Genomic DNA, 60,358 nt, shown 5'->3' with positions numbered 1-60,358 from the left:
AAACCAAGAAGAACGGCGTCTGGCCAGTAGCCCGACTGGGAGTGGTGCGCAAAGACCAAAGTACAGACGGCAGCTGTTCTGCCCACTTGCCAGCATAGGGACGCAGTCGGTCGAAAACTCGTGCTTTGATTCCTTGAAGTATCATGCCATTGGCACGCTCGACTTGTCCGTTACTCATGGGGTGTGCCACGGAGGCATAACAGATTTTAATGCCAAAGTCTTCACAAAAGTCTTTAAATACTCCGCCGGTAAATTGAGTGCTGTTATCAGTAATGATACGATTCGGTACCCCAAACCGATGTACAATATTGATGAAGAAATCTCTAGCTTTGTCTGCAGTGATTGTGACGACCGGTTTGGCTTCAATCCACTTGGAGAATTTGTCGATAGCCACAAAGAGAATAATGTAAAGTCTGCTGCGCCTGGAAATCCGCTCGGCTTCATTTTTGTCTTGAGGGAGTTCTTGTTTGGTCAAAAATCTTATGAGAGGTTCTCTCCAGTCGGCTTCAATAATGCTTACGCCTTGAGTATCCATGGCTTCAATTGCTTCTTTTCTGGGCACGGTTGGTTCATAAAGATGCTCAACGAACACATCAGAAGGGGCTGCTTCCCGTTTTGAACCAAAATTGGCCAGTCTGTCGGCTGCCTCATTGTTGTGTCGAAGGACATGGGTGAGCTCGAGTCCATCGAATTTATCTTCCAACTTGCATACCTCTTGTCGATAAGCGGTCATATTATCATCTAGACAGGACCACTCTTTCATGACTTGATTAACAACCAACTGAGAGTCTCCACGGATGATTAATCGGCGAATGCCTAGGGAGATGGCAATCCTTAATCCATAGAGTAGCGCCTCGTATTCCGCCACGTTATGGGACACAGAAAAATGTATCCACAATACGTAGCTCAATCTTTCTCCAGTCGGGGAGATTAAAACAACCCCAGCCCCAGTGCCTGTAAGCCTCTTCGACCCATCAAAATGCATAGTCCAATATTCCATCTTTTCCTCTGGCATGTCTTCTTGGCACTCAGTCCACTCGGCGAGGAAATCAGCTAAAGCTTGTGACTTGATCGAAGTTCGTGGCTTGAACGATATGTCCAAAGACATCAATTCTAAGGCCCACTTCGCAATCCGTCCATTTGCTTCGCGGTTATGAAGTATATCCCCGAGTGGAAACGATGTGACCACCGTGACCGAGTGACTTTGAAAGTAGTGAGATAATTTCCTGACGGTAATTAAAACACCGTATAATAACTTTTGAACCTGAGGATATCTTGTCTTGGAGTCGGCCAAAACCTCGCTAACGAAATAAATTGGTCGTTGGACTTTGTGAATATGGCCCTCCTCTTCACGCTCGACAACCAGGACCATGCTCACAACCTGGGAGGTCGCCGACACATATAACAGTAGCGGCTCTTGCGGATGTGGCGAGGCCAAAACTGGTGGAGTAGTGAGAAGTTTCTTGAAGTCTTCAAAGGCTTTTTGTGCTTCGGGTCCCCACTGGAAATTGTCTGTCTTCTTCAGAAGCTTGAAGAAGGGCATCCCCCGCTCACCTAGTCGTGAGACGAACCGGCTGAGCGCCGCCATGCAACCAGTCAGCTTTTGGACGTCTTTTTGGGAGCTTGGCGGTTTCATGTTGAGGATGGCGTTGATTTTCTCCGGGTTGGCCTGTATGCTTCTTTGAGATACCATAAATCCGAGCAACTTCCCTGACGGTACTCCGAAGATGCACTTTTCAGGGTTTAGTTTCATCCTGAAAGCACGAATGCTTGCAAAAGTTTCTTCTAAATCCGCGATCAGGTCATCCTTCTGCTTGGTCTTGACGACTACATCATCAACATAAGCTTCAACATTGCGGCCGATCTGAGTTGATAAACATCTTTGAATCATGCGTTGATAGGTTTCTCCTGCGTTCTTCAATCCAAAGGGCATGGTGATGTAGCAGTAGGCCCCAAAGGGCGTAATAAACGAGGTCTTCAAGCAGTCGGATTCTTTTAGTCGGATCTGATGATATCCCGAGTAGCAGTCCAAGAAACTAAGTAGCTCGCAGCCGGCCATTGAGTCAACTACCTGGTCAATGCGAGGTAACCCAAAAGGGTCTTTGGGACAAGACTTGTTGAGGTCGGTGTAATCGACACACATGCGTCATTGCCCCGTCTTTTTCCGAACCAGGATTGGGTTAGCCAGCCAGTCGGGATGAAGGACTTCTTTAATGAAGCCCGCTGCTAACAGCTTGGTTAATTCCTCCTTGATCGCATCCTTCCTGTCCTGTGCAAAACGGCGGAGTCGTTGCTTGATGGGTTTGGCGTCTTCCTTAACATGTAAAGAGTGCTCAATCACCTCTCTAGGAATACCAGGCATATTGGATAGTTTCCATGCAAAGATATCTTTATTATTTTGAAGAAAGGTGATGAGCGCGCTTTCCTATTTACAATCTAACTCAGCGCCTATTACAGCAGTCTTATTAGGATCAGAGGGATCTAAGGGAATCTTTTTTGTCTTAGCATCGCTTTCTTCGGTCTTCGACAGCTTGGTTGCAGGCACTTCTCCCTCGCTTGCCGTGGTCGTAGCCAGTCGGATCTCTTCTCGGGCGAGTGTGATCTCGCGGGTTTGGGCCATCTCGCAACTTTCTTTGTCACATGTGACGGCCTGCTTGATGTCGCTCCGTAGTGATATGACTCCTCGAGGACCAGGCATCTTCATCATCATGTAGGTGTAGTGTGGGACGGCCATGAATTTGGCTAGAGCCGGTCGTCTGAGTATAGCATGGTACGCTGTCTCGAAATCAGCAACTTCGAAACAAACGTTTTCTGTGCGAAAATTCTCCCGAGTGCTGAAGGTAACCGGAAGAGTGATCTGGCCGATTGGTGTAGCTGATAATCCTGGGATGACACCGTGGAAGGGTGCATTACTCGGCTTTAATTCCGTGCGAGGAATCTGCATATCGTCCAGGATCTTAGCGAAAAGGATGTTGAGTGCGCTGCCACCATCGATGAGAGTTCTTCGGAGCTTGACATTGCGAACCACTGGGTCTAGTACCAGGGGGTACTGCCCCGGGTGGACCACTCGGTCGGGATGATCCGAGCGGTCGAACTTGATTACTATCTCTGACCACCGAAGATATTGGGGCGTGTTAGGTTGAACCACATTGATCTCCCGTTCTGTTAGCTTCTGCTTTCTCTTAGATTCATAAGCCAGAGGTCCGCCGAAGATGTGATTGAGTTCTTTGCGATGGTCTTGAAAACCAGTCGGGGCATCGTCTTCATCGTCCTTCTTCTTTGATGTGCCTTGATCTCCGTCTGAAGGCTTACATGCGGTCTTGGCATATTGTTCTGCAAATTGCTTGTAGACGAAGCAGTCTTTGGCCACGTGGTTGGAATTGGGATGATGCGGACATTGGGAGTTCATTATCTTGTCGAAGGTGTTGACGCAGGAACGTTGTCGGGAAGATGGAGAGGTTGTTGCCACAAGTTCTTCGGGCTTATGCTTGCGATCCTTGTGGTTGTTACTTCCACTCCCTCCTGCAGTCGGTGTGTCCTTCTTTGACTTCCAAGCGGTGCCCGACTGCTTGGACGCAGTAATTGCATCTTCGGCTTTGGCATACTCGTTGGCTTTTTCAAACATCTGCTTAACCGTCTTGGGAGGTTTGCGTCCGAACTTGTCGACTAGGTCGTCGTGGCAAATGCGTTTAGTAAAGGCGGCGATGATGACGTCATCGGTGATGTCGGAGATCTTGTTGCGTTGCTCGGAGAAACGTCGGATGTAATCTCGGAGGGATTCTCCAGACTTCTGAACGATGTTGTAGAGATCAAACTGTGTGTCGGGGCGTTCAAAGGTGCCCTGGAAGTTGGCGATGAAGTGATCACGAAGTTCCGCCCATGATCCAATCGTGCCACGGGGTAGACCATGGAGCCAGGATCGGGCGGAATCTGCTAGGGCCACAGGTAGATAGTTTGCCATGGCCTTGCTGTCTCCTCCTGCTGCGCGGATTGCGAGTCCGTAGACGGTGAGCCAAGACTCCGGATTAGTGGTGCCGTTATACTTCTCGATTCCAGTCGACTTGAAGCTGACTGGCCAATCCACTTGACGCAGGTCGTTAGTGAAGGCAGCCACTCCATCCACGTCGTCGTCGTAGTGATCTGGTGAATAGCGGTGACCTCGTGCTGCACGGCGCTGGTTGATCATGTCGCGAAGATCGACGGGACGCTGGCGAGGTGGAGAGCGAGGCCGTTCGGCTCGGCGCTCCCTGTGACGTTCGGGAGGCGAGTGAACAGATCGTTCGTCGTGGCCCCTGCTCCTGCGACTGGATCCTGTGCCGATGATGCTGAGGCTTGGCTGATGATAATCTTGAGATCGAAGATGAGGGACTCGGCTTCCAGTCGGGGTGCGGGTACTTGCAGAGTTGGCCGGAACCGAGGCAGCGATCATAGTCTTCGTCTGGTTCAAGATGTTGAAAACATGATCAGCTTGATTGAGTCTGTCTTCCTTGAGGAGGGTGTCGAGGAGAGTGATTGTTGCAACCGCGTTCTGCTGGGAGGTGCAAAAAACCGCTGTTCCATCGATGTCTTGTTGCCCATTGAGGTCTCTCGCTCGTCGCCCGGATTCCAAGGTGCGCTGCCGTCGATCATCAGCCTCCTTTGCAACTCACTCGCGATCTTGTTGCTCACGCTGTAGTTGTTCTCGCTCTTGTCGTTATCGTTCTTCTTCCAGTCGGCGATGTTCAGTTTCTTGCCGTGTGCGCTCTTCCTCCACTTCTCGGGCTCGGCGCTGTTCCTCCGTTTCGTTGTCAGCCATGAATACGCCGAAAAAGAGGGGCGTGTAGTTATCCTTATAGCTGTCATCGAAGTCGTTGAAGTCGCCGTGGTCGCAGTGGTAACCGAAGTCGTCGTAGTCGAGGATCTCGGTTGGTCGAGAACTGACGCCCGGGGAGCTAAGGTAGCCATCCAACTCTTCCGTCGAGACTGTCCCAAGAGGTTGGAGTATAACGCCAATCTCTCTGGATCTAGATTGGACCGGGATCGAAGCCGGAGCTCGCCTAGACCTCCGGGTGGGAGATGTCTTGGCAGTGAAGACAGCGGCCAAATCATCGGGAAGTCTCATCAGGATTGAGGGATAGGACCCGTCATCTTGATTTGGTCGCGGAGGAGTAGATTGGATCTCGTCCGAGTGGTTTGAAGCCGACTCGGGAGAGATGATCTTGGAGTAGGCTTCGGCCGAGTTCGGAATACCGAACGGCGCGGAGACCTGGTCTCTCCCCGACTGGTTTGAATCCGAGTCAAGGAGAGAGATCTTGCCAAGGTCGTTGGTGATGAAGTTGAGGCTGCCAAATCGGAACGCCTGCCCGGGAGGGAAGACGAAGTCGTCGATGCCGGAGACGGAACCCATCGCACTTAGTCGGTAAAAACTTGACGCACCCCCTACCTGGCGCGCCAACTGTTGAAACAAGATTTCGGCAATAATAAAAGGGGGTGGCTATCAAGCTAGGAAAGTGGATGGGTTTAGAGACAAGGAATTTTATACAGGTTCAGGCCTTCTTATTCAAGAAGTAATACCCTACTCCTGTCCGGGGATGATTCCGCCGTGTGTATTATTGATTGTATAAACTGGAAAAAAGATCACGCCCCGAGAGGCACACGGACCCCTCCTTATACAGGGGAAGAGGTCCGCTTTACAAAATACAGTCCATATCCTAACGGAATATGGGATTACAGATAAAATACAATCGTAACCGACTAGGATCCCGGGCATTTCCTTGACATACAAGTTTAGAATCTAACCCGAGTCCTCATAAAGATATTCTATCTATATTTGGTACCGTATATCCAGCTGGAATATAACTGCCATGTAGATATGGGGTATCCATAATCTCCACAGCAAGTGGCCTCCTCGCGAGATTGGTCCTCCTGGTCTCCCCCACCCTGGTGGAGTGTCCCCTAGCAGGCTGGCGTAGGTACACGGTCGCGGCCGCCCATCGCCGGCCCACGTGGACTCCCCGCGCTTGGGAGTGTATTCGTCCTGGGAATAAGTTCATTTTGACTCCCTTAACTAGTGGCTAAATCTGATTCATATCCCTAAACCATAATACCAGATATCTCAACCCCTCAACTATTAAAACCGGAGCAATTTGACTCCCTCGGTGGTTTTGAAGGGCAGTTTCGCTGACATGGCACCTACGTGGCGGTATTGACCTGGTCTTCGTTCCACGTGACGTTGATGTGGCACTTATGTGGCATTAGAATTAGAAAATATGGGTGGGACCCATTTGTCATTCACATTAAACAAAACATGTGGGACCCACCATGGGGCTTTCTCCCTCACCATCATCTCTCTCTCTCCCCTCCCTCCTGTTCCTTCTCCCTCCTCGCCGCTCCCTTCTCCTTCCTCCCTCTCTCCCGCGGCGGGCGGCGTGGGCCGGAGCGGCGACGGGCAAGCGGAGACTCGGGCGTGGCTGTGGTGTTTAACACATAATTTAACATCATTACTTGAGCAATCTCTGTAACATCCTATTATATACTCGTACTGTTTTTGTCCTACTGAACAAACCTGCAGTAACAAAAACCTTAATTCCAAGTTGCTTTGCAATCTGTATAGCAAATGTACCAATTCCACTCGATCCACAATGGATCTGCAAACATCGAGGATACACCGTGCTCAGGAATGAATCATAAAGTCCATGAGTATAGAAGAAAAAGAGAAGTTATCTTACGAGAACAATTCGCCAGGCAGTCGACCAAATGTTGCAGGCCACCTCAGGCAAGCCGGCGGCGTCCGTCAGAGACACCCCCTCCGGCACCGAGAGCAGCTGCCCCGCTAGCACCACCACCTTCTCCGCATACTTGCCACCGCTGAGCAGCGCACAAACCTGAAAAGGAACAACAAATCTCCCAATCAATTAACCTAATCCAAACGGCCGCAACGGCAATCACCAAGTCACCTGGTCGCCGACGGCTCAGCGGGAGGGGACGTTGGGGCCGAGCCCGAGGATGGTGCCGTAGCACTCGAGCCCCGAGTAAGGGAACGCGCTGGGCGGAGCGGGGTACCGGCCCTGGTGCTGCACCATGTCGGCGCGGTTGACGCCGGCGGCGGACACCTTGACGAGCACCTTGCCTTCCCCCGCGGCGGGAGGTCGTCCACCACGTCCCGCTCCTCCAGCACCTCCCGCCGGCCGGCGCGCGCGCGATCACCACTGCCACGCCTGCGTCTCCGCTTGCCCGCCGCCGCTTTGGCCCTCGCCACCCGCCTCAGGAGAGAGATGGAGGAGGGAGAAGGGAGCGGTGACCGGTGAGGACCGAGAAGGAACTTGAGGGAGGGGAGAGAAAGAGAGATAAGGGAGAGAATGCCCCATGGTGGGCCCCATAATTTTATTTTGTGTGAATGACAAATGGGTCCCACACTATTATTTAATTGTAATGCCATCTAAGCGCCACATCAACGCTACGTGGAATACATACCAAGTCAATACCGTCACGTAGGTGCCACGTCAGCGAAACCGCTCTCCAAAACCACTGAGGGAGTCAAGTTGCTCTGGTTTTAAGAGTTGAGCGGTCGAGATATCTGGTATTGTAGTTCAGGGATACGAATTAGATTCAGTCACTATTTAAGGGAGTCAAAGTGAACTTATTCCTTCGTCCTGTCCCGCGGCCTCCTACACCGCGATGGCCCGTGCTGCTTGGGTGAGGGAGCTCATGGCGTTCTCCGTCAGGGAAACCCCTTGTGCCGCCTCCTCCGCACAGAGAATAAAAGAGAGGAGAAGAAAGAAAAGAGAAGATAACATAGAGCTGAAGAAGGAAGATGGACAGTGTCAGGGGCATTTCAATACTTTCAACTCTTTTTCTCCCTCCATTTTCACCAAAAATAATAAAATAATATGGTGGGTGTCCAATAGCTAATTACCATATTTTTATAGTGTCCACGAGAAGATACGTGTTCTTTGGGTGTCTCACAGCAAAGACCACAAACTTTGAGTGTCTTGTAGCAAATTTTGCCTTTTAAATACTACCACGATAATTTCCAAAGCACCATATTATTGGTTATATTTTGACAAATATCTATAATTTTGAGTTCGTTTTTTTTTCAATGCATATTATTCATAATCAGATGAGACACCTTTACTAATTAATTTGGAGAATGAATCTATTTTCCCAAACTTATTTACAATAACTAAATTATTGAAGTATACTTTATAGTCACATCAAGAGGGTCTACGACATACGTCCATGAAATTATGCCTGATGTGTTGGAATTCTTCAACTATAAGAAAATATATCATGAGTAGTTTATTGCACATGTTACTTGATTGACACAGAGAAAAACATACATATGACCAAAAAATCTCATGATGGTTTAAGTGGTTGTACTATAGCAAGAATAATTGGCTTGAAATATTTTTCATAATTTTTTTACATCTATGTAACATTTATGTTGCCCACTTATCAGATAATAATGAAATAATTCTAAAGATTAAAAAAATCGAGATTCTTAATCTCTAACAAATTAAATTCAAATCAGACCTGCTTAAAAAATACACAACTAAATTGTGTTGTTTTCATTTATTTTACATATGTAGATTTAATTAGCGTTGTATAGTCGTCAAGTGATTTTTGACATCTGAAATATGATGTGGAATTTTTTAAAATAGGAAAAAGTACAAATTACCCCTATAAACCCGAAAACCAGACATCTTTCACCCTCAACTATTAGTATCAGACGAATTACTCCCTAACTCAACCTTGAGTGGTTTTGTTCCTACGTGACAGTCCGCTAAGCATTTTCTAGAAAATAAAATAGGTGGTACCTACCAGTCACACTCTCTACCCTCTCTATCTCTCTCCCCTCTCCCCTCTCCCCTCTCCCATCTCTCTCCCTCATTTCCTCAATCCCATTCCCCAGCCTCTCTCTCTTATCCCTCCCCTTGCTGCAGGGGGCAGCCGGGCAGGCGCGCCGCCACCCCGCCACTGTTCTCCTTCTCCTTCGTTTATTCCACTGCTCTTGCTCTCTTGATTGATCCACCTCGTTGTTCTTGATTGGTGCTTTCTGTCTCGTCAGGAGAGAGGCATTGGTGGTCAGGATCGATTAAGAACCGTGGTGGGATGGTATGCTGTGGTAGATGGAACCATGACTGCATTTGTTAGGGGGAGTTCTCGATGGCAGGGGCACAGCCGAACCTGGCCATGGAGGACCAGCACAGGTCCTCGCCTCCAACGGCCGACACGTGATGATGAGATGTGTTAGAAGGGACGGAGATGATGGCCTCCGTCGAAGTGAGCATGTGGCGGCCGAGATAACCGAGGAGGAGAAGCCTTCGCCGCTCAACGCCCTCAGCCGCCTCCGCCTCTCGAGCTCCTTTGCCCCACCGCTATTGTCCTCTTCACGCGCCGGTGGAGGTGGAGGAGAAGCCACGCGGCCGTCAAGGAGGCGCGCACCGGTAGATGCCGAGGAGGAGCCACCTCCGCCACTCGCCACTCGCCACTCGAGCTCCTTTGTCCCGCCGATCACGGCCCCTAGCCTTGCCGGTTGACAGACGTGGAGGGAGAAGAAAGAGAGTGGGGTGAGGGGTGAGGGAGAGATATGACAGGTGGGTCCCACCAATTTGTTTTTGAAGAAAATGTTAACTGTGACTGTCACGTAGGATCAAAACCACTTCGGGTTGAGTCAGCAAGTAATTTGTCTAATATTAATAATAGTTGAAGATGAAAGATGTCTAACTTTCGGGTTTATGGGGTAATTTAGTCGACCATAATAGTTCAAGGTGTAATTCATCCTTTTTCTTTTAAAATATTATCATAACATTATTTATTATATGTTGACCTCATGTGACTGGATCACAAATTAGGTATATAATTTTAAAATAATTTAAAGATAGGACAACTTATTTTTTATTGTAGAAGATTTAGTTGAACTATGTATATTTGCATAAGTTATAGAGTATTTTATTTTATTTAAATAGTAGAAAATCACCATCGATTTTTTTAAGTTTTTTTTTACTTTATCGGTTTTCATTGCAAGTACGTACGCAGGTTTTCTTTTTTTCCGTGAACAGTAGGTATATTTCGTTGATTCTTTTCCAGTTAGGTAAGTACTTATGTTTGGTTTCTTTTTTCCGGCCCACAGTATACATAAGAACATTATTATTTTTTTAAAAATAATACATCTAATCTAACGACAAAAAATATTGGGTCCACCAATTTAAGTGAAAATCGATGGTGAGATTAAACAGTGCCATGTTGCGGCGAAAATCGATGGTGAGATTAAACAATGCCATATTGCGGCCTAGGAGTATTTGCAGGAACGTTACATGCCGACTTAAGGGCGATTCTAGGAAGTTTAATGGACTTTTAGTATATAATAGATAGATAGAAAACTCTGTAATTCAGCACAAACATGTACCGGTGCACTTCGAGAAAAAACATGTGCCAGTGAACTCACTATTTTTGTTCGCAAGAAAAAAAATTGAGTAATATGCTTCGTTGTATATATGCAACTTGATTTATTAACACCCAAATTAACGACACGAATTACGTACATCCGTCGAACGGTAGATTGTTTTGTACCGTATACAGAAAATTATTATTTTCTTAATAATAGATTCTAATCTGATGGTATAAAATGACGGGCCCACCAATTTAAATGAAATCAATGGGGTGATTAGACCGTGCCACGTGGCAGTCTAAGAGCGTTTATAGGAGTACCACGTGGCGGCTTGAGAGTGTTTATAGGAAGTTTAATGGACTTTTAGTATATATAAGTAGGAAGGTAGATAGATAGATGTTTCAACCCACTTAACAAAATGTTTCAGAGAAATACAATATTGAAAACATATTGACTGCAAGAGTAATCACTACACGAAGTCCCAATGAGTGAAACATAAAAAAGATCCATACGAAACATACATTTTTTTTTCAAAAATACTTGATTTTGGTAAAATATTTATCACACGTGAAATATCACGTCTGCATTTATCATAAAAGAAACTTGCTGAAACATTTCCAATGACACAGTGAAACATCGTGAAGTCCGTAATTAAATATCAAAATGAACACGCTGTGCAGCATTCAGAAAAACAATCCACTATGAGAAAAACTTAAAAAACCATATGAATTTTAGCATACGAGATCTTCTTACAAATATTTAATTGCAACAAGAGTCCAACGGTACAATTAAATCTCAGACCAGACAAATGGTTAAATATAAAAAATCATTTGAATTTGAAGATAAACCACCGCAAGTCCCTTTTAATCAGGTTGATCCATCCATTGTTCGCGCAACCCATGCACACTTGGAGGCATGCAATGAACACTACTACAAAACAAATTTTCGCAGGCGGTCAAAACCAATTTTCGCAGGCGAGAGAGAGGTCCGCCGGCACCACAACGACGCGAAAATCGATTTTCGCGGTCGGGGCAACGGCCCGCTTGCGAAAATGGAAGAAACGAAAAAAGAAATCGCTGGCCCACTCCGGGAGCCGCCGCCACCCAGCCCACGCCGCCGCCCCACGCCGGAGCCGTCGTCGTCGCACCACCGCGCCCCGCTGGCCACGTGCCTCGCCGTCGCGGCCCTCCCCCGGCCTCCCTCCGGCTGGATCTAGGAGGGGAGGGCCGCCGCCGCCGCCGCACCGGAGCCGTTGTCGTCGCCGCCCTGTGCCCCGCCGACCACATGCCTCGCCGCCGCCGCCCTCCCCCAGCCTCCCTCCGGCCAGATCTGGGAGGGGAGGGGAGCCGCTGCCGCTGCCGCCCGGAGCCGTCGTCGTCACCGTCCACGCCGCCGCCGCCCTCCCCCAGCCTCCCTCCGGCCAGATCTGGGAGGGAAGGGGAGGGGAGTGGAGGGCAGCCGCCGCCGCCACCCGGAGTCGTCGTCGTCGCCGCACCACGCCCCCGCCGACCACATGCCTCGCCGCCGCCGCCCTCCCCCGGCCTCCCTCCGGCCAGATTAGGGAGGGGAGGGGAGCCACTGCCGCCGCCGCCCGGAGCCGTCGTCGTCGCCGTCCACGCCGCCGCCGCCGCCACGTCCGCGCCGCTAGTGGAGGGAGGGAGGGGAGGGGACGGCCCGGCCCGGCCGGTGGGGAGAAGTGCCGTTGAGGGAGAGAGGGAAATGAGTGGTGGGGAGAGGGTGGAGGAGAAGATAAGGAGTTAGATTTTTTTTGGTAGGTACAATTTTTACAGACGGACCACATAAGCAGCGCCTGCGAACGCTGCTTATGTGGTCTGCCTGCAAAAATAGATTTTCGCAGGCGGACAGCCAACTTTACCCCGATTTATATTTTTGTAGACGGTCATTTGCAAAAATAGATTTTCGCAGGCGGACAGCCAACTTTACCCTGATTTATATTTTTGTAGACAGTTATTTGGCTACAAGGATCATGTCCCCTGCGAAAAAAGGACCCCTACGTCAAGGAAAAATGCATTTTCTAGTATTGATGATTCAATTTTTTTTTTGTCCGGACGGAAGATGGGAGCAATTTGGGGAAGAAAAGGCACCCCTTAAACAAGCTGAACACACATATTTGGGACCAATAATATTCAACTTCATTTTACATATACATAAACGAAACATGTACGACGATATAATGGCTCATCACAGTGCCACCGTACTAGTATATATTAGTTCCAGCATCGCGCCCACTAGCTAGGCCCTGGCTGCCTCCTGCGCCTTGTCGCGCGCCGCGTCGTCATCTCCGGCGTCCCGGAGACGATGCCCGACAAACGCCGCCCCTCCCGCGCCGTGCCTCTTCCCGTCGTCTAGCGGCTGCACGATCATCCCGGCCACGCCGCCGCCCCCACTCCCACGCGCGCCGCCTCTCCTGATGTACCCGACGGTCCAGGCCAGCGCCGAGACGCCCGCGACGCCGAGCGCGCCGGCGGCGAGGAGCCCCGCCGCGGCCATCACGGCCGCCGCCGCGGCGGGCGCGAGCACGGGGCTGAAGAGCACGAGCGGCGGCGCGGCGAGCGCGAGGCCGGCGAGCGTGGCCAGGAGCACGGCCCCGGCGGAGACCAGCAGAGCGGCGCCGAGCGGGACGAGGAGCGCGGCCGCGGCGAGCGCGGAGGCGCGCGGGCTGGCCCGGAGCGCGGACTTGAACCCGACGCCCTCCATGCGGCGCAGCGGATTGTGCGCACGCGCCGTCGCCGTCGCCGCCGTGGCCATCGCGGATGACGGTCAAGACGATGCGTGTCGCGCCGAGAGTTTCTTATAGGGAGTGAGTGAGGAGGGTGACGTGACACGTGGATTGTGCGCATGGCGGCCCGGTTGACACTTGCATGCACGGACAGAGGAAGAAGACATGTAGGATGCTGCGTGTACAAGCTAGCTCAGGGCTCAGGCTGGCGATGGCAAGCTTGTTCACGTACTCGCAAGATTATCCGGCGGCACAAGCCCGTATAGAGAACGGATTTTAAATTTACAAAAGCTCGATCGCTTTCTCACACGGCATTCTATATGTCTACAAAATTTATTCCCACTAAATATAATTAATACTAATTCTCTCTTCTATCATAGATACTCATTACCGCATTCTATATCTTATCTTAACTACATAAAAAATCGGTAAATTTTCGATCGTCACCACGTTTTTTCACCCGTCGCACCTTTTCTTGTCCGCCGCCCCACTGTCCACTTCGCGATATCTGTTTAGATCGGGATTCATCATTGGCCTCCCTATTGGTTCGGACTCAATAAAATTAGCTGGGAGGATCCACGGGACTGAAAGTTTGAAACCAACGGAATCGAGCAAATCACAAAAAAATAAGTAATTTCTGACCTTAATTATTTGTCTTGACACGGTGACAAGCTCGTCGTCCGACGTGAGAATGGGCGGTGGTGGCGGAGGAAGATGGCGAGGAGAGGCGATCGCCAGAGGCTCAAGACGTTAAGAACGCGCCGTCGCCGAGGCCGCTTCGCCGACCTCCAGGACACAGCTACCATGGGGCCCTCTGCTAACGGCTCACACCACGCGTCTTCTGAGGAGCTGATCTGGATGCCATCGCCTGGGGTGGGAGGTCGGCGGAGAAGGGTATAGATCCGACGGAGAGGGCAACATCAGTAATGAGGAGGCGCCCTACTCACAAGCCACGTAAATCAGAAATCCCAAAAAACAAAAGAAAAGTAAAGGGAAAAAAGAATCACGAGGAGGTGCATGCGTACATCCATATTTGTCGCTGGATCCGCCCATCGAAAGCCGCAGGAGGGTGACACCGTCGCCACCGCTGCTCACGGTGGGGGAGGTAGCCGCCACCCCGCCTTGGCCGTGAGGCCGCCGCTGCTACTCGCAATGGGAGAGAGATGACAATGAATTTAGGGTTAGGGATTTAACAAGAGAATATTTTATCTAACTCACGAGCGATCCTAACCGTTCGATCGAATCCATCGGCTCTCAGCGCAACTATGTCAACTTGGACCATGGCATGCCACATGGGCCTTGTGCACTTAACAGGCCAAGGTGTGAGAAATACGACCCATCCTTCTAATTGTGGGCCTAATTAAGTTTTATTTATTATTAGTCGATTTAAACTATTTCTCCATTAACAAACTTAGTTTAATCACTATTTTAAGCCATTAAAATTGCTGAAATTTGATATATACACACACACTAGTTTTGGTCACATCATGAGGGGAGGCGGCACCGTGAAGTGGAGTAAGACTAGCTAGCATTGTCATGGAGGAGCACCGAGAGAGAGGGGGGACAAATCGGGAGTAGAGAGAGGATGGGGAGATTGATGATACGGTGGTGGACTTATTAGAGGCTTACAAGCATAACATATTTTTTAACTTTTATTTTATTTTTTAAGACTAGAATGCCATGTGAGCATAATATATGTGCGGTGTTATATAAAAGACTTGGTTAATGTGGCTCGTAAGTCGTAAATATCATTTAGAATGAAGCTACTATCTATACTATCTAAACTGATTATGTTTATAAATGATCTGATTTTAGTAGTTAAGAGAGCCTTTACAGTCCATACCCAATTATACGACAGTTTTGAGATGCCAATCAAATTTGGCTTTCGCCTACTGTCGAGGGAATCAAAGATTGACTTCTCTTTACGATTTTGCTATTTGTCTGCCGCGTGAATTTTTCTTACGCCTCACTCGGTTTTGTCGCCGTTAGATCCTTTTTTCACGATTCGTGCCGATGGACTAGTCTAGATCGCATCTCACCCGACCTGGCCCGCTATTTTTGTTCGGCCCCGTTTTAATTTTTCGATTTCCGCGCCGTTACACTGGAAATAATCATGTTTTTTTAAACATGATTATATTTTTAGTTACACTGGAACGGAACCCAAATTACAGTGCTACATAACTAAATTTACTTATATAATTTTAGACACATAGCACTGTAATTTTCTACTTACTTTTAGTGTATGAATGTGAAATTGGTAGGTGCTTTTTTTAGTTTCTGTACAGTGTACAATGGGTGCTTGTCTATAATTTGTGCTGGTAAGTATAAAATGTTGTGTGATGGTTGGTAAGTACGTAGTAGAGTATTTGACACGGTGACTAACAGAACGAGTCCACTGCAAAACAGTTCTAGACTTCTAGTGAACTTTTTAGAGTTGAAACTTGAAACTGGAATTGTACCAAAATGTAATTTTAGTTCTATAGCACTGTAATTTTCTACTTCCGATGTGATTTTTTGAGTTCTGGACTGGGTTTGGGCTTTTTGCAGCATATGTGTTGCTTTGGCTCATTTATAAGTACAAATTTTTCCGTCTTGTTGTTTTTCTGCTTTAATCATGTCCGTTAGTTTGTTTTTTATCTTATGGCTGAAAATTCGTGTGAGACCTAACAGAAAATCTGTACGTACGTAGTATTAGACTGTAGTACATGCAGGCCCGGCCCAAACTCTATCCGAGGACTACATTTTGGGCTTAGCTCGTCTACAACTACAACCGAAACTCCTATTGGGCGATTGATCGCCAGGGGATCGGATCGGGTCTTCCTCTCCCCCACCTGGTTTCCTTTTTTGGCACCGCATTACTTTTCTATTTTAGTAAATTTATACACCTAAAGTTTATACACCTCAAGTTTACACATTTAAAGTTTAGAGACCCAAAGTTTATAAGTCAAAAGTTTATATATCCGATTCAAATTTGAATTTGAATTCAAATTTTGTTTATATATAGTATTTCTATACATCTAAAGTTTATACACCTAAAGTTTATAGACCCAAAGTTTATAAGTCAAAAGTTTACATACTCGTTTCAAATTTGAATTTGAATTCAAATATTTTCTATATATAGTATTTTTATGCATCTAAAGTTTATACACTTAAAGTTTATAGTCCTTATAAGTCAAAGTTTACATACCCGATTCAAATTTGAATTTGAATTATATCTTATTCAAATTTGAATTTGAATTCAAATATTTTCTATATATAGTATGTCTATACATCTGAAGTTTATACACCTAAAATTTATAGACCCAAAGTTTATAAGCCAAAAGTTTACATACCCGATTTAAATTTAAATTTGAATTCAAATATTTTTTATATATAGTATTTCTATACATAAATTTTTTCAACTTTATTTTTTTATTTTTTTTAAAATTTATAGCGTAGTAGGAATAGAAGAAGGGGAGGAGGAATGAGAGGTGTGTACAGGGGCCGTGGGGATAGATGGCCCATTATCCATACCCTTGCAAGCCTCGAGAGCAACCGCCGGTCTCTTGGCGGCGGAGTGGGAATCGGCTGGCCTTTTGGGGAGCAACGCAAGCAACCTTTCGGGATTTGCTCAGCCGCCGCCTTCGCCGCCGCCACGGCACGAGGCGTATATATATATATATATATATATATATATATATATATATATATATATATATATATATATATATATATATATATATATATATATATGTATGTATGCAGGTCGGCTTCGAGATCAGCTCCGGCGGCTGGTCATGTCAGCCGTCAGGTCAGGTCAGGGCCACACCAACTCGGCAACTCGGCGGAGTTGTGGCGATGACCACCGACCTGGTCGATCGCGACGAGACGACGACATCTCCTCGGTCGGGGAATCGGGATGCGCTCGAGAAGGCGGCTCGGCTCAGCTGCGTGCACGTCGCCAGCTGATCGCCCAAACCAGACGCGCGCAGTACGTAGCGCCATATTCCGCTCGTCCCGTGCCTAGCTAGCCTAGCTTAGCTGCTGTGTGTTGACTCATCGGGAAAACACGATATTGACTCATCGGGAAAAGAAGACAAGGAAACAAAAAAACAGGCGCCTGTTACTATATCAGTAATCAGTGTATGGACATGCTCCATTGCTCCTGGCGCAGGCACACACCGCAGGTAGCGACGGACATTGGTGACGTATATGGGTACGTTGCTGCACGCTTGCCGCCGGAAGAAGCAGCAGCAGGGGCAGGCAGTGGCGGACCCAGGATTTGAACCACTGGTGGAGAAACCCTTTGTAGTCCCGATTCATAACCCCTTTAGTTCCGGTTTTCAAACCAGGACTACCAATCCGGGGCTAAAGATCGCTATCTTTAGTCCCGGGTGAAATAACCGGGACTAAAAATCGATCTTTAGTCCCGGTTGGTAAGATCGAGCTGACCTTTTTTTTATGGCCCTGTTGCTGCATGGTTTATATATTATATTATATTTATATATGTTTCAATACATATGTACATGCATAATATATATGTATTTATACATATATATGTTATGCAAATGCATATGTATATATATATATATATATATATGACCAAAATATATTTACATTATAGAAAATATGTACACATGCATATAGAAACATATGTAGTCATGTATTAATTACAATCCATTATACGTCCTAGCTAGCTACGATTTCGACGTAATAGTAGTCGCTAGCTCAGAAGCTAAGGACCTATGAATTGTGTTTCCGTCATAGTAGAATTCACCCTTGGGATCAAGGATTTGTTCGTTGATGAATCCCATGAGTTGTTCTTGAACCGCCACGATAAATTCCTTGTGTGTGGTCAGGTTATCCCTCATGCGAATAAATTATATGAATGTATGAAATTGATTAGTAATTAAACAAGAAATCGATATGTAATGAAATTTTGAATTTATTTGTACGTACATCGAGCTCTCTTGTGGTGATGATTTGGTCTGCAAGGCAGTGGCAATACTCGCACACGTAGTAGCCACACAAGTTAGTTCCCTGCTTTTGCTTTGCGCACTACAAATAAATGACAAACGACGAGAGATCTAATTAATATACACTTGTATGTATTTGAATCGGAGAAATATAAATGTAGAGCATGTGTACTCACAGGAAATTTGAACTTCCGCCTAAGTCTTTCTCTCCATTTGACGCGGACCAAATGACGGAACCTATACCAAGCCCTACATGGAGTTTAAAGCTATGATTCGTAGTAGCAATTAACATAACAAGATTTTCTTAATTAACATAGGAACATAGGAACTTATGACAGTACCTGTCTATAAGTTCGAAAACCTTGTCAAACATAGACTCTTTTTTATCCATTGAGTCATATACGTTGACGGTGCAGGCCGACAGGTCGAAGAGTAAAAGCACCCAGTGGAATCTGCAATGTGCGTGGGATGCATTACATATGAAACACTTAGCAAGTTCGTACGGGAATGAAATTTGGTATAGGAAGACAGTAAAATTAAACTAACTCTGTGTTGTACGGCAACAGTATGAACGTCTTGTAATGCTGCGCCTTCAGGAGATGGACAAGATTGTCCTCTGTGGCTTGCGGATATTGGTCAAGCATTGCGACGTTTACTTTCCGAGGGTCGATGAATCCAGTATCGAAAACCCCCCGCCGTCGGGCCCTTTGAATCTCCATTCTACAACGATAAAAGGGAGTATATTATTTTCTATAGTCTACTTATATACAAGGACCTAATTAATTAAAGGAGACGTAGTAAGAAATCTAACTGAACGATATACTTACAAAATCCAGCAACTCATAATAGAGACGTCGAGGGCGTCCAGCTGGTATATTTCATAGATTCCCTTGAAATTGATCCAGAGAATGTCATATCCTTGCAAGAAGTCCGTGTCCCTGATCCTCGCTCCGATCATCTCTCTACCGGTGGCGCTCATCTCCATGTACAGCTGATGGAACTTGTACATTTGTGTGGGTAGGGACTGCAGCAGCTCAGGCTTGACAAGCGGTTTATCGAGTTTGTACATGTATTTCACTTCTGCCTTTTCGATTGGTGCGACTCCTAGCAATTGATCCGTAGTTAGACCGGTGTCAGTAATAAATTCTTCTATCGTCATTTCTTTACCGGTCACCAACGGCTCGATCTCCTGGTTTGGTTGCTCTCCAAGCTGAGGGACTGGTTTGGACTTTCCAGAAGATGCTTTCTTCAGCGTTCGCTCATAGTCCGATAGCTTAATGGCCTCCTTGGCAGGTGCAGACATACCTCTGAAGAAGTTCATGACACTCGGGTCTATAGGAATCTTCTTTTCTGGACTTCGAGGCTTGAATTGTCTCTTGACTTCTGATGCCACGTAAGCGTCAAGCTCCTCTTGCGTGCAATCGTACCCCGGGTCCTTGTTCTTGGTGGCGTCAACTTTCGCCTTCTTCGTTGCCCTTGTGTGGGCAGGCGGTGGAGCTTGGGAGGCCCTTGACTTTGAAGGTGCCGGAAGAGAAGCTTGCGAAGGAGTCAGTGTAGAAGCCCGAGGAGGAGTCGGTGCAGGAGCCTGAGGAGGAGTCGGTGCAGGAGCCTGAGGTGGAGACGGTGCTGGAGCATGAGGAGGAGACGGTGTAAGATCCTCAGGAGGAGATGGCGGAGCCGGAGGAGATGGTGCACGAGACGCCGCTTGTCGCCTTGGGAGGATGATGTACCGCCTGCGCCATAGAATAATGGCATGGCTTGTGTCTCGTAGATGCGTCTCACCGTCTCCTCCAGGGTAATCCAGCTCGAGGTCCTCGTACGCGCCTTCGACCAACTCAACTTCGACCTTGGAGTATCCTGCTGGAATCGGCCTGCAGTGGTAAGTACCTGAAGGGTCCGTTGGGATGGCCATGCCCGACGCCACCTTCATGTGGTGAGAGGTTATTTATTAGTAATCAACATATTTAAGCAGCAACTAGCGGAATGGCCAAATCTAAAATATATAAACTACGAGCTTACCTTTATTGATAAGTTCTTGAAAGGAATATGCAGCTCACATGGTGTCCGCTGAGTGATGTCATCAACGGGGCAGGTGGATTCGTCCTGGGTTTGCATGGCGTCCATGCTCTGTGATCCTACCAACCCCGTTGAGGCGCAGCTGCTACGGTTTCCTGACAGGCTCACCATTGCAGGAGGAATGGTCGGCTGGGGATCATGGGACCGATGTGCGGCCATGCATTCATCAACCTTCCTTGCCACCTCCTCTTGCATGCTGCACTCGTAGCTCGATACCCTGAACTCTAGATCTACAATTTTCGCCTCGGTATCTCTCTTGCGCCTCATCCGACTCCTGTACGTGTGGATGTCCTCCTTGAACCCAATCTTCCAAGGAATCACCCATTTCCCTCGTGTTCGTCCTGGATGCTCTGGAGTCTGTAGGGCGAGTGACAGCTCGTCCCTCTCTCTGTCCGGTCGGAACGTGCCCTGAGAAGAGGCTTCCACTGCGTCTGTTAGTCGACGCGCAGCCTCTCGTATCTGATCGCCGAAGACTAGTGAGCCATCAGCTGGGTTGAGCGTTCCACCGTGAGCATAGTACCAGAACTTCGATCGTTCCGGCCAATTAGCGGTGGCCGGTTCGATACCCCTCTCAAGCAAGCTAGCCTCCATCTCCTCCCACTTCGGCATCGCGACGCTATAGCCGCCTGACCCCAAGTGGTGATGGTACTTCTTCTTGGCGGTATTTTCTTTGTTTCTTTCCATCATCGCCTGCCCTTGTTCACCTGTCTTATATGAAACGAACTCGTCCCAGTGATCCCTTAGCTTTGGGAATGTGTCGAAGTTCGGTGTCTGGCCCTTCAGGATATATTTCTGGTACAGATCTCCCTTGAAGCTCTGAAACTGTTCTGCCATTTTCTTCAGAGTCCTCCTTTTCACTTTGTCCTTTGTACCCGCGGGAAGGGTGAATGTCTCGAGCATTGTGGTCCACAACATCTCTTTCTCCGAATCTGGGACAAAGCTCTCATGATCTCCGCGTGCCCTTGTTCTTCGCCAGTACACCGTACTGACAGGCACGTAATCCCGCACAACCCAACCGCTGTGACGTACATAGTTCTTGGCGGCTTCTGCCAGGGCACTAGGTCGTCCATCTTCTTCCACTTCCGTTATGATGTGCCGACCCTCAAGCTTCTTCGCGGCACCTCGTTGCCCGCATGCCCTCTTCTGTCCAACGGAGGGTTGACTTCCACTAGCCTTCTGATTCTTACACTTATTGCATGGACAACAAATAAAACCCCTTTGCCTGTTAGCTTCGGCCACTCTCAAAAAATAGTGCACGCCGTCAATAAACTCTTTGGACCGCCGGTCAGCGTACATCTATTGCCAATCCATCTACATTAGTCGAAAAAAAGCATACAAAAATAATTATTCTTACAATAATGACAGTCATACAATAATTATAAGATAATTACAAACTGTTTCAAGAGTCATACAATAATGACATATCTTTATTCATACAAAAATCATAAAATATTACACCAAATAATTCTTATTTACTATTTCTAAAGTTTTAAACTAATTTTAATGTGTTTTACTTCTTTTAATTTTCATTTTAGTTTGTTTTCTAGTATTCAAGATTAACTTTCACTATAGTTTTCCTTCTCAACTATTTTATAAAACCTTCTTTAGCAAATCAACTAAATTTCTATATATTCTTTCTTCCCCACACAAATTTTCTCCCTCATCAACTTACAACTAAATTTTGGAGACAAAAAAGTGTGCAAAACATAGCTGCAAATGTAATATGACAAAAAAAACATTGGAGGATGAAGTTGCAAACCTTTTAGGCACCTCCGATTTGTATGTAATCACCAAAATAAATTCACTAGAAATTTTGGCATGACCTCCCCTCTTTTTTGAAGAAATTTTGAAGCTTGCTCGGGCAACTGGAGGAGGAAGAAGACATATATATAGGGGTGGGACTTTAGTCCCAGTTCGTGTTACCAACCGGGGCTAAAGATCCCCGAGATCTATAGTCCCGGTTGGTATTACCAACCGGGACTAAAGTTACGATCTTTAGTCCCGGTTGGTGTTCCCGGGTGGGCCTGACAGGCCCTGACAGGATTTGAACCAGGACTAAAGATGATCTTTAGTCCCGGTTGGTGTGTTACCAACCGGGACTAAAGATCAAATATGCCCGTTACCCTTTTTAACCGGGACTAAAGATCATCTTTAGCCCCAGTTTTTATTGCATCCGGGACTATTGTGGAATTCGGCCGACCGACGAAAGATGGTTTCTCCACCAGTGAACCCAGGGTAGACCTAGCAAAAAACAAAAACGAATGCGATACAATATGATTCGATATAAAATGTGGTAAACGATACGGTATATAACTCTAAATGGTTCAATACAAGTAGGAAATAACAAATAAATTTGAATCTTACCTAAATGAGCAACAACATATGGAGGTGGAGGTGGTTCTTGTTCTTCACATGACCTTTCATCAACAACGGTGTCTTCATCAATTGGAGCATCATCTACAACAGGAACAACAGACGACCCTTCATCCATATGTGGAATTGGTAGATCACAAGATGCAACTTTCTGAAATTTTTTCATCTAAACACATGCAGCTGCCTAATTCCATATGTGAGCACCTAAGGTTCAGAATTCTGTTTCTAAGCAACATGCACATGTGACCATGTCAATCCGGTTGAGCTGATGGCCTGATGCCCAACAAAAATAACTAGGTTGTCTATTTAACTAAATGTCCGATACAGTTCCAATTTCCAAAATAAAAGAACACCATCTGAACTCAAGCAAATTTTTTGCTGCATTAGTAGATAGATGAGCAAGAAAGGACAATTCGCCAGGGAATTATATTAGTTTGTTGGACGAACAATTTGATGGAACAATCATTACACATGTGAGAATATGCCTACAAATTTAAATGATGGATTTGTGTGCTTACATCTAGAATTAGAGGGATGCATGTGTTTAGATCCAAAGAGGGAGTGGCGCACTGGCATTGGCCGGACGGGCGGACGGCGGATGGGGCATGCCGGCCTAGGCGGTTGGGTGCTGGCGGCGTCAGGCGAGACGCCAGGAGCCCGGGAGGCCGCCGGGCGAGTGGGCGACGGCCGGACGTGGGACGGAGAGGGCGCGGCCAGGGGCGGAGAGCCAGAGACGCGGAGTCGCGAAGAGGACGAGGCCGCGCGGGCGCCGGCGCGGCGCGCGATGTCAGCGGCGCCGCCGGGCGCCACGGCTGGGCGCGCGTAGGGGTCTCGCAGGACGGCGGGAGCGCCGGAGTCGCACCGGCTGTGCGGCTCGAGGGAGCGCCTTCGCTGTCGCCTGTCGGTTGGTACTCGGGAGGGAGTGGGAGGCCGGGAGGGGAGAGTGCATGAGAGAGAGAGAGAGAGTTAGGGTTTTTTTTGTTTGTTGGGCCAGGCTTTTCTCATGGGCCAAGAAAAATGAATACCTGGTCTTCTCTGGGCCAAATTTTAGGGTAGTCCTAGGCCTACCTGGACTACCCTCTGGGTCCGCCCCTGGGGGCAGGGATCTACCCGTGTAGGGCCCCTTTGATTCACAGGATAGAAAAAACACAGGGATAGGAAAAACACAGGAATTGAAGTACTACCTCCATCCCAAAATGTTTGACGCCGTTGACTTTTTTAAAAATGTTTGACCGTTCGTCTTGTTCAAAAAATTTAAGTAATTGTTAATTCTTTTTCTATCATTTGATTTATTGTTAAATATACTTTTATGTATACATATAGTTTTACACATATCACAAAAGTTTTTGAATAAAACGAACGGTCAAACATGTTTAAAAAAGTCAACGGTATCAAATATTTAGAGAAGGAGGGAGTAGTAGGTTTCTCAAATCCTACAAGAATTAGCAAGCACAGGAAAGACAATAGGAGTCCTTTGATAGTGCCATGGGAAAAACAAAGGAAAGTTCACAAAGAGGTCACACCTCTTACTATTTTTCCTATGAAATGTGAAGCATAGGAATACAATCCTATGGAAAGTTTCCTTTCTTTCCTATCAATCAAAGGAACATGTAGGAAAAAATCCATAGGAATTTGAATCCTATGAAAATCCTTTGCCAATCCTTTGAATCATAGGGGCCCGTAGTGTAGGCGTGTACCGGGCGGCGGTGTGTACGTCGTGAGTTTCGATAGTAGGAGACACGACACCTACTTAGAGCGTTTACAATGCTACTACGTGGCGTTCAGCCTCAGAGGAAGCAATACCATTTTCGGTGCCACGTCATCCATATGTGTAGCCAAGTGAGAACCAAGTGATCAAACTTGGTCACTCATTCTTGGTTGAAAAGCCTGTCAAAAGCAGAAGAGAGGAGAGGAGAGAGAGAGCACGTTGGGAAAAAAATCACAGGAGAGAGAGAGAGACGCGCCCGACGCCGACGCCCGCCGCCGCCGTCCGACGCCGTTGCCGCTCGGGCCACGCCGCGGAGGCCGGAGGAGGAAGGGGGAGGCGCCGCTCCAAGTCGTCCGCGCGTCGGAGCCGAGAGATCCGCCCGGCCGCCTCTCTGCCGGGCTCTTCGCCCAGCGTCGTGGCCCCTCGTGCCACCGGCGAAGTCGCCGCGGGATCTGCCTCGCCGCCTGGTGCCGCTCGGGCCGCCCCGCCGGCCACCGCCACCGCTCGACCACCCCACCCACTGTCGCCGCGTAGCCGCCTGACGCCGTCGCCGCTCGGGCCACAGCGCGGAGGCCGGATCCGAGCATCGGTGCGCCGGCCGCCTCTCCGCCCGGCCGCTCCGCTGCGGTGGAAGGCCGGCAGTGCTCCGCTGCCGGCCACTCGACTCCGCCGCCGTCTTCCGCCACGCCGCTCAAGGAGCGCTCGCCGGAGTAGGGTGTCACGCCCAGAAATTCCCGAATAGAATTCTAAGCAGAATGTACATTAAAACCCCTGTCCAGGATCGGCCAGGGTACACAAACAACAATGTTGACATACAGATCCATGTCTTACAAACATTATAAAAGTCTGACATAAATGCAGCGGAAAATTAAAGGATAACTAGAGCTAAGCCTTAACTTGGATTGCAGTGGGGAACACCACTTCACAGGCATCCTCGACGGCACGGACGAAGCCTACTCCTCAGAAAAACCACCATCGGAAGCATACTCGAACTCTAGGGTTGGGAGATGGAGCAAGACTGAGTACTACCCACTGTACTCAGAAAGTCACACCGGAACGGAGGGTATGATGCAGGATATAACCAAAGAGGGCTAAAGGAGTTTATTTGCATAAAACTAGCATTTAAAAACAGTAGTTGAAGGTGGTAAAACAGTTGTAGTAATTAATCAATATTAAACCACTCACTGATCAACGCTACACTACGTTGAGACAGGCCCAAACCACCACCTACACTAATCAGTTCCATATAGCTAAGCTAGGGTGAGACTAATCACAGTGAATCTGGTTGACCGCCCATAACCGCGGGCACGGCTATTCGAATAATTTTACTCTGATCAGAGGTGTACAACTGTACCCACAAGATACAGCCCCACGACACGTTCCCGTGCGACGGCATGCCAGCACGACATACCAGAAAGAGGCCGTGACAGGACCCTTCACATAATCCCCTCTAACCAAGCACACCACACCTCAGGTTTCACCCCCACTCCTCAAAAGGCAGCAAGCAGTCCACTCTCGTGCCTAGGTGAATATGAAAGCCGCATAGGCCGTCGTAGGGCCCATCCGAACTCCATCACGCCCACCCTTGCCTAGGTGCGTCAGCTAGAGGAAAGCTACACTACAAGCCCAGCCGTCACCCACGTTGGCTTGTGGTAAGTACGAGGAATTCTTCCAAGGTTTCCCGCAAACCGGTCCTTAGTTGCCATGGGCACGACCATCCAAACCATGCACCCACAGCCCACCATTTAATGTATTTTAATTAACCAACACCATTGCGGTGGCACTAGTCCAAAGTCATACTAGATTCCAAAGTCTATGCATTAATGTAATTCCCCCCATTGTGTACTAGTTGAACTAAGCATGGCTAAGCAATTCCTAATCCAACATCTAGTCAAGTTACAACCCAAGCTAGCAAAGGAATAAGATAAACAAATAGTATGGCTGAGACAGTAGGTAAACATCTCATGGTAACATTATAAAATAATGCAATATTTAGAGAAAACAATAGAGCATTTGCAATATGGGATCAATATGTTCAAGTGGCAAGCATGACTTGCCTTGCTCTGCGGCTGGAGGGATCTCGGCGACTATCTCAAAGTACACCGGAGCGTCGGGAGAGCTGGAATCTATGCGACATACAAAGCAAACAATAGAAACAGGCTATAAGACTACTGAAACGGAGTTCTTGGTTTACTGAGACATGAATGGGCTTAAACGGAGCACGGATGAATTAGTTATGATTTTTAGAAGATTTTCTCTGTTTTTACTATAAAAAGAAAAGCCTTAAATACCTTAATGTATTTATTGTGCAATTAAATGCTCTGGTGACGTCAGCCGAGGGGGGAGCGGCGCCGACATGTGGGCCCCACATGTCATAGGCTCAGGGATGCCAGTCCACGGTGGACCGAGTCCACGGGACCGGGGAGAGGGGGCACCACGTGGCGCTGACGTGGCGCCGAGGTGGTGGCCACGCGGGCGGCGGTGGACGGCCCCGATCTACCCTCGGGTAGATCGGACGGCCGGGGCGCGCGCGGGCGGCTTGAGCCGGCCCGGTGGCCATGGTACGCGGCGGCGCGGCGCTGCGCGGCAACAGCGGCGACGCGGCGGCGCAGTGCTGCGCGGCAACAGCGGCGACGCGGCGGCGCGAGCGGCGACGGCGGCTATGCGGCAAAGAGAGAGAGAGAGATGGGGAAAAGTCCCTCACCGACGACGATCGATGATGGCGAGCGGTGAAAGGTGACGGCGACGGCGACGGCGGAGCGGGCTCCGGCATCACCTAAGGAATTAAATGAGAGGGATTAGAGAGGGAGAGAGGGAGCGAAAAGGGCAGGGATGCCAGCCAAAGGCCGCGGCCATGACGAGCTCACCGGCGCGAATGGAACGGCGCGCTCCGGTGGCGGATTGCAACGGCGGAGGGGTGGACGGCATGGCCCTCGGGCTTGTGAACCCGACGGCAGCGACGGCGAGACCCGGCGGCGAGCGGCGGCGGCAGGTGCACGGCGTGGGAGCGAAGGTGGGCACGGGGAAGCTCGGCGGAAAAAGGAAAAAGATATAGGGGTGGCAGCGATGCTTATATAGGGACGGGGGAGGCGAGTGGTGGCCGGGATCGGCGCGATTTTGCCGGAGTAGTGGGGATGTGGAGGAGGAGAGAGAGAGGCGGGATTCGAATTTCGAATCCCAGCCATCTCGTGGGCGCGGTGCGTGCGGGGAGTGGGGCGGCGGTTGTGGGAGGTGGGCAAACGGCGCAGGGAGTGGGGAACGTGCGCGGGAGGCGCGGGAGAGGTGGGCGGCGGCGGTTGCGGCACGGCGCGGGCGCTGGCCGGAGGTTGGGGACGGGCCCGACAGGTGGGCCCTACTTCTCGGCGACCCGAAGGGAGGAGGGGGCACGACGCGGGCGGCCTGCTGGGCCTCGGCCTTGGGCCGGCCCAGCGGGGAGGTGCACGTTGGGAGGAGAGGGGGAAATGGGCCGACAGCCCATTTGGGGAAAAAGGAGGGAAAAGGGGAAAAAGAAAAAGAAAAAGATTTCCAGGGATTAAATAATTGCTTTTGCTCATTTTTAATTGATTAAAATTATTTCTAGAGCTCTGAAAATTCCACTAAAAATCCGGTTAGCATATTTTGACATATAGAACTCAAGAAAAATTCCACATGCCGATTCCGATTATTAAATGCATTTATTAAATTAGGTTTTCTCTCCTGCCATTACACAATTTATTTCTTGAGACCATTTATTTATTCCATTTAGGCTAGGGAGGGGAAATTCAGGGTGTGACATAGGGGCGCCGCTCGACGCCGCCGCCATCTTCCGCTTGACCGCCCTGCCGGCCGCCACCGCTCGACCCCGCCACCGCCGCTCGGAAAGAGCACTAGTACTACTTGTTGAGAGAGACAGAGTAGTAGTACTAAACAGAGGAGAGAGATTGGGAGATAAAAAAAGTAAAAAGATGTACCGATAGGACCCACTATTGATACTTGTATTGGTACTTGCACTGTGGAATGTGAAGCTTATGAGGTTTCTTTGTCTACGTGGCATGTGAGTAACGGCAAAATTTGGTGGCGCACTGTGAATGGCCTTAGTAGGCTTTGTCCGGATCGACTATCTGCCAGCATTGCAGTCACGACTCGGTCATCTCTTGACTCTCGGTGCAAAAATTTGCAATAAGTAGAGTAGGTATTCTAGCAGGTGTGGCTGTAGGCGTATGGGGCAGTACCATGACCATTCGCGCATACACTTTAGGTTGTTTGGTTGGCATATTAATTTGAGAGAATCTATTCAGTACCACTGAGTTCGACACACTTCAACAATATACCACTGACTTTGTCGATATCCATAATATACCATCGCCTTTTCCTTAACCTCTACGATTTACCATCACCGTCTATAGCCTGTTAGTTTGCATTGGAGAAAAGACAAGTGTGCCCTTAGTGAAGATTGGCAGCACTGAGACCATGTCGTGCAAGGTACTGAGAGTTATAATAACTGTTTATTTATGCAATATGATTATAAATAATTACGAGCACATATTTTAAGTATTTTAATTATGAGCAAATATCTCCAAGGCTACAGGAGAGGGCGGAGCTTTGATTTGCCGATGACTGTTGAGGAGCGGTTGAGGATTGCACTGATCACAGATGCAGCTCTCCAGCAGGGCCAGGGCCACCGTGTCCTCTTGCATGCGATGGCAGCGCTGACGATGGCGGCGGCACCAACCACCAGCAACAGCTCTCCAGCAGGGGCGTCGTGTCCCTTTGTTTGCGAGGGCAGCACCACCATCAGCCCTCCAACAGGGGCGCCGTCTCCCGTCAGATGTGACGACGGCGTTGACGATAGTGGTCGGACCACCGCTGTGGATGGCGCGCGGTTGGGCCAGCGCTACGGATGGTGACGCTGGTGACGAAGGTCGTGCCGGCGCTGGGGACGGAGGTCGTACGTGCTGGCGCCAGGGATGGCGGTGCTGGGGACAGCGAGCGGGCCGACGCTAGGGATGGCGACGCTGGCGAGGACATGTGAGCGGCGGTGGGCAGAGATGCGGCGTGGCGCCATGACGGCACTGGGAAGGGTGGCAATCCGGCGTTGGGAGATGCGATGCTAGGAAGAAAGGGGCCCTGGGCCATGGGGATTAGATGATTCAAAGGGTATTTCGGTCATTACTAAAAAAATTAACAGTGCAAACAGCGTGTAGCTTGACGGCGATGGTAAATCGTAGATGTTAAGGAAAAGGCGATGGCATATTATGGATATCGACAAAGTCAGTGGCATATTGTTGAAGTGTGTCGAACTCAGTGGTACTGAGTAGATTCTCTCAATAATAGTCTAGATTTATGGTAATTTTGGGGCTACTATACCACACGACACCGTCGACGGTATGACATCATATGAGTGTGAGATTCTCATACCTAATTGATACCAAATGATACTCGCGGTATCAGACCTAGTACTCTATCGATATCAGCCCAATACTCAATCGGTACTAAGCTAATACCCTACCAGTACTGAATTCCATTCTCCAATGAGCTTCAAGCACCTGTAAATTGATAAGGTACTCAAGGTGAAGAAGTATTTCAAGGCCGCGTTGTACTGCTGCCGCCTGCCCGAGGATCAACCGCAGTCCACTGTTGCCTGTCCAAGGCTGTGCCGCCTACTCGGGTCTATGCCAATTCCCCTAAGGGAGCTCACAGAGTCGACTGAGGCGATATTGGCACTTATGTATGTCTTATTGCTACTGCCAACATCCTCCTCATTGCTCAACACTGCACCCCAATGCCGCCAACTTACCGTGCTTGAAAAAAGGAATTGCCACGCCGCCCCGACAACAATATACTGAAAAAAAAACACGAATATAGGGAAGGACCTAATGTCAAATAAATAGAAGGGGGTGAGGCTTCGAACTCAGGCCGACTAGCCCACCACCTTATGGAGCTAACCGGAATAACCCTGGTCGTTTCTCAAAAACAATATTTAGAGGGAGAGATGTCCCTACAAACATCTTTTAAGAAAAAAATGTGAGCGTGTTGGGGATTGAACATATGACCTCGGGGTTGAAACCCCACACCCCTTGCTATGGCAGCCTCAGTAAATTAAGGCATTAAGTTGTCTAGCCATTGCCAGAATCAAAATCTGATATATCGTACCCAAAGGCATAGATGGTCAAAACCTACTTATACATCATATACTATATGGTTCTCTCTTGTGCTTTAACACTCATACGTAGTTTATAGAATATATATTATAAAGTTATTTACAATATTTTTCTTGCATAGTAGTTTACAGTAATCACTACAATGTTGTGATATCTGGCCTAATTTGAATGGCCTATGTGTGGCTTATGAGAGCGATGCGCACATGTTCAATATCACATTACTAGTTTATCGAGGATGCAGTCAACTTATAAAGACTCGTCCCTCTAACCATTCCATTCCTGGCTTAACCTTTTTACACGAAACGAGAACAAAAGTGTAAGTGATGTGGTATGTATAAGTGGGCTCGCCCTGCACTGGACGTACGCTAAGAGGGGACATGTTCCTTGACTTGTCTATATGCATGTGTGCTTATGTGGGTAAGTTGGACTAACGGAGACGTCGGGTCATTTGAGGGAAGGTGCATGGGACATCCATGCCAAATTGAATGGCCTATGAGAGCTGTATACATTTAATATCACATTGTTAGTTTAACAATAGTGAAACTAACTTATAAGGCATTGTCCCTCCGACCATACTACTCTCGAGTTAACATTTTTATTTGAAACAAGGATAAAAGTGTAAATATGATGCTATGTGTAAGTGAACTTGTCCATTGAATGGGCCATGCTATATGGTTCTGGAGGAAGAATTAATACAAATGCCTACTATGCATTCCTTCTGTGATAATGTTCTCATATAGTAATATTACTACGTAGTCACTCCCTCCGTCCCGAAAACATATTTTGATCTATCTACATTCATAGTATTAAAATGCGTCACATCTGACCAAAATCCTTTATATTTTGGGATAGAGGGAGTAACGATGCTATTATTGTTGTCATGTTCCTATGACGGTCCCACACAATACCTCATAAGTACTTTTTTTTTTTGGGGGGGGTCCTAACGGCTGAAATTTCTTTCAAGAGTGTCTAGCAGCTGAAGCTTTTTAGAAGCTCTACCTCCTCCGGACAGTATAAATTCACATCTAGATTATAAGAATATGTAAGTATGCAATTAAAAAAAATAAACAAAACAATAGAAAATATAACCTGGTTTTTTATATTCTCATCAATTGTTAGAATCTCAAAAGTATCAGGGGCTGTTTGGTTCCCGGCCATACTTTGCCATTACTTGCCAATAAAAGTTGCCACACATTGCCTAAGGTGAGGTGATCAAATTCTTAGCCACAACTTATTAAGGGTGTGTTTGGTGGCAAGCTACACTTTACCACAGTTTATCATGCCTAAGGTTAGACAAATTTGATAGGTGTTTGGTTGTAGCCAGAGTTGTGGTAAGTTTCCCTTCTAAACAATTAGGTCCCATATGTCAATAACTTAAAAAAGTGTGGCAAGATTCTCTTAGCCTTAGTAAGTTGTGGCTAAGAATTTGATCACTTCACCTTAGGTAATGTGTGGCAACTTTTATTGGCAAGTAATGGCTAGGAACCAAACTGCCTCTAAGCTTAAAGAATCTTGCCACACTTTTTTGAGTCATTGATATATGAGACCCAATTTGTTAGAAGCGAATCTTGCCATAACTATGGTCACAACCAAACACCTATCAAATTTGCCTAACCTTAGGGAGGCGACTAGGAATCGGACGCCCGATTTTTGGGAGAAAAATCGGACACCCACGTCAGCATAACGTCATCAAGCATGCATGCATGCAAAAACTATTTTAAACTATTTTTTTCTCTTAAATTATTTATCCAAATCATGATCCGATTGCACCATTAAATTTGTTGCAATTAAATCCTTAAAACAAGACCACACATGGATATATTTCAATGAAAAAAATTAGCTTATTATTAAATTACTTTTAAATGTTGCACGATGTTCCACCAAGTATATCGGAATTGTTTCACTAGGTAGATTGAAAATGTTTCAATCGTTTAAATTGTGCGTTGTTTCACCTTATATAAAAACAATGTTTCAGCAAATAGCAAAAGAATATTTCAAGTAACTACAACATTTGATCCATATAAAGTGAAACATTATAAGTACATTAGGCGAAACATTTTTGGTGGAACAAAATATGAAACGAATTCCCTTAATAGAGGGTTTCTATAATATGTGGGTGATTTGTGGCAAAAGAATGTTTTAATTCACTGCAACATTAGATCTATATATAGTGAAACATTGTGAGTATACTAGGTGAAACATTTTTAGTGGAAAAAAATGAAACGAATTCCCTTAATAGAAGGTTTCCAAAATATGTGGGTGATTTGTTGTAACGGGATATGTGGTGGGGACACGTGTCAGCATGAGGACGCGCATGAGAGAGACGTAGGCGGCACAGGAGGCGGCGTGGTGGGCCCCGGCGGTAGTGGCGCCCGGCGGCTAGCATTCTTCGCCTGATTTTTACCTCGAGCCCAGATGTCCGAGAGAAAGCATTCCCGTAACCTTAGACGTGGCAAACTGTGGCTTGCAACCAAACACACACTCAGGCCTCGATCGAGAGTGAGGGACGGGGAATAATCCCTCTAGCACGAAAAACAGAGCAAGCCATTAGCACACGATTAATTAAGTATTAACTAAATTTTTAATTAAGTATTAGCTAATTTTTTCGAAAAATAGATCAATATGAATATTTTAAGCAATTTATATATATAAACTTTTTATAAAAAACACACTGTTTAACCGCTCGAGAGGCGTGTGCGCGGGAAGAGCGCAGCACCCTCACTCTAACAATCGTAGCGCATCCCTACTGTCCCTTTTATTTAAAAAAATCATGTCAAATTTGGCATTTGCTGTGTACTGGGAGCCCCCATTTTGCCCTCCCGTTGAAAAGTATTAAAGCCGCAGCCGCTGATAGATGATGGCTTCTGATCCAGGCGTCCACCTGGATCCTCCCCTCCCCCGCCCCGACCGATCGAGCAGAGGAAGCAGCCAAGCGCGCAAGCCAAACCAAAGCCCCCCCGCCCTGATCCCCTCACTCCCCAACCCTCCGTCGCCGCAGCCGGAGCCGGAGCCGCAGGTCCGCCCTATCTCCAGCCGCTCGTGCCCCTCCCCCTCTTCCTCGGATCCGGCCGTGCTGCTCTCCCTTCCTTTTGGGGGCTGCCTCTGCCCGGTGTGTGAGCCCGAGCCCGACCCGTTGGCGGGGGTCCGTCTGCGGCCTCCCGATGGCGGGGCTCGAGGAGCTGAAGAAGAAGCTGCAGCCCCTGCTGTTCGACGACCCGGACAAGGGCGGCGTCAGTAGCAGGGTGCCTCTCCCGGAGGACACCTGCGACTCCTACGTGGTAAGCACGGGCGCGCCCTGCCATTCCTTGTGTAGCTCACGGAGGTAGCTGGAATTGGGGATGGTATTGGCAATGGCATGAGTTCCATTACGTTTTTGAGCTTATATGGTAGGAAGTGTTTGGGCGTGCACTTGCATAGTCACCAACCGATCCTAGAACTATGGATTTTAGTTTCTTTTTCCCTTTTTTGGCGTGGTACTGTGGGATTTGTCTATCATAAAGTGATAAAAATGGACTAGGAGTATGAACATAATCTCATAATTAATGTGGGGGATCAATTACCTTTCAGAGTTTTGGAAGTGACTGCCACATGAACTATTGCATAGAGATCCTTGACCTTTGTTTGCTGAGCCTTTTCTATAGGGAAGTGTCTCAACCAGATGTTTCTGTCTCATTATTCAAAGCCAGTTAGCCTATTGAATTCTGTGTTCTGTGAGTTTTCACATACCCTTGTACACTGAGTGTGAGTGACTAAATGTAGTTTTTTTTCTGTAAGTAATATTTTCAATTACTTTTGTGTTATTTTGTGTTGAAGTACCTGAATTATAGTCAGCTAACTGAACTAGTGAGGAACTACACTCAGAATATTAATATTGCTTCAGATGCTATTACCCAGTTATGCGCATAGCTGCATACTAACTTCTTTTCTCAACATTTCCTATCAACTTTGTCATTGGAGGTGGAATGAGTTATGCATTATGATTGATCATGGATTCAGGGTATCGAACTTAAATATTTTGCCAAGCATATAATTAACTTGGAAACCTGTCACTGTTATTGGAAGTACTAGTTTGTGTGCTAGTGAGACCTTGAATTTGATAAATACGAATGGCATTGAAATCGTTCTTAAAGGCATGAAAAACACTTGCAAAGACGCTGTTGAGTGTTCACAAAGTCAAGGTAAGGGAATCATGGCTTGGGCAGTTAGGCACCATCATTATTTACTCAACTACATGCACATATGAAAGATAATTAGACTGTTAGGACAATGTTAAACACATTTTTCTTTTCTAGATTTGATATTTATATTCTCCATATCATCCTGGATGTTTGATTGTGCAATTTACACGCATACTAAAAACGTAGCTGCTGCTAATTGCCTAATTGTTACATGCATACTTGCATATCCAGTAACATATATTACTGAATAGCATCTAACTTTGGTTATGCCTTTTCTAATCTATCTGTTACTGGTGGGTAACCGTGGTTGTGGAGGAACAAAAATATCGATGTTACATACGTACCCTTAAAGGTTGCCATATTTCTGGAAGGAACAGATTGGATAGCTATGGGCAACTGGTGCCTGGTGGTTTAGCATTGCTGGCCAGGACTGGTACTGAAGGTAGGGTAAGGGAAGTGAAGGTAAAAGTGCAGACTGCAAGAAGAACAGGGATAGAGATAGATATTAGATCGGCAATTTCTTTGCTTGCCTGCATTGATATCAACTGGTCCATATATACAAGACCCCTAGCACATGTGGCTGAGGACTCTTACCTCTACTTTCACTCAATCTTTAAAACTAAGTGGATCAACAAGCAACTAATTAACTAAGGTCTTATCTGGACTTATGCCTTCTGGACTGCTGGTGGCACCAATACTTGTCGAGGCAGGTGGGAGTACTGATGTTGGCTCTCTCCACATGACACATGCTGACAAAATTCCTCAAATCAATGGCCTGTTTGGATTTTGGAACACATGGCACCACATGAATTGGCCTTCTTTTCTGTGTGCTTTCTGTAAATTTGAGTAATATTTGGTTTCTGTTAACGTAGTCTGTTGCTTCATGTTTCTTTTCTATGACTCACTATCTTTTTCCTAAGCTAGCTCTGTCCTTTCACAGCATGCCAAACCTACAATTTTTTTTCTTGCTTGTATGCATAAACTATACTAAGTTAAGTTAAAATTTATACTTTTTATGCAGAAGTACCATTGCTGCATGATCAAATTAGAATATTAAAATAGGAAAGAACATCAAAGATTCTTTGGGTTGGGTAATGCCCAACAAGCATTTTGTTCTAACCTACATGATATTTTTCCTTATTTTCTTATTTATATTCATAATAATTTTATTTTTATACTCTTTCTGAAGGTTTCTGATGGTGGAACTGTGAATTTGTTGAGTAGATCATTGGGTGAGTATAACATCAATGAGCATGGCTTTCATAAACGAAGCACTGGGCCAGAGGAGTCAGATTCTGGTGAAAAGGCATACCGATGTGCCTCTCATGATATGCACATATTTGGCCCCATTGGTAATGGTGCAAGCAGTGTTGTGCAGAGAGCTGTTTTTATACCAGTTCATCGAATTTTGGCCTTGAAGAAGATAAATATATTTGAGAAGGTTCATATCTTTGTTCCTTAATTGTACAAAAGGCAGATTATGATCAGCTATTTCCACTTTTCAAAAAATAATTCCATGTGAATCAAATGGTTTTTTTCTCAGTATGTAATTTACAGTACTTTATCTGAGCAAATCTGCACATAGAAGACTTAGAAACTAGACTTATAAATGTTCATGCCAATAATTTAGTGGAACTTGTCTAGCTGAGTTATTAATGTTTTAGCTACTGCTTGTTTTCTTAGCCGTTAGCACCATTATATCCATTTCTAGATTCATCTTGGGGTGCTACTCTGTAAGTCAAGATTAATATTTTTTTAGCATCACTATGTCTATTTTTAGATTCATCTTGGGCCCTACTTTAAAAATGCAAGACAAGTAAAGTCTAATCTGATTCCTTCTAACCACATACTTTATTTATACTTTGGCATAAGCTGTTTCCAATGAAGCAAACTAAACCATATATTCATCCATATTTTCTATTTGCATGATGGAGTATTCTGTCCTTCTCATAGTACTTATTTTTTTCCCTTATCGACTTTCATTATGATTAAATGTCCTTGCCACACCTAATATTTGGGGCCAGCTGGAGTGAGAGATGTTGAAGCTGAGTACTTCCAAGTTCCAATATGAACTGACATTTGTAGATGGATTTCTATTTAGTTTGAGTGACACTGGAGTAGAAGGTTCATTTCTATTTGTAGCATAAAATTGGAAATACTAAAGAATACATAATCTTTCTTTTTTCTTCTATCCTTTATCCCTTCTGGTAAATGCCTAGATGACACAATTTCTAAATTCCTTTTTTTATAACATTTATCTTTTGTAGCAAATAAGATCCAATTCAAATTTAAATCACTTGAAATTTGACTCTCCCAAGTACGCGTACTGGCAAAAATTTAAAACCGAGGGATTAGTTCATAATTTATCTTCTCATGATACAAAACTCATTTGGTATTGCATGCAGTAATCTTTGTACCTTATATTGATCGACTCATTTGATTCATGCAATTCGTCTATTTTATTGCAATGAGTAATCTAAGTCACCATACTTCCTATGTTTCTTGATGCCTTTCGCAGGAGAAGAGACAACAAATTCTGAATGAGATGAGAACATTATGTGAAGCATGTTGTTATATTGGTTTAGTTGAATTCCAGGGTGCATTCTACATGCCTGATTCTGGACAAATAAGCATCGCCCTTGAATACATGGATGGTGGGTCCTTAGCTAATGTTATAAAGATTAAGAAATCAATACCAGAACCAGTTCTTGCACATATGCTGCAGAAAGTATTGCTCGTATGGATCTTTCACATCTGCCCTTCATTTCTATGTTATTGTTAGTATAACTCAGGCTGGTTGATCAACCTTTTAAACTATATAATTTGTTCTGTTGTACAATTCTACAGGGTTTGCGCTACTTGCATGAAGTAAGACATCTAGTGCATAGAGATATAAAGCCAGCAAATTTGCTGGTAAATCTCAAGGGTGAGGCAAAGATAACAGATTTTGGAGTGAGTGCTGGTTTGGATAATACGATGGCCATGGTATGCTACTTCTCTTGGTTACAATCTTCACAGTTTTATTTTTGTGTTCCTTATATGCCAATTTGATTGTTTAAAGGGAAATAGTAGGGAGGACCCTGCTGATAAATATATATTACAATATTCTCTATAGTCTGTACTACCTCCGTCCCAAAACGTAAGCATTTCTGGCATTGAGCATTGGTATTAACAAAGTAGGTGGAAATGATTTGGGGAAGGTTGTGATTGGTTGAGAAGAGAAAGTAGGTGAAGAAATCAAATGGAGAATGGTTGTGATTGGTTGAGATAAGGGGTAGGTGGAGAAATAGCATCATTTTGGGACAGATGGAGTCGTTAATTAAGTGCAAAGACCTTCAAAGCCTGAGGGGGAAACAAAGGTCTATAAGACCAACAGAGCTAAAAAATTAGAAACTGAAAACTAATACAGTTAAAGACTAAAAAAAATTCCTCTGTTATTTTATACTTGTTATTTAGGACATTGACACAGTCTCCAATGCAGATGTTTTATCATTTCTTATTCTAATAATATATTTATAAAAATTATTGGAAATATAGTTACATGTAAGCGTTTTTCGTGATGCGTCTACTGGTATCATTTTTAATATCCAATCCTAATTCTTTTGCATATATTGTTGATTTAATATTTTCAAGGTTTGACTGCGTGAATCTTAAAATGATACTCCCTCCGTCCCAAAATATGAGAACCTAAACGGATGGGACATTTTCTAATACTATGAATCTAGACAGACTGCCTGTCCAGATTCGTAGTAGTAGGAAATGTCCCATCCGATCATAGGTTCTTCTATTTTGGGACGGAGGGAGTACCTATTTGTGAACGGAAGGAGTATATACATAAGCAAGTGAATCATGAAACTTGGCATTCTGCAGACAGGATATGATGTGTCATGTGTGCATGATCTTTGATGTTTCTTGTATGCTAGTTGTTCTTGAATAGTACTTCAATGACGTCAAATCATTTAGATTGAATCAACGATATATTTTCTGCTAAATAAATATGTTCCAGTGTGCTACCTTTGTAGGCACAGTCACATATATGTCACCTGAGAGAATTCGTAACGAGAACTACTCTTATGCTGCTGATATTTGGAGTCTTGGACTAGCAATATTGGAGTGTGCTACTGGTAAATTTCCATATAATGTGAATGAAGGCCCAGCCAACCTCATGCTGCAGGTAATGTGGTTCCGTGGCCAGTTTTTATTTATTTATTTGTTTATAATTATTGTTTATTTTGGTAGTATGCAATATGACCTCTTCTATTGTTGATCAACTGTGACTACTCACCACTGTTTGCACCTTTTGGTTGGATGGTTTTGTGATTCGATACATGGTTAAGAATATTCCATTCCTGCAAGTTTTGGAAGAAAGTGGTCACAACTTGCGAGTTGCGACACTCATACGATCAATAGTATTAATGTAATAATATTATATTTACAGTCAGATAATTTATAGACTTAGTTTAGAACCTGAATGCATTCCTGTTTGAACCCAGCAAGGTAAAAATAGAGACAAAGCATCACATGGCACTGGAGGCCAAGTTATTTAACATTTTGTAATGTTTTTTGTGCAATTCATTGGTTTCCTTACAAACTTAGTATTTCAGATTCTGGATGATCCATCACCAACACCACCAAAAGATTCTTATTCATCTGAGTTTTGTTCGTTCATCAATGACTGCTTGCAAAAAGACGCTGATGCAAGGCCTTCGTGTGAGCAGGTAAAGAGATTTTGTGTAATGTATGTGCTGATTTTCAAGAAGTTTGAGTTCTGTATATATGAATTAAAGGCATATCGTTTGTGATAAGGTATCATGGTTCTTTCGAGTATCATTAGTTGTTATAATAAGCATAGTATAAATTGTGATTGGTAATGGCTTGATCTAATCACAATGTTATGTCAATATATCTTCCATATCAACACAATTTTGTGGATTGTGATACACTTTTCTTTTCCTTTTGCTGACAAGAATATTTAACATCTTGCAGCTTTTGTCACACCCATTCATCAAGAGGTATGAAAACACTACCGTGGACTTGGTAGCTTATGTCAAAAGTATTGTTGATCCAACAGAAAGATTAAAGCAAATAGCAGAGGTCAGTACCTTGTAGCACATGTCAGTTTTAATTCTTTCCTACTGTAGTTCAACACAATAAAGTTTATGTTGGCATGCCCCCAAATGACAAATTGAAGAAACCACACTTCTATTTAGTTTGATATATCCATTGTTACTTGTAACTGCCTCAATCAACATTGCGTAACCATAGGATGCATAAGTTAACCTAAACACACAATAACTTTTGAATTTAGTGGAGTCAATGATTCTAGTGCAAAAGCTGTAGCAAGCCACAAGGGCTCAGATCATCATAAGTGGTTGACTATTGAAATTGCAAGATTTTCTAGTACAGATATTTTACGAAGTTGCAATAAGTCATAGTATTAGTAGGAAGTGTGGTTCGTCCTGGTTCTGTGAAAGTGAGATAAAGGTAGCCAAATCAAAGTAGTTCTCACTTTCTAGCTAAAGAGATCTAAAGTGTCTTACCTGATCTGACCTTAAGGAACTTAGCTTGACTTGCAAGCATAGTAATTAATTGAGGAACTTGCCTCTAAGCCTTTTCTGCTGCTGCTTCTCCCTGCTAGGCTGTTGGTTGGACCTCGCATCTGGAGTAGATGTTTTACCTTAGAAGGGGGAAAAAAGAATACTCGCTTTGCTGGAGATTGTTAGGTGTATGTTCTCAAGTCCCTCGCTGAAATTTATTGGGTGCATATGTTCCCTAAGCACATTTTGTGGCTTATTTGGCTTCAATACTCTGCTTTAGCCTTTCAGCCGCATGCACGATTAGTACCCTGCATACACTTCAAGAGATTCCTAGTTACCTGTACAATTAGTTCATGCATATGCAGTTGGATTTGTGGAGGTGATGCGGTAGTGCATGCATTACTGTATAGTAGAGCAACCTTAAACATTATTTTGGTAAAACAACTGGCTTCATATATACAAGAACCCAGAAAATATAAACCTCACGATCTCCAACTGAGGGAGTACTATTTTAGGTCCATAGTTTAAAGATGTCACAATCAATTATATGTTTGTTCTATGGAATGATTGGTAAGGTTACAAGGACTGAGGGGAGAGCACTTGCCCTTGTGATGCCACCAGAATGAGGCTCCGAGGATGGCAGTGAGAAGCCGAGAGGCTAGAGAACTTCTGTTTATTATGGCGTGAAAACTCCATAGGGAGATTAGTACAGAGTCGATGGTTCACAAATGTTCAGTGGGAGTATTAGGACAGAGTCCAGATGGGAATTAGACAAGGAGCAGGCCATTGTGCAGGTATGGAGGAGAGCAGAGCTTTGAAAGAGTTGGATCCATGTACTAAGTTGCTTCCGAGTTTGAGTATAATTTTGGGTTTATGTTGACCTGCATTAGTGTTGTGCTGTCAGTGATGCTAAATTCAAGCAAGCATGAAATAGATCCCTTTTTCATGCTTGCTTGAATTACGCTTCCCCGAACCCTTCTGATTTCTCTATTTGCCCCCAACTATCCTACCTTTTGCCATCATGAACTCACTTGTGGTCTAGTTGTGTCGTGAGCCATCAGAGACAATATTATTTATTTATTGCTTAATGGGTACAAAGATGACAGCCATATAAACAGGCTTAACACTCCTAATGGGATGATAACTAACCATCTAATATGAATGTAATCAATTAATATGCATGCAATTATTGCTAAATATGGCAATAGGCCTGCTGCAGTGTCCTAACAAGCTGTTTGATTGGGGATAATTTTCTAGAGGGAATGGGACTTTAATGTGTGAAAGTCAGATTGCCGTATTGGGATGGGGAGTTTGAGTGGCTAACTCCATGGTTCAGTTTCTCAGTGAAATCTTGCAATATCCATTCATCTTAGAGGGGCCTGATAGAAATGTGTACTAGCTGAAAGATTTCGAGTTGTACTGCCGGTACAAATTTATTTGTACTGCAGGTACAAATATTTGTACAGCCCACGATTAATGTTATGGGCTCCAGGAAGAGATCGAATTGGATAGGTATGGGAGGTAGGAGGACGTGGGTTTGGTCGTGTGATGCCCCGTGATGGCGATGCCGGAAGAACAAGATGAGAAACAGAGAAAGTAGATGAGATGAATGAATTGAATTCGACTTGCTTTATTCCATCTAACATTGCCTTTAAATAGACTTACAAATCTTAACCGAATTGCTAACAAATTGCTAATGAAAGTAGGTAACAAACTCTAACAAACTCAAGCTAATCTTATCGACTGCAAGCTTCGTACTGTAGTCATCCGATGTGCGCTATTCCTCATCTTGCGTCGCGGCTGTCACTGCAATCTGGGAGCCATCCAAGTCACAGCATGTTCCATGCCTTCTGCGACGATATGTGATGCCGACCATGACACTAAGTTACCACGTGTTGTCTAATGGTAGCTCTCTGAAGTCTGCAGTGCATGGTCTCCAGTTCAACTCCTGGTGACTGCTGTTGTCTCCCTTTTTCATCAACTCTATTACTACTAATGGAATTTCAGCTGGCAAAAACTAGATTTTCTGTGATATCTTCATCTCCAGCCCCTTACCAAGTTTTTTCATATCTGAGTGACTGAATCTTAGATACTTACTCCTGTCATTTTATTACCAGAGAAGCATGTGGGAATTTTGGTGGTTGGGAATAAAGGCAAAACTCCCGATCCCCCTCCCTCCTTATTGTTGCCGAATAGCCAGTCAATAACAAGCACACACACACACAACCAAAAGTAAGGATGCAATAGCAGAAAGATTTAACTTGTTTTTTCTCAATCCCAGATGCTTGCCGTACATTACTACCTCCTCTTTAACGGCACTGATGGGATTTGGCATTATATGAAGACATTCTACATGGAAGAATCAACTTTCAGGTACCTTTGGTGATATTAAACCTATTCAGGATTGTAAAAAAATATCTGTAGTACGCTATGTAGCATCATTTTGCTGTTTAAGGGTTCACTAACATAGAGTTTCTCAAGAAAAAGCAAACCTGTATATAGAGTGTAGCCCATAGATCAGTTGTGTTTCCGTAATTAATTTCTAATCCAGATACTAGCAGGCCATCAGTATGTGGCCACTGATTAGGGCCATGTATCTGAATCAACTGTGTCCGAATCTTATTTGAATCCTATTTTGGACCCAGTTCATTCAAAACCAAAGAAAGTTGGCTTGCTAAGATTTTTCTTCCATTTTTTTCAATCAATATTGCGGTTCTGTTTTTCTGACAGCATAATGCGGGAACTGGCTTTAATGTTGGCTTGTTTCTGAAATTTAGACAGAACTAGGTGAATTATCAGTCATAATTTGCGTAAGCCATGCTTTCCTCTTTACTTTTAGATTGCAAGGAGTCATGACTGGCTATTACTGCCAGAGTGCGAGTTTCTCAACCATTATCCAACAAACATATGTATTCTACTTTTATGATTTAGACTATCACTTTCCTGCAAGGGAGCATCCAGTATTTTCAGCCACCATAAATCACATGATATTTTGTATCATCTATTCTGTTATTTCAGTTTCTCAGGGAATGTGTATGTTGGCCAAAGTGACATATTTGATACTTTATCAAATATACGAAAGAAGTTAAAAGGTGATTGTCCTCGAGAGAAAATTGTTCATGTTGTTGAGAAGCTACACTGTCGTGCTCACGGAGAAACAGGAATAGCTATACGTGTGTCTGGATCGTTCATTGTGGGAAACCAATTTCTAATATGTGGTGAAGGGTTGCAAGCTGAAGGGATGCCAAGCTTGGAGGAACTCTCCATCGATATTCCAAGCAAGCGGGTAGGTCAGTTCCGTGAGCAATTTATCATGGAACCAGGAAGTTCCATGGGATGCTACTACATATTAAGGCAAGATCTATACATCATCCAAGCCTGAAAACATGTATAATTTGTAAGGTCAGTTTCATAAACTCATGTCAGCGATTTTTTGCACGAAAACAATCATGTCTTCAATGCTCTTCTATTATTTTTGCAATTGCAACAAATTTTATTTTCTACATTCTGATATTGCCTCTGTTATCAACTGTGCTTTGGTAGATTGATGATGTTGATAATGCATTCTCTCTAGGGATTGCTTTGTTTGCAGTTAAATCCTATTTATGCTGTCATGGTGCCACGGTGGGATTCAGATGGTTCAGGATTGTTGAAAGTTGCTGATGAAGACTATACAATCCACGTCTCAAGACACTTAACTTTCTCTAAGTAATATCGTGAAGTCTTCTGGCTTCATCATTTTATGACTTCTTGCTACGAGAAAATTTGTAATGCAAAACATTTCCTATTGTTGTCTGTAGGGAAATTAAGACATCAAATATATATATATTTTGCATAGGTCTGTCCTGTGGGGAAATTGTCTTGTTTCTATTGACCCACTATCGGGAAGTTGGGGTAGTCTCTCTGTTGTAGATTAGAATATTCTTATATGTTATGCTAAGTGTAAAATAATTCAATGTAGGGCTGACATGCTGGTGTGTGGGGTCTCAACCCAGATTACAATGAGCATATTATGGTCATGTTGAGAAAAATAAGGAATTGCTGTAGCGCATGCTTTTTTTCATTACAACTTTCTTTTTTTCCTACTCATATATGTTTGAATATGCTTTTTTACTATTAGGAATTGCTGTAGCTTATGTTTGAATATGTTTCAACAAGAGAAGCGTATGTAAAATGTGAGGAAAAGAATTGGTACTATTTCTTAGCTTATCAAAAGCCAGTGGATCTTTGTTAACCCTCACAATTTATTCTGAATCCCTGCCTACTCCATCAAACCTTTTATTTCTTTCCCGAGGATGTATATGCAATTAATGTTGGAAAGTGTGTATGAAAGTACTTTGTTTTCTGCTCTATATGAATTCTCGCTGATGGCAGCGATCTACTTCTTTCGTCTCAAATTAGTTATCTTACCATTTAAATTTTATCCCATAATATTTTGTCACTTGAAAATATTACTTGTTCCATCAATCACATCTTATTTAAATTTAACCACTCTTCTATTCTCAACTATATTGTCGGAGGAGTGGGAGAGGGTCCCCACTTCATCGGATGCTTGGGATGCCATGGAACCCACCATGAAAAAATAGAAAATGATGTAGGACTCCAAGTGTTACTTGAGCTGACGAAGACGGTCCGTGGGCAGCAGTAGCTCGGGAGCATGTCTTTCCTACCTCGGTGGCCCAATGACTACTGCAGGTGGGACCAAGGCCCAGAGGACAGTGCTAGGACCCGAGGTCTTCTAGGGAAATCTCTTTTATGAAGGGGATTTGACTCGGTCCTATGCGCATCTGTATTAATTATGGGGTGTTACACATCTTGTGAGTAGATCATGGATGACATGGGGAACATGGTTATGCATGCTATGTCGCCCCGAAGAAAAAGATGGGCTACGCGACGCACTCTCAGCAAGCATTCCACAGGCCCTCTCTTAAAAGCATCGATGGCTAATGAGTGGGCCCATCGACAATTGGGATGAAGACTTTGGTAGATCTACTTCACATGTTAGCTGGTAGGGAGCCAATCACATCCGACTAGTCTGTTTGGAGAGACAGTGATAAGATCAAGTATATCAATCCCTGTGGGGTTGGACCCTGCTCTGGTATACATGCATGAATGCTGTGGACTCCCTTTCACGTATAAAAGACGGATTCATGCCACATAGAAAATGGTTAGATTGTCTGGATTAGGCTAAGTTAGATTCAACCCTCAGACTCAATGAAGAAGGGTTCATTATCTCCTTGTTGAAGTAAAGGTTTATCCTCTCCCACTTAGCACATCACACCAACATCCATTGTAAACTTGATCATCATCACATAGTGAAAGAACATGGAGTAGGTTGTTACATTTCTTAGGGGCCCTAACCTGTATAAAACCACCTGTTTTCGCTTACTCATTCACGTGCCCCAACCACGAGCTTGGAACTTATACCCTGACGAACTCTCAAGGATGGTATCTTACTTTCCCGCTAGAGGAGCTTCTTGCTTCGACACACACATTATTTGATAAGGGCATTACAGTCTTTTATTTCAAGCCTTAGTATATTATGCCAAATAATACAGAAAGAAATAATTTGGAACGAAAGTAGTACGTAAATTCGCTGATCTAGCTATGCAACTACAAGTACAATAACTTAATCATTGCATCAAACCTAATATTGTCATCAATTGTGTCAAGCCGTCATTTTGAATTTTTTTTTACTAGGCGAATAAAGCACGTGGCAAGACAGAGATAAAAACAATTCGATTATTGGATAGGTAATTTCTGCAAAGGGATTATAATTGGGCTGTGTTCTTTTGGAGGTGTTGGGAACCTCTCTCCTCCACACATGAAACAGAGTGATGGATTAACACATAATTAATTAAATATTAGTTATGAAAAACTTGACAAATAGATTAATATGTTTTTAAAGCTACTGTTTTATATAATTTTTTAAATTAAAAAACGCATTGTTTAGCAGTTTTGGAAATGTGTGCACAGAAAACAAGAGTGGTGAGTTGAGAAATTAGGATAAAGAACACATGTCTTGTACATTAAAAAAAGATGAGGATGCTGGTTGTGGCTACGACTCACGATACTGGTATATATGATTAAAAATATGGTACACATGACAAATGACATAACAAATCAATTAAAGCAAGTTGAGCATCCACCCAAATAGCATCTGCAGACTGACATGTGGGCCCGAGGTCCTGGACCCACATGTCAGTGAGCAGTAGGACCGCCGTCCCTTGCTAATACATCAAACTTGGTTGTGATTTCCTTGCCCCATCTACCACCGTAAAAGGACAGCTATTTTGCCTTGCTATTATCAGCGGCATCAAGGATGTAAAGCATGTGCCCTATGGGGATGACATCAATGATGCGCTACTACAAAGATGCCACCGCCTGAATTCATCATCGTTCTAGAAGGCTTTGAAAGCAAACTGACATGGTTAAGATTGAAACGACATAGCTTAGCTATGTCTTAAAACCTATGACATGAAAGGTTTCGCATATGGTTTGCATAGGTTTAATCTGGCTAGCCGTCAATGCTTTTTATGTTGATCTTATTTTCCTATTCATGCTGTCTTAATTTGATTACATTAATCATCCCTTTATCTTTTCATAAAATCTGTTTGGCATTTGTTGCTGATTCGTTTTGGCTAGGAGAAAGAATATGAGATGATACATTTCGCTTAGACTTTAGATGTCCGAATCTACGCATTATCGTATTATCATCATTTTAGTTGGTACTCTGAAAGTTTTACAATACATCTCTAAAATCGGTAAAATGTTTGTGCTGCGGAAGGAATTCTTTCGAAAATTACTGCCATCGGATCTGGATGTCGCGCTGAGGTGTGGGTAGGCCAATTCGGGCGCTGGATCCATCAGCAGCCCCCTGAGCAGATTTACGTCGCGGTCGCGGTGATTGCCGTGACGATTGTGTTGCTGCTAGCAGGTGATGTATCGATTCATGCCCTAGTTACTCTAGTTTTTCTTGCTTTCAAATTCAATCCCTTCGTCCGATCCTAGATGGCTAGGTGGTTGTTGGCAATTTTTTGTGACAAGTTGACAACTACGATCGTAGCACCTTATGCCTTGCGGTGATCCTAGGGTCGCCAACCACCTTGATCTAGCAAAGAGCTAGACCTAGATGGGTTTTGACAAATAAACCGGCTAGCGGAGCCGATTCTAGATAACTACCCGTCTCGTGGGCAAAACGGAAGGTTTTCAGGACAAACCTACAAAGAGATGTTGCACTCTCGCAACGGCGGCAGACGGTTTACGGCGCAAACCGACAAAGATGGACAAACTAAGAGAAAACTAAAAGCAATATGAAAAATGATTCGATTGATTGATTGTAGATTGGTTGTTACAATAGAACCGGCCATGTCCCTTATATAGGGGTTGGTCTTGCCCTCGACAGGCCCTTCTCCATGTCCAACTCGGGATAAAAGCCAAAGAAAACCCGAAACATGTCTTCCCGAGCAAGGAAACCTCGAGACCCGATGAAAGACAGTCGGACTCGGACCTGCCGGTCAGACCGGTCACACACCGCCGGTCTGACCAGCCCTCAACCGGCGGTCTGACCGCCCAATACACGATGGTCAGACTGTCCCACTCGAAGGAAACCGGTAGATTTTCAAATTTTAGCAATCTTTCCTATTTTAATCCTAGGTGCCAAATTTGGGTGTAAACACATGCCCCCCCTGCCTTTTTGATGAACAACGTGAATCTAAAAGCATAGAACATGTTTTTGGTCTTAGGGCGATAATCCAATTACCGGCCATAGTACCTCCTAAGCGTCTTGCTAAACGCTCGGGAAGTATTTCTTCAAGTATTTCCCGTTGATTACTCGCTGAAAATGCTCCCCTTGAAGTGTCTCCAAAAAATATGCGTTTCCTCGAACAATGCCGCATACTCGATAAGGACCCTCCTAACTAGGAGACCACTTACCGAACTCCCTAGATCGAGTACCCAAAGGCAAAATTGTCTTTCAAACCAAGTCTCCAACTTGAAACAACTTTGCTTTCACCCTTTTGTTGTACGCCTTGGCCACCCTCTTCTTCTCTTTCTCTATCTCTTCCAAAGCCTTCAAGTGCTTGTTGATGACTTCATGAAAGTTGTCTCCCATCAACGTCTTGTAATCTTCACTTGACAAATCATCTTGCTTGATATAACGAAGAGAACCAAGATTTATCTCAACCGGTAAAACGACTTCTTGACCATAAACCAACTCAAAAGGAGTGACTTTAGTGGCACCATGTTTAGATATCCTATGCGCCCACAATGCTTCGGAAACCACTTCATGCCACCTTTTTGGGTGTTCCTCAATCTTTTTTTTCACTAGTTTCAACAATGTCTTGTTACTTGACTCGGCTTGTCCATTAGCCTGAGCGTAGTAAGGAGAAGAACTCAACAATTTAATACCATAAGATTCGGCAAAATTCTTCACTTCCTTAAACATAAAAGAAGCACCTTGATCCGTAGTTAATGTTTGCGGAATACCGAATCTATGGATAATATGCTTCAAAATAAAGTCAATTACCTCCGTATGAGTCGTATTCATCAGCGGCACGGCTTCGGCCCACTTGGTGAAGTAATCCGTAGAACCTAGCACGAACCTATGCCCCTTTGATGACGAAGGATAAATTTGACCAATGAAATCCAAAGCCCAACCTCGGAACGGCTATGGTTTGATTATGGGATTCAACACGGCGGCGGGCGCCAATTGAACATTGCCGAACCGTTGACAAGCTTCGCATCCCCTATAATATTTGAAGCAATCCTCAATCATCCTCGGCCAATAGAACCCCGCTCTCCTAAGCAACCAATTCATCTTGTGGGCCGATTGATGAGTTCCACAAATTCCTTCATGTACCTCTCCCATAGCTACTTTAGATTGATCTTCATCTAGACACTTCAACAAGACTCTATCTATATTTTGGTGATATAAATCTTCATCAAGCAATGTGTATTTGAACGCTTGCCGCTGAATTTTCCGATCAACCTTAAGTGTGGGATCTTTCAGATATCTAATCAAAGGAATTCTCCAATCCTCCTCTGTTTCCTAGGCACAAATGTCCGAATTCACAATTAATTCGGCCTCTAAATTGATTGAAGCGTGCCCCCCAACGCTCTGCCCAGAACCGGTCAGACTGGCCATACAAGGCCGGTCAGACCGCTCGGGGTCGCCGGTCAGACCGGCGGCATGTGGCCGGTCAGACCGCCCCTAGTCACCAGTGAACGTGCAGAGATATAGCCTAGAGGGGGGGTGCATAGGCTTTCCTGAAATTTTCTCAACAATCGCAGCGGTTAAATTAACAGGGCCCGGAACCTCCTGGTGAAGAACACCGGAACTTCCTAGCAATGATGAGCAGCCCGGAACTTCCGGAGTTCTTGCGTCAGGAACTTCCAGGCAACAGAGAAAAATGAAATCAGGGAAGTAAAACAGGTCCTAGCTAGAGATGATCAGGCACAGAGTTGCACAAGATGTAAATCACAAGATACCAGCAGATTCAAACACAGATCATGCACAAGAGAGACAAAGGCGATTTTTTCCCGAAGTTCGGATCACACGGATCCTACTCTCCTTTGAGGTGCTCAAAGAGCCGGGTCTCGATTAACCCCTTGCCTCACTTATGCAAAGATCCGAGAAGAAGTCCACAGCCTTCAACTCAACACTTCTAGGTCATTTTCTAGAATTGAGTGACCACCAAGATCCAACTCACAATTCCTTCTAGAAAAGACCACAAGTGCAAGTTGCTCTACCTAGGACAACCTCTGAAAACTCAGCACAAGAATCTTTACTCACTTACCTCGTTTCCTTGCGGAGGTGAGGAAAACCTTCACAAACTTTCCCGGGACATCCACAAGATCCTTGGAAGCTCACGGGCGACACCTAACCATCTAGGAGAAGATCTCCAAGAGTAATAAGCCCAGGTGATAGCCCACAAGGTATCCAAAGTGCTCAAACAAACCTAATCTTCAAGCTATCTCCAAAACACTCCTACACTCTAATCTAATCTCTCAATCTCACAAGATAGGCTCTAGATTTGAGTGGAGGAAGCAAAGGAAGCTTGGGAGTGGCTAGAAAACCCTAGAACATGAAAGAGCTGAAGTGGAATGGCCAAAGGGTGACCTGGGGACGAAATCCATATATATAACGGCTAGGTGACGTCATCTAGCCGTTACTCACAAGTTTAAACTGGAAACCTGCCAGGAGGTTCCGGGCAAAAGTGCCAGGAACTTCCGGGCAACACTTAGGAAATTTTTTGCAATGAAACGGTGCCCGGAAGTTCCGGCCAGAACCTCCGGGTAGCCCTCTTTGTCCCGGGGAGAAAAAACATTTTTCAAAAAATGATTCCAAAAATATTTTGACTCATGGATATGACTAAGAGCACTTTGTATACCCTAGAACCACACTTGAAACCCCTCTTAATAGTACGGTTTTTCCTAAACTCAATTTCGAAAGTGAAAAACCTAGTCTAATCACCTTCGGTGTTTTTCGCACTTAGGAACATTCAAATTGGGGGGTCTCCTTGCATTCTTAGCCATCACAACTTGCTTTGGGACTAAACTTCTGTGAATAAACTTGATAAACACGTTAGTCCCCTTTAACCACCTTGTCATTAATCACCAAAACCCACTAGGGGGTTTAAGTGCATCTTCAACCAGTCAGACCGGCCACGCAATGCCGGTTAGACCGCCCCTATTCCCCAATTTTGCCAATTTCGCACAAAGATTTGAAATTAAGCACCGGCTCTTCTAATACCAGAAATAATCCCTTCTTCACACTATAGCCAGATGCCTATTGTGCCAAGTCATTTGCTCTAGAATTATCATGCCTAGCAATATGTCTAATAGCAAAATTATCAAAATTGGCAATAATATCCAAGCATGAATCGATATACCTATTTAGTGATCCGTCCAAGCATTTATAAACTCCGACGACTTGTTGCACCACCAATTTCGAATCACCAAAAGCTTCCACGTACTTAGCTCCAACCATCTCCATGACTTGTGTAAGCCGAATAATAAAGCATTGTATTCGGCTTGATTATTTGTACAATAATATTCCAAACGAACCGATGCTTCATAACACATGCCATTAGGTGAAAACAAAACTACCCTATGCCTTGACCTTCTTTGCAAGAAGAACCATCAAAATAAATCTTCCAAGGTATAACTTCAACTAGGCAAACCTCTTCCTCATAAGCAATATCTACATGATGGTCTACTATAAAATCACATACAATTTGGCCTCTCATAGATTTCAATGGTTCATAAGCCAAATCATATTCTATCAAAGCATATGCCCACTTGCCAATTCTCCCACTTAGAATTGGCCTTTGCAACATGTGTTTAATAACATCGGCTTGACAAGCAACTATGCATGTACTAGATAACAAATAATGCCTCAATTTGGTACAAGCATAGTATAAGCATAGACAAAGTCTCTCTATAAAGACATACCTCGTTTCGGCATCCAAAAGACGGCGGCTCAAATATGTAATAATATATTCCTTGCCATCCTCCTCTTGCGTCAAAACGGCACCAATGACTTTGTCTTCGGAGGCAATATATAACCAAAAAGGCTTTCCGGCTTTAGGCGCCCACACAAGGGGTGGAGTAGATAAATACCTCTTCAACTCCTCAAACGCTTCTTGTTGTTTTGCCCCCCAAGTAAAATCGGCTTCCCTTTTCAAACGAAGTATAGGAACATAAGCATCGATTTTACCTGCTAGGTTAGAAATAAATCTTCTCAAATAATTCACCTTACCTAGCAACTTTTGAACTCCCTTCTTGCATGTCGGTGCTTTGAAATCACGAATTTTTTCTATCTTCTTAGGATCAATCTCAACTCTTCTCTCATGCACCATGAATCCTAAGAACTTCCCCGCTGACACACCAAAAGCACATTTAAGTGGGTTCATCTTCAAACTATACCGGCACATCCTCTCAAAGGCTAACATCAAATCGGCTATATGTCCCTCCATACCATCCGATTTGACAACAATATCATCAATGTAGATTTCTAAGATAATACCTAGTAAATCATGGAAGATCAAATTCATTGCCCTTTGATATGTTGCACCGGCATTCTTCAATCCAAAAGTCATGACAACCCACTCAAACAAACCAACAAATCCCAGGCACCTAAAAGCCGTTTTGTGCATATCCTCCTCCGCCATAAAGATTTGATTGTAGCCGTCATTACCATATAAAAAACTAATCACCTTATGACCCGAGGCATCATTTATCATCATGTCGGCTATAGGCATATGATATTCATCTTTGGGAGTAGCTTTATTTAAATCTCTAAAGTCTATGCAAACTCTAATCTTACCACTCCCCTTCTTCTCCACCGGGACTATGCTAGAAACCCACTCCGCATAACGACATGGCATAATAAACCCCGCCTTCAACAACCGATCAATTTCCTCTTTGACTCGGTCATATAGCAAAGGATTAAAACGACGAGGTGGTTGCTTATAAGGCCTAACACCCGGTTTAATTGGAAGCCGATGCTCAACAAGCTCACGGCTAAGACCCGGCATCTCATGGTACACCCATGCAAAGCAATCAACATACTCTTTAAGTAGCTCGATTATCTTAACCTTATAATCGGCTCTCATATTTTTGTTTATAAAAGTCGGCCTTGGTTTAGTTCCATCACCTATGTCTACTTCCTCCAATGGATCGGCCAATGTAAACCCTTGTCCAAGCTTCTCCACTTCATCAAAATCTTCAATAGTTTCACCAATATCGTTCTTTGTAGACCGATATTCTTGTACCCTCTTTTGTAACCACTCTAAATTAGCTTCTCTACTCATTGCACAAATTGACATGGCCTAGCCGTGCTAAACTAGCCGGCTTTACAGAGATAGGTACAAATTTGCCATCGGAAATACTAATGAAATCATAGCTAGAAAGATCCATCCCCGATAAGCATTGAATATTCCCATGATGCCACTCAAAAGTAGCATCGGCCATTGCAACCTCGGCCGATGTATTTGCCTTAACAATTTCAACATCATTGCCGTCCCATTGAATTAAACATTAATGGAAGGTAGAAGGCACATAACAATTGGCATGGATCCAACAACGCCCTAAAATTACATTGTAGTTACCTTGCACATCGACGATGAAAAAGCTGTTGGTAGCGTCTTGTTTCCCACGGTAAGCTCCACTGAAAAGATACCCTTCGCCTCCGTTGGTTCACCAATGAAGCCATTGAGAATCATGTTGGTCTTCTTCAACTCATCATCTCCACGCCCCAACTTTTTGAACAACGAGTACGGCATCAAATTCACGGCGGCACCTCCATCCACAAGCATTCTAGAGACCGGCTTCCCATCAATATGACCTTTGAGATAGAGAGGCTTCATATGACGGTTTGATTCATCGGGCTTCTCAAAAACCGCATCTTTAGGACCTAGAGAAAACTAAGCAACCTCGGCTTTATCCATAGCACAAAACTCCATAGACAACATACATACCATGTTGATATCCATGTCTTCTTTTGGAGATGACTCATCTTTATCAACCGATTGTTCTTCCTTCTTCTCTACAACAACCGGTTCTTCCTTCTCTACGGATTTACGTCTCCAAACCGGTGGCGGTCGCAACTCATTGAACTTTCTATCTCTTTCCTCTTCGGCCTTCTTTTCTCTCAATTCTTGGGCCCGAAGAAGTTGCAACCTTCTTCTTTGAGTAGCCGTTAAATCCTTAGGCATCCACCTAGGTTTCGGCTCTGTTCCAGGAGGTAAATAGTACCCCCTATTGAGTTTACTTGATGACGATGAAGCCCCCGCATTGTCCTTTGCAAACCTCCTGTCAAACTGGCGCTGGAGCTTGGTCAGACCGGACGTAGACCATCGGTCAGACCGGCCAGATGCGCCGGTCAGACCGACATTTGGTGGGCGGTCAGACCGGCCTGAGGCGTCGGTCGGACTATTGTCGGGTCGGCGGTCAGACCGGCCAGATGGCCCGGTCAGACCGGCCGTATGGCTGCGGTCAGACCGGCCAGAAGGCCCGGTCAGACCGGCCAACTGCGATAAGCTGGTACCGGCTTCGGGTTTGTTGCTTGAAGACTCTCCAACTTCATCTCCAGAAGGTATTGGCACATCATGAGACCCCACTTTGATGGTAATCACTTCCGAAGTCCTTGCCTCCACCTTAATACGCTTTCCTTCCCTCTTCTCTTCATTGGCCCGGTTCCTACCATAAAACCGGCCATTGTTTGGCGAAGACAAACGCTCATAGATTGGCCTCCTTAGTCCTCCCCACCCTTGGTTGAATTGCATTGGAGGCACATGGTTGAACATTGGCGGTGTTGCCCCCCATGGCATGTAATAAGGATAAGGATAACCCGGCGGCGGCATTGGATAAGGACCCCATGACATGTCTTGTGAATGATGGTATGGAGGTGAATGCGACCGTCTTGGTGAGTGACCAAATTGCTCCCTAGGAGGTGATCTTGGTCTTTTCCCTTTGTTGCGAGCTCTCTCACCACCTTGCTTTTCATACTTTTCCAAAAGCATATCAAGGGTCACTTTGGTCTTCCTAGGAGCTTTAAAAGTTGAAGCTTCACTCTTATTTTCCTTCCAAACACCAACCTCCGGCTTCTTTGGCACTATCATCTTTGGCCTCGGTTCACCAATGATTACTCCTTTTCCCTTAGTAGATTCGGCTTGCTCCAGCCAAATCAACACCTTCTTATCATTGAAATTAATTGTATTCACTGGAAAAGAATCATGATCAAGCTTCATCTTAGAACCATCGGTAAACTTCAATCGTCCTTCATCTATGGCCGATTGAACCTGTCGTCGAAACACATTGCAATCATTAGTAGAATGAGAGTGGGAATCATGCCATTTACAATAAGCTCGACATTTCAATTCTTCTTGAGATGGTATGATATGGCCTGTAGGTAATCTAATTTGTTTTTCTTGTAAAAGATAATAAAAAATCTTATCACACTTGGCCACATCAAAACTATATTTAATCTCACTTTGCCGATCTTTACGAGGAGTTGGCATTAGATTAGAACAAAGAAAGGGCTTATTTTTGTTAGTCCATGACCACTCAGCAACATACATATCATGATCACCCTCATCTTCACTATCACTAGCCTCAGGGTAATCAATCAAATTAACATTAGGCTTTTTCTCATATGGTCTAATAAATTTTTTATTATCCTTAACCCGGCTTTCCTGAGCCAGAGCCTTTTGCATAAGTTGACTAACATCAAGAAATTGTTGGCCATCTAATCTTTCTCTAAGAGGAGCAATTAAACCATTAAAAGCAAGACAAGCCAAATCTCTATCAGTTATATTCAAGCTATAACATCGGTTTCTAACATCCCTAAATCTCTTAATATAATCAATGACAGGCTCATTATATTTTTGCTTAATCGATGTCAAATCACATAACCTAAGCTCAGTTTTTCCAGTATAGAAATAATCATGAAATCTTTGTTCTAATTGAGCCCAAGTATGAATAGAATTTGCCGGTAAAGAAGTAAACCATGTAAAAGCGGTACCGGACAAAGATAAAGAAAACAAGCGCAATTTAAAACTATCACTATTAGCCTCACCACATTGCGCTAAAAATTGACCTACATACTCCCATGTGGTCCTACTATCTTCACCACTAAACTTGGTAAATTCGGGAACTCTATAACCACGAGGAAATGGTACATTATCATAATAATCAGGATATGGCTTTTGGTATACCTTAGCACGATTCCTAGCTTCAATCCCGAATTTATCCCTAATAATCCCACTAATTATTTCCTCCATATTATCAGGCCTATATTGATTTGGTGGTGGATTTGGTGGCCTAATAGGTTGTGTTTGTGGCGCAATATGATTATATTGGCCTTGCCTAGTATCGGGAGGAAATCCCCTAGCAACATCATTATAAGCATTAGGAACATGTGGGGGAACTTGGGGATTAATTGCAGCAGTAGATACAGGAGGATCAAATGTTCTAAGATGATACAAATAACTAGCATTAGTCATTGGATCTATCCCCTGAATCGAAATAATTGCGCCGGTCTGACCGGTCCAGGGCCCGGTCTGACCGACGTCCAGAGGTGCGGTCAGACCGGCATGAGTCCTGGTCTGACCGCCAGGATAATACCTGGTCGGACCGGCCGTTTGGCCGGTCGGACCGACGGCGAAGTTGCGGTCTGACCGGCCATCAGGCCCGGTCGGACCGGCTGTCTGCGCCGCTCCATCGGTTCCATTACTTGTTTGATCTATAGGAGCTTGGCTAGCACTGGTAGAGGCTTTATCTTTTAACATAAAATTGGCCATGAGAGGGCCGAATTTAGTTCTTAAAAACTCATCAAATCGACCTTCAATAGTTGCATCTAACTTACTTTTAAAAATAATCATGGATGAATCTATTGTAGATGCAACTTGTTGTTGGATAGATTGTGTTACCTCTTCATTGCTTACCAAATCGGGAGTGAGCTTAGGACGTGGCCCGGGCTTGATGATCACGCCTTGACAAGTCCTAGTGCACACCCTCATCAACGCCTCCTGTGTGATCTCCTTAATGTACTCCTCCATGGACTTGCGATCTTCCCCTTCGAAGTCATCCAATGTGATTGGTATCACATTGGTCGGCTCCACCTCTGCCTTGGATGATGACTGCTTCGTCATGGCGAAGTCAAAGTTGAGTTGACGCTGAACGGATCTCCCCAATGGAGTCGCCAAAAATCGTGTTGGCAACTTTTTTTGACAAGTTGACAACTACGATCGTAGCACCTTATGCCTTGCGGTGACCCTAGAGTCGCCAACCACCTCGATCTAGCAAAGAGCTAGACCTAGATGGGTTTTGACAAATAAACTGGCTAGCGGAGCCGATTCTAAATAACTACCCGTCTCGTGGGCAAAATGGAAGGTTTTCAGGACAAACCTACAAAGAGATGTCGCACTCTCGCAACGGCGGCAGACGGTTTACGGCGCAAACCGACAAAGATGGACAAACTAAGAGATCACTAAAAGCAATATGAAAAACCGGCCATGTCCCTTATATAGGGGTTGGTCTTGCCCTCTACAAGCCCTTCTCCACGTCCAACTCGGGACAGAAACCAAAGGAAACCCGAAACATGCCTTCCCAAGCAAGGAAACCTCGAGACCCGACGAAACACAGTCGGACTCGGACCTGCCGGTTATACCGGCCACACACCGCCGGTCTGACCGGCCCTCAACTGGCGGTCTGACCACCCAACACACGGCGGTCAGACCGGCCCACTCGAAGGAAACCGGTAGACTTCCAAATTTTGGCAATCTTTCCTATTTTAATCCTAGGTGCCAAATTTGGGTGTAAATAGTGGTGTTGCATCCTGTACGCTGTGCTTCTGTCCCTGTAATCAAAACTCAAATCAGGTTTCCGGAGTTAAAAACTTGCTGAAGTTGTCTCCCCTGCAATTCCATGAATGAACTAGCTGTTGATCTGATTGGGTAGCTGAGCTCTATAGCTATTTATATTAACAACTATGATCAATTAAGCTTATGTATATGATGCGAAGACTGTTCGTAGCCCGAGTTTATCTTTTTACACCCTTGTCACGGGAACATGTTGATATAATGTTTGAGTAACTCGTACTGCCTAGTTTGACTTTAATTTATCTGATCAGCTGCATTGCACGTATTTGATTCCTGGCTTAAGAACACAGAAAATTCTCAATGGGTATAGTTGAAGTCACCGTCACCAACAAGTGGAACTTCTAAATCTAAAGTTGCACCTGTGCTATGTTATTTTGCTGGTGCTACAAGCACATAAATTAATGAGCAATGTCTGGCTGCTTTTGTGTGTGCAGTTTCGTGCTATCTGCCTATCTGGGCTCGGTGGTGGTGGCAAAAGTATTCTTTTCTACCAGGTAAATTTCTATTTCAATCATGCTATTTCAGTGTATGACTATGTGTGGCATTTTTGTGTTTGTGTTTCTTATTCCCTGAGAGGCATCCTATTCAACTTCTGGTGGATTGAAGTGGGAAGATGGAATTTTGTCAAATTGATGAATAATGACTAAACATTTAATGGCCACCAATTTGGAACTCCAGTGTAATTCAGTAAATTACTATTCCGAATGAACTACCCATTCTGCTTGTTATGTTGTAGTCTATTGGGCATCTATGTTGACTTTTCTTGTTTCCTTGATTCGACTTAATATGCTCCGATCTGAATTCGTCTGTGATATATATTGTATGGCAACATCAGACAGAGCACATTTTTGCCCTTTCGAGTTAATTTGCCTTGAGACTATCTGCACGATCTTCACAGGTATCACTTTTCACGATACCTAAAAGGTGGAATAGCGATTTTCGAACCATTTCCTATAAGAGAAAGGTTTCCATTACTTTGAGAAATGGATTCTATATCAAACTATAGCTATTGCATTAAAGAAGAAAAGAAACTAATAGAAGTCGAATACGCGGAATGGTAGTGAATAGAGAGAAAGATTCTTCTGGTTGTCTCTGTGCTAATTTTGCTTTTCCCTTAGCTTCGGGATGGATAATCACATCAAGGAACTGTGATTTCAATGGAACAAAACAATGATACGTTTGTGCTTCATTCAGAGCTGGAGAGGGTAAGACGACTCATTACAGAGAAATATTTTCAGCGAAAGGAAGACTATCTGGTTATGTAGAAACATGTATTTGCTGACTAAAGTGCAATTGAACAGATGGCTTGATCTCTGTTCTTGTTCTCTGCAGAAAAGCAAAATAAAGCCTGTTCATGTTGTTGATGTTCCTGGTCATGCAGGGCTCAAACCCAAGCTTGATGAAGTCCTGCCTCAAGCAGCTGGGATAGTTTTTGCTGTTGATGCTCAAGATTTCTTGTCCACCATGCAAGTCGTTGCAGAGTAATTTTGCTGACGTAATCCATGTTATTACTAAAAATGAGTGTAGTGGTGTTTATTTAGCTAAAATTGAACTACAGTCTACATCTCTTACTGGATTGAATTTAGGAGTATGACTAGGACCTTCTTTCATGCCAGGACAAGTATTAAATTGTGTGTTGTGTCAATTTATTGTTGCAATTGGTATTGTCTCAAATTTATTCCCTTATCACAGGTACCTGTATGACATTCTGACAAAGGCAACTGTAGTGAAGAAGAGGATTCATGTTCTGATATTCTGCAACAAAACAGATAAAGTTACGGCTCACTCAAAAGAATTCATCAAGAAGCAATTGGAAAAAGAAATGTATGGTTTTCTTTTTGACGTATCATACTAGCATAACTAGTGCATCAACTTGTGATGTCATCTATAATCAATCACTAAGATTTTGGTGTGTTTTGCTATAAGTAACGTTGCAACTTTACTGTGTACACAAGTACTATCTGGAGTACATAGGGTAACATACTTGAACCACCTATATAAGAGCTTGCCACAAACATGTTCAATAATTGAAGTAAATCTGTAGTCCACAAGGCTTCTAACAAGTCTTGATTTATTACTTTGTAGAAACAAGCTCCGAGAATCAAGAAAAGACATATCATCTGCTGACACCACTGATGAAGTGAAGCTTGGGAACCCTGGAGAAACATTTTACTTCAGTCAATGCCAGAACAGGGTGACAGTCGCGGAGGGTGCTGGTCTGACTGGTAATGTTTCAGCAGTTGAGCAATTCATTCGTGAATATGTGAAAGCTTAGGCCTTAGAGTTGAACCATTACAGAGTAGAGTTTGTGTTTCTTCAAAATTGTTATCTAAGCGGATATTGATTTTCCTGATGCTAAGAAGGAAAAACCTTCGTCATGTGTATCTGGTTCACTCATAGGTTGCGCTGACCGTTTGCTAACTCCTGGCACACACGGATTCATGGCATAACAAGTATAAAAAGTTCAGTTCTGTTAATCCTTCCCTGAACTTTTAATGGATCAGACTTTCTACTCCATCCATCCCTAGATTTTGACATGTTAAGGAAGAGGTTAAGAATTACCATGTCCTTCAATAATATGAAGAGAACAGTTCCCTAAAAAAAATAATAATATGAAGAGAATGAGGAGGGAGGTTCAATGGCTAAAAATAAGAAGAAAAAGATGTAGCTGCATTAAAGAGATCTGAAAGTAGACTACTATCTTTAATGATGAATTCTTATATTAAAACTGCACTTAGGGATGGAGGGAGGCAGTCTTTTCCATAGATCCAGCTTTTCCTCTTGCAAATTGCAATGGTGTCATTTTACTCTCTCGGTCCCTCCAACTATTCCAACAGGGCATATGACCTTGTAGGTCACTTTTACCTCCTAGTCTTTTAAAATCGATCCACTATACTT

At 44.5% G+C, this 60,358-nt stretch overlaps 3 protein-coding genes and 2 pseudogenes across 12 annotated transcripts; 2 read left to right on the top strand and 3 right to left on the bottom strand.

Moving 5' to 3' along the window:
• Positions 1-4,693: 4,693 nt before the first annotated feature.
• LOC107278502 (uncharacterized) lies at positions 4,694-7,417 on the bottom strand (annotated as a pseudogene).
• A 5,082-nt stretch (positions 7,418-12,499) lies between these two features.
• Positions 12,500-14,286, bottom strand: LOC9270007 (oleosin H2). Its single transcript, XM_015786451.3, has 3 exons — positions 14,135-14,286; positions 13,752-14,048; positions 12,500-13,648 (listed from the first exon to the last, which is right to left on the bottom strand). Exon 3 carries the CDS (start codon positions 13,136-13,138, stop codon positions 12,623-12,625), a length of 516 nt encoding a protein of 171 aa, XP_015641937.1. The 5' UTR covers positions 13,139-13,648; positions 13,752-14,048; positions 14,135-14,286; the 3' UTR covers positions 12,500-12,622.
• A 3,401-nt stretch (positions 14,287-17,687) lies between these two features.
• Positions 17,688-23,462, bottom strand: LOC107281347 (uncharacterized). 3 transcript variants are annotated; one of them, XM_066311892.1, is made up of 10 exons: positions 23,032-23,462; positions 22,505-22,597; positions 21,900-22,381; positions 20,084-21,451; positions 18,892-19,988; positions 18,611-18,784; positions 18,406-18,516; positions 18,241-18,313; positions 18,048-18,146; positions 17,688-17,954 (listed from the first exon to the last, which is right to left on the bottom strand). In XM_066311892.1, exons 4-10 carry the CDS (start codon positions 21,434-21,436, stop codon positions 17,949-17,951), a joined length of 2,913 nt encoding a protein of 970 aa, XP_066167989.1. In that variant the 5' UTR covers positions 21,437-21,451; positions 21,900-22,381; positions 22,505-22,597; positions 23,032-23,462; the 3' UTR covers positions 17,688-17,948. The 3 variants fall into 3 exon arrangements, with proteins under 3 accessions (XP_066167989.1, XP_066167987.1, XP_066167988.1); XM_066311890.1 differs by having other exon boundaries at positions 17,688-18,146; XM_066311891.1 differs by having other exon boundaries at positions 17,688-18,146; positions 23,084-23,462.
• Positions 23,463-33,320: 9,858 nt separating this feature from the next.
• LOC9267453 (mitogen-activated protein kinase kinase 3) lies at positions 33,321-44,139 on the top strand. Of its 8 annotated transcripts, none has more exons than XM_015788459.3 (11): positions 33,321-33,639; positions 35,764-35,980; positions 37,058-37,276; positions 37,387-37,524; positions 38,546-38,713; positions 39,144-39,257; positions 39,526-39,633; positions 42,194-42,229; positions 42,358-42,449; positions 43,095-43,478; positions 43,651-44,139. In XM_015788459.3, exons 2-10 carry the CDS (start codon positions 35,870-35,872, stop codon positions 43,456-43,458), a joined length of 1,350 nt encoding a protein of 449 aa, XP_015643945.1. In that variant the 5' UTR covers positions 33,321-33,639; positions 35,764-35,869; the 3' UTR covers positions 43,459-43,478; positions 43,651-44,139. The 8 variants fall into 8 exon arrangements, with proteins under 8 accessions (XP_015643945.1, XP_015643943.1, XP_015643942.1 ...); XM_015788457.3 differs by having other exon boundaries at positions 35,729-35,980; positions 43,669-44,139; XM_015788456.3 differs by having other exon boundaries at positions 35,729-35,980.
• A 2,414-nt stretch (positions 44,140-46,553) lies between these two features.
• Positions 46,554-59,735, top strand: LOC107276633 (uncharacterized; annotated as a pseudogene).
• Positions 59,736-60,358: the final 623 nt, after the last annotated feature.

The sequence above is a fragment of the Oryza sativa genome, chromosome 6 (genome assembly GCF_034140825.1).
Source record: "Oryza sativa Japonica Group chromosome 6, ASM3414082v1".
Lineage (NCBI taxonomy): Eukaryota > Viridiplantae > Streptophyta > Magnoliopsida > Poales > Poaceae > Oryza > Oryza sativa.
The sequence above is the reverse complement of the archived record's forward strand: the minus strand, read 5'-3'. Positions and strand labels throughout refer to the sequence as shown.

Bases quoted from the DNA above. Each gene is read 5' to 3' on its own strand.
- LOC9270007 (XM_015786451.3), bottom strand. From the start codon at position 13,138: ATGGCCACGGCGGCGACGGCGACGGCGCGTGCGCACAATCCGCTGCGC.
- LOC107281347 (XM_066311890.1), bottom strand. From the start codon at position 21,436: ATGTACGCTGACCGGCGGTCCAAAGAGTTTATTGACGGCGTGCACTAT. The intron at 18,785-18,891 runs GTAAGTATATCG...TTATCGTTGTAG, and splicing joins ATTATGAGTTGCTGGATTTT to AATGGAGATTCAAAGGGCCC. The intron at 18,314-18,405 runs GTACTGTCATAA...AACTCCATGTAG, and splicing joins GTTTTCGAACTTATAGACAG to GGCTTGGTATAGGTTCCGTC.
- LOC9267453 (XM_015788457.3), top strand. From the start codon at position 33,523: ATGGCGGGGCTCGAGGAGCTGAAGAAGAAGCTGCAGCCCCTGCTGTTC. The intron at 35,981-37,057 runs GTTCATATCTTT...TGCCTTTCGCAG, and splicing joins AGATAAATATATTTGAGAAG to GAGAAGAGACAACAAATTCT. The intron at 37,277-37,386 runs GTATGGATCTTT...ACAATTCTACAG, and splicing joins TGCTGCAGAAAGTATTGCTC to GGTTTGCGCTACTTGCATGA.